The 71,083-nt window shown below is 38.8% G+C and overlaps 5 protein-coding genes across 10 annotated transcripts in view; 3 read left to right on the plus strand and 2 right to left on the minus strand.

Moving 5' to 3' along the window:
- The first annotated feature begins 19,117 nt into the window (after positions 1–19,117).
- Positions 19,118–23,145, plus strand: LOC120736361 (Fc receptor-like protein 5). Its single transcript, XM_040036406.1, has 4 exons — positions 19,118–19,148; positions 20,829–21,122; positions 21,202–21,447; positions 21,652–23,145. Exons 1-4 carry the CDS (start codon positions 19,118–19,120, stop codon positions 21,738–21,740), a joined length of 660 nt encoding a protein of 219 aa, XP_039892340.1. The 3' UTR covers positions 21,741–23,145.
- A 679-nt stretch (positions 23,146–23,824) lies between these two features.
- LOC120736320 lies at positions 23,825–30,488 on the minus strand. Of its 2 annotated transcripts, none has more exons than XM_040036352.1 (4): positions 30,241–30,488; positions 30,026–30,118; positions 25,942–26,283; positions 23,825–25,364 (listed from the first exon to the last, which is right to left on the minus strand). In XM_040036352.1, the coding sequence occupies exons 2-4, from the start codon at positions 30,099–30,101 to the stop codon at positions 25,150–25,152; spliced, it is 633 nt and encodes a 210-aa protein (XP_039892286.1). In that variant the 5' UTR covers positions 30,102–30,118; positions 30,241–30,488; the 3' UTR covers positions 23,825–25,149. The 2 variants fall into 2 exon arrangements, with proteins under 2 accessions (XP_039892286.1, XP_039892287.1); XM_040036353.1 differs by lacking the exon at positions 23,825–25,364 and adding an exon at positions 25,481–25,706 and having other exon boundaries at positions 30,241–30,484.
- Positions 30,489–34,283: 3,795 nt separating this feature from the next.
- On the minus strand, positions 34,284–44,319 carry LOC120736319 (low affinity immunoglobulin gamma Fc region receptor II-like). Of its 3 annotated transcripts, XR_005696466.1 has the most exons (8): positions 44,250–44,319; positions 43,387–43,422; positions 37,453–37,716; positions 37,128–37,373; positions 36,930–37,052; positions 36,755–36,799; positions 34,626–34,846; positions 34,341–34,370 (listed from the first exon to the last, which is right to left on the minus strand). XR_005696466.1 is itself a non-coding variant. In XM_040036351.1 (7 exons), the coding sequence occupies exons 1-6, from the start codon at positions 44,281–44,283 to the stop codon at positions 36,792–36,794; spliced, it is 711 nt and encodes a 236-aa protein (XP_039892285.1). In that variant the 5' UTR covers positions 44,284–44,319; the 3' UTR covers positions 34,284–34,846; positions 36,755–36,791. The 3 variants fall into 3 exon arrangements, 2 of the variants coding, with proteins under 2 accessions (XP_039892285.1, XP_039892284.1); XM_040036351.1 differs by having other exon boundaries at positions 34,284–34,846; XM_040036350.1 differs by lacking the exons at positions 34,341–34,370; positions 34,626–34,846 and having other exon boundaries at positions 36,255–36,799.
- Positions 44,320–49,473: 5,154 nt separating this feature from the next.
- Positions 49,474–56,785, plus strand: LOC120736315 (Fc receptor-like protein 5). Of its 2 annotated transcripts, XM_040036343.1 has the most exons (6): positions 49,474–49,558; positions 52,455–52,490; positions 55,443–55,706; positions 55,786–56,031; positions 56,107–56,283; positions 56,376–56,785. In XM_040036343.1, the coding sequence occupies exons 1-6, from the start codon at positions 49,525–49,527 to the stop codon at positions 56,474–56,476; spliced, it is 858 nt and encodes a 285-aa protein (XP_039892277.1). In that variant the 5' UTR covers positions 49,474–49,524; the 3' UTR covers positions 56,477–56,785. The 2 variants fall into 2 exon arrangements, with proteins under 2 accessions (XP_039892277.1, XP_039892276.1); XM_040036342.1 differs by lacking the exon at positions 49,474–49,558 and having other exon boundaries at positions 51,038–52,490.
- Positions 56,786–65,380: 8,595 nt separating this feature from the next.
- The window catches only part of LOC120736317 (Fc receptor-like protein 5), a 7,185-nt gene continuing 1,482 nt past the window's right edge, over positions 65,381–71,083 (plus strand). Inside the window, exons 1-6 of one of the 2 annotated variants that reach the window (XM_040036346.1) lie at positions 65,381–66,875; positions 67,443–67,478; positions 69,445–69,708; positions 69,788–70,033; positions 70,109–70,285; positions 70,378–71,083. The exon at positions 70,378–71,083 is cut by the window's right edge and continues 1,482 nt beyond it. In XM_040036346.1, coding sequence (XP_039892280.1) covers positions 66,809–66,875; positions 67,443–67,478; positions 69,445–69,708; positions 69,788–70,033; positions 70,109–70,285; positions 70,378–70,424 — 837 coding nt within the window. In that variant the 5' untranslated portion in view covers positions 65,381–66,808 and the 3' untranslated portion in view covers positions 70,425–71,083. The remainder of the gene's footprint in view (positions 66,876–67,442; positions 67,479–69,444; positions 69,709–69,787; positions 70,034–70,108; positions 70,286–70,377) is intronic. The other variant, XM_040036347.1, reaches the window with a different exon arrangement.

Below are 71,083 nucleotides of genomic sequence, written 5' to 3' on the forward strand. Positions count from 1 at the left end.
TTCATATTTATATCCTGTACATAGCTTGTACTCACTACAGCCTGTACATACTTATAGTTATAGAATATTCACAACATACCTCATACCGTGTGTATTATAACATAATAGACCCATTTCTGTAATATACTCACATATCTATATTATTGCTAATATTTATTGTAATATATCTATATCACTAAAGCACTTCTGGATGGATGCAAACTGCATTTCGTTGCCCTGTACCTGTGCATGTGCAATGACAATAAAGTTGAATTCTATTCTATTCTATAAATAATAATAATAAAGCAAAATGAATTATTAACCCGATTATAAATATTTTAAATTTAAAAAGGGATTTCCAGAAAGAAAACAAAATTAACCACTCAGTTAATTTTTTTTTTATTCACAACTGAGAAAAAAAATAGATAAAAAAAATCATGAAAATGCAAAAAATCAAATTAGGAATATAGAGTTTGCTGTTATAGTTTTTTTGTTCATTTTGTTTTGTGTTATTTTATTGTATCAGAAAGCAACAATTAATGTATTGATAGCAATTCAGTGGTTTAATCACTACTTGTCATTGCAGACAGTGAAGGTGCTGTGTAGAAACTGTGTTTTTTCTCACCGTTTTTTGCGTGTACCATGGCTATGAACAGAATTCTTTTGTATATGATTTAGTCCTTTTGTGTTTAATCATATCTATTAGATAGATATGATTTAAAACACTGTGCCACGGGACCCTTAATACCTACAGCGTGCTCTAATCACTCTAATAGAATATTATGGTCAACAGTATCGAACGCTGCACTGAGGACAAGCACAGAGATGAATCCACTGTCAGAGGCCATAAGTAGATAATTTGTAACCTTCACTAAAGCTGTTTCTGTGCTGTGATGAGCTATGAAACCTGACTGAAACTATTTATATAAACTATTCTTCTGCAAATCATGTGTCAGCTGTTTGACAACTACTCTTTCAAGGATTTTTGAGCAGTTTTGTAGGAATGGGGTCTGAAAGACACATTGACGGCTTGGAGGAAGTAATTACTCAAGTTAACTCAGAAAGATTTCCTTGTAACTAATACGGATTCTGAAGTACGATTTCACCAACTCTACAGGCATTTTGTAGAGGGTATAACAGCTGTGGCAGCTGTTTGTCTGGAAACAACTGTAATTTCCACATTTGGATTTAATTCTCAAAATAACATTAAGAGCTTTACATTAAGTAATTTTTTACTTTAAGCCTGAAATTTCGACTTTATTCTCAAAATGATCAGAAATATTTTTTAATGTGGCCCTAATACTCTTTCATACAGAGCTGTGGTTGTAAGCAGTAAAAGATAGATAGAGAGAAGTTTGCTCTTCTCAGTATATTTGTGTAAATATCAAACTACACATTTCTACACCTTCACACCCAAATTCTATTCAACAAGTTATCACATTCTGCAACATATTTATTTTTTTACCAGTTCTAACTGGGAACCTGCTGGATATTTAGAGGTAAAGCCGTTTTCTTTTAAAAAGCACCTTTGCTGGCTGTAACTCCCAGTTTTACCAGTAGATGGCAGCAGTCTTTACATATGACTCAATGGTATTTCAAGCGGTACTGATAGTTTCCCAGGCAGCAGAGCAATGAAGAAAAATATAATGGTTTCCTAAATTAAAAAAAAAAAAAAAAAAAAAAAAATCAAATTTTCCATCTGAAACCTTTGTGAAAGCTACAGAACCAGATGAGGAAACAAAGCAGTGACATTAATAAGGAACAGAAAAAACTGCAAAGTGTTTTTATTAGATTCTGTTAAGTGTATGTGGATTACTTATATTTACACAATACATATTCAAAATTTCCAATAAGAAAAGGTATAATCTGGGGGTTATATCATTGCAATTAAGAGAGAAAATACGTAGAGAAATCTTTTTTATTACGTGGATGTACTCTGCTCTGAGGTGGGAGACCAAAGGCGAGCAGGTGGACGTCAGTGGTTGTACTGGTGAACTACTTCAGTGAAGAGTAGACAACATCTGGCTCTGGTTTAAAGTCTGAACACAAACACACACAGCTCAAACAACAGGAAACATGATTACAAGCTTTGTAGTTCAATCAAGACCTCCAGTCTCCACCTCTCTGCATCACACACAGTCCCAGTTCAGACATTACTGGGAATGACCTCAGATACAGAGTGCTCCCCTTAAATGGCTGTGGTTGCATTTTATTTCATTCTGTCCAGAAAGGCTAAGAAACACACTGCCAGTGGATGATGCAGTTAAAGGGCGTGTGCCACTCAAGGCACCTGGTGGGGAAACATAGATCACCCCTGCAGAGCCTGCCAAGGCCACGGCAATCCCAATATTACTAAGGCAGACAATCCCCCACCGCCACCACCACTGAGGAGCTAGTTTAAAATTACCCCCTTATGATCAGTGATAGGTCTGAGAGAATGAGAATCATGTGAGCATTACAATCAGAGTAGCACTGACATCATAGAGACCAGTCTGCAGGTGTTTTTGACATAAATCAGAAAAATGAAACAACTCATGAATCTGTATGTGAGGATCTTTGTGAGAATGACAATATGTTTGATAAAGATTTATTGAAATTGTCCCAGAAGAAGAAGAGCTCTGAACCTGCCATACTAACACAGCAGTACTAAAACTTTAAAAGCTAAGAGAGGAAAGAAAGCAGGAGTGAGCAGTATCTGAAGGTGATTTGTCTCTGAACCAGGAACAGCAAAATCTGTACTCTGCAGCTGAAATCAGAAGGTTCTTACAGACGACAAAGGCCTCAGGCTGGTAAAAGTGGAGGACTACTTCCAGACCTGAAGGAGTTGATTGAGTCGTCTCAGGTTTTGACAAAAAAAAAAATCTGGAAATTTTGTTGATGGTGTGTTAACCCTGTTTTTTTTTTTTCTCCATCTCTCCTTGTTTATGTGTGAATTTGAAATAGGAACTTTAAATTTAAGCAATGCTATCGAAAAGAAAAGAGCTGCTTTTTTCAAGCTTGTGTATTTAAAGGAGTTGGATATAATGTCAGTTCAAGAAACAGTGAGAGTGACTGGAGGAAGGGCTGTGGGCTTGAGGTCATTTTTAGTCACAAGTGGAGCTTTAGTGGAGGGGTGGGGATCTGTAAGATATTTTTACTCTTTCATGCAAAGCATTTATTGAAAGTTAAAGCCAAATATGAAAATGTGAATTTTGTTTTTCTCGATATATATACTCCAACCAAAGGGGTGGATAGAATGTTATTTTTTATATATAAGTGTCCAATGTGACACTGTTAAGATTGTAGGGATGAGGAGTATTTGTTTTCATGTGGGGATTTTCACTTGCACTGAAAACCCATTACCCGCAGGCTCAGATAGCTGACTGCAGCTGTGGACCTGTTAGATGTCTGAAGGGGCTTCCAACAGAAATCATAGACAGCACGCTTGGAGTCAATCTAAGGACAATCATTTGTCTTTGGCAAGATTGGATCGCATATATTCATATGTGGATTTTGTTTGGGACAAGTTGCACTGGATTCCTCAAAGTGTCCTTTTTCTCTCTAGCGAGGAAGGTGGACACGGCCTGGTCCATTTAGCCAGTAGAGGTGCTGCTTTTCGTTTTCAGTTAGTCCAGAGGCTGCTTACAGGACCCTCAGATCTTGTGTTTTTTTTCCATGTGGTCTCTGCTGAGAAAGGGAAGGCAACACCAGGCTGATTCTCTGAACCGCTTGCTGGATTGTCCAAACTGGGGGAGGACTACCTAATCAGACAGCTCCACAAGTGTTTTCACTGAGTGGTGGAGCTTGGTGGACCTCAGCTAGATAATCCTGATGGATTTGCTGCTCAGCTCGGAATTAACTCTATTTGAGTTGTTGGTCAGCTTTTGAATAATTGGAAACACAAGTTAAGTGTTAAGACTAATATTATTCTCCACTCAAGAAATTGGGATACATGATGCTCTGTGTCTGCATTATAAAGGGGGGAACAGCATTGCTAATTAGCTGGCATCCATGTTAGTATGTAAAGTGCAATGTCTCCCTCTAGTGGTCATATGTAAACCATGTGTGAGGATGGTGTTAATGTAAAATGTGAATCAGAGTGTTCCAGTCAGTCATCTGTGTGTCTCTGCACAGCTGTAATTAAAATGTGTTCAGAGGGCCTCAGTGTCTGAATGGTTCCAGTTCAGCTCCATAACAGCAGCGTCCCTGGTTTGATTCCTGTGTTTCAGCTCATGTCTGCCTCTCTCACTGAGGGGGACGTCCACTACATGGACATGGATTTGTTCATCAACCAAACTACAGACAGATGTTTGTGGGCATTACAGCTTCAACTTTTTAAGACAAAAGATCTTGTAATGTTTTTCTAGTTATATTTTTAAAAAAAATAGTTTTATCATTTTACTCAAAAAAAAACCTGAGTTCCCCAATTCTACGTTTGAACCAGTAGAAAAGCTGGTGCTCAGAGGAAGAGGGCGGGCTTTACTTGGTGTCAGTGACAGAAATGAAAAAAAGCTCAAATGAGTGAGAAGGACGATGAAGGAAACATCTGTGCTGTGTCTGCTCTGTAAGTAGAATCTCTGTGTTTGTTTGAATTCTTGTACTTTGACTGTCTGCTCTCCTGATAACTGATGATGGAGGAGAAGACATGAAAAACAAATCAGGCTGAATTCAAGTTCAAAACACCACGAGGACCTACTGCAGGTCTGAACTGACTCTTTATCTTTGCTCAGGAGTCGAGGAAACACAGCAGGCAGTGAAAAGATCAAATCATTCACTCATTATATCAACACAGTGGACACATTAGTCTATTGTGTTATTTCAAAGTAGTGGATATTTTGTATTTTCTCACAGCTTTTTTATATAATCACGATATATAAACGCTGTGAGAAAATACAAAAATTTTCTCACACACACAAAAATCACGATAAGCTCTTGAAGTTATCGTTGATATATATATATATATATATATATATCAACGATAACGACAGCGATATCTGTTTCCCAGATAAAAACTGAGACAGAGGGGATTGAATAATCCAAATTGTCTGGATAGTTGTATATTTGTTAGTATGATTACTGATTACTGTGTTTGTTGCCCAAATGTTATTGAAAGGTGTTGCTGACATCAGATTGAATAAAAGCAAAGAAACAGATTTGTCAGCTGTTTGTATGGAGTTGTTCTTCATGTTCAGCTCAAACCAACCTGAGTTTAATTTCTCTTTAGTTCTGATCTCACTGCTGAGCTGCACAACAAACCAAGGTCAGTAACCTTCTTCTGTCACAGTTTAAACCTGATAAATGCTCAGTGATATGACCTGTTTGGGTTCATGTTTCAGAGTGTAAATTAAACAGATCATCAGTTTTTCATTGTAACCCTCACAGCTCGTCTGACTGTGAGTCCCAGCAGCTCTCAGTTCTTTGAAGGAGACTTTGTGTCTCTGAGCTGTGAGGAGGACGACAGCTCTGCTGGATGGACTCTGAGGAGAAACACGACAACAGACACCAGAGCAAAGTGTGGAGCTGGGTTTGGAAAACCAGCTGGTTCTTCCTGTAACATCAGCTACATTGACACATTGGAAAGTGGAGTTTACTGGTGTGAGTCCAGAGAGGGTCCCATCAGTAACATGGTTAACCTGACAGTCACTGGTAAGCTGAGTGTGTGGAGTTAGTGTTGATGAAGCTGTGTGTAAATGGATGAAATGCTGTAGTTTGTCTCTGTGTTGAGGTGGATCAGTGATCCTGCAGAGTCCTGTCCTCCCTGTGATGGAGGGAGATGACGTCACTCTGCTCTGTAAAACAAAGACCACTCCCTCCAACCTCACAGCTGCTTTCTATAAAGATGGTGTCTTCATTGGGAATGAGACTACAGGTCACATGACCATCCAGCATGTTTCCAGGTCTGATGAAGGCCTCTACAAGTGTGACATCAGCGGTCATGGAGAGTCTAATTCCAGCTGGATCACTGTCACAGGTGACACACTCACCTGTCTGTGTTTCTGCAGGTTTCAACATTCACAATGTGACGACAACTTAATGACTGTGTTTGCTTTATTTTAGACAAACACACCACCACACCTCCACCTCTTAATAAACATGCGTCACATGTCCATATCATCCTCCCTGTGTTGATTGCTGCATCAGTCTGTGTTGTGGTTCTGCTGATTAGACGACTTGTTCACAGGAAACCTGAAGGTGAGACTCAGACTTGTAGACTATACGTGTCCAGGTTTGTTTTGTAGAACAAAGTAAAGTATACACTCATTATGATTACATTAGCATTAGTGTTAGTATTTATTCTCTATGGCAGAGGGAAACAACTTTCTTAAACATAATTGGTTCATTTCAGCAGATCAAAAAGAAAATGGAGAAGACATCACAGATGACATCATGTACAGTGACATCAAAATATCAACTCACCAACTACAGTCAGCCAGACAAAGAGGTAATATTGTCTTTTGCTGGGTTGGGGGGGTTGCATGATTGTGGTATTTATAAAGTGTTGAGAACACTGGGCATTTTTATGTTTCAGGGTTTGTAGAGAGTTAGGACCAAAGATTATGGGATGCAAGCATATTGTCTTTATTTATTTATTTTTTAGCTAGAAGTATATTTGGATGAGACAATAGTGTACTGAATTGTTTACAAGCTACATCCATTGCACTAATGCATCACACAGACACCTGTTAATTAGCACTAAAACATTTAAATAGTACTATTACCTGCACAGTCAGCCATAGTATTTTTCAGACACATACATTTAAAAAGGCACCAACTCTGTCCTCTGCATGTGTTTTATATTGTGCAGAGAGTGATCCAGCTGCACTCTGTTCAGCAGGGAGAACACTACTATTCACTAATAAAGAAAAGATAAAATAAAATAAAAACAGAAAATAAAATGCAACAATTTAAAAGGATGTCACTTATTTTTTAGTTTTTTTTTCAAGATTACATTTAAACTTAAAATAGTAAAAATGTCCACATGTGCATTATGATCATAGTTTTATCCAGGAGGACTTTTTCTCTGATCTTCAAATTCATAAATAATTAAGATCTGGTTTTATTATAGAGTAAAGAAGAATAAAAATTAGGAAAACAAACTACAAAAAGAACCTTTTCTATGTTGAGATTATTAGAATTGTGAAAATAAGTGTTGCTTTTAAATAAAAATATGTATTTTATTGATTTCATGCTTGACTTATAACCTTACATTACAGTCCATATTTTTACACTTTAAACCAATATTGGTACAAAGTTTTCATTTTCCCATTGTTTGTATTGAAGCTTTTTTCAAATGTACTCATCTTTAAAATCTCACTGCTGAGTGTTGTTTGCGCACTGGATTTACTCTTTGTGGTTAACAAAAAATAAAAAAAGAGCTCCACTGTCGTCCACTTTCCTGTTTATCATTAGCGAAAAAAAAGTTTGTAGGCTTCTTCTTTTTGTTTTTATTTTGTATTTGTTTTTTTCTATAAAGGAATATCTATAACTTATTGATAAACTGTGCACACTGTCATGAATTCAAAATTGTTAATAAAAGTTAGCAAATATTCAGATTATTTTTTTAAATTACGATTTGAAATAAGAACTTCCAGTGCCGTTTTTCCTTCACTTTCATATTTTTTAACACCAACATTTGGATTATCAGTGTCTTCACTGTTCACAAATTCTAAGTAACCTATATAAAGATATTTAGATATTTAGTAGTTTATTAGAATCTGAAATGTTTCTGCTGGTTTGGCCCATTGCTCTTCTTTCTCGGAGCCAAAGTCACATCAGCAGGGCTTCAGAACTGGAGCTTTCACATGATACATGGAGACTACAAATATATCTTGCAGTGCTTCAATGCAAATTTAAATTAAGTGACAGACTTTCAATTTTGAAAATTATTAAGGTATAAATGGATCTGTCTGAACAGTTATTGTTACCCAGAGTTGTTAAATGGGATGTCCTGCGAGCGTATGTTGCTAACATCTGGAACTATTGAGAGGTTCCATAATCTGCCACTGCTCTTAACAAAAAGGTCCATAGAAATGAAGACATGATGTGAATTTCATTCAACAGCCCTGGTCTTTCTTAGACAGGTAGAATTAAGGCACCAGTATACACTTAGCACTGATTGCGTCGCACACCACTGCAATTTCATGGCGTGGAAAGTTTCTGCAATATTTATTTGAATGATACTGTTACTACTCATAAACTACCATCACATAAACGCTGATATAGGATGAGAAAAAAAATCAAAACTGGAGCTTGCCAAGTGTTATGACCCCTGTGGCAAAAGTGGTGCAACATAACAGGGCAACAACTCAAGTTATACATAAGCCGAGTCTCCAAACAAAAACTGTGTGCATGAAATAAATTTTACAATCTTACAAACTAATTATAATTACCTCACACCATTAAGTAGTAGCTTCTACACTGCCAAAACAACCAGCAGAAAAGGAAACAGTGGACAATAAAGTGAAACCAAAAAAGTAAAACGCTTATGCTCCCTGGCTGGCCACAAAACAGGAGACAAGGTCTTGATGCATGCTCATTCATCCAGGTAAAGAAATCCCCAAAAGTTGATTCTGTTCATCTGGACGTAGCTTTTCTCCCACTAATCACCAGATGAACAGAATCAACTTTTTGGAACAGAAGAAAAGGTTTGAGTAGGAAAAAAAATGGTTGAGAGTCCCTGCCAAGCTTTTGCAAGCTTTTGCTTGGAAAGAGGCCCGACCGAGCCACGGGCACCAGGCCCCGCCAAGCAGCAACCGGGAGTGAGCCGGTACATACCTGAGCTCCCAGCCCCAGACACCGAGAACCACCAATGCACCGATGGCTGAGGGCATCAGCCACCGGCAGGGAGTGTGGTGGGGGGAGATAGGCCTCCATACTTTGGATACATACTTTGGCCTGAGATGTTCCCAGAGAGGTGGCGTCTGATACTCGACCTGACATATAGACACAGACATACAGGCACACACAGACACAAATGTGAATTCCGACCATGGACCATGGAACGTTTTGCATTTTTTGTTTTTTTCTCCAACGTGTTGTATTTTCAAACTGTTCAACATCTCCCTCCATATATCTGTATATCTCTGAGCTTCTATCTGCCAGAGGGTGTGAGATCAAACTTGGTGAAGCATGTGACAGGAACACTGTTAAGCATCAGTCTGTGATTATAGAGGGCAGCACGAGGCCACAAGGAATTGAAAAGGCTAAGCTCAAAAAAAGAAAGACGTTGGAGGAAGATACTGAAAAATATGCTGTGTTAACTAACCTGTTTACGAGAAGACAGATCCCAGGTGCAGTTGATAAAGAGATTATACAGATCAAATTCTGTATTTTCAGCATGGCCAATAAGGTCAGCACAACCTTTGCTATAAAACAAAAACAGTAAATGGTAAATGGCCTGTATTTATATAGCGCTTTACATATCCAGTCATCCACACATTCACACACACATTCACACACTGGTGTTAATATGACCACGGTCATTAGCTTATTAGAACCCAATAAGTGGAGGATAATTCACGCCAATCCTTAGTTTTAAGATGAAAATAAACACAATTTATAGGTTCCAGGATGATCTGTGTAATATTAAATAATTCTTAAATGGAATGTTTTTGTAGCATTGAAGCAGCAGATAAGCCCATCTGATGCTGCTGACGCCTATAACCATGAAGCGGCCATGACTGAGGGGAATAGTTTTAACAGAGTTAAGTTTATAAAAATATGTACAGTATGTGTAAATATAAATATAACAATAAAATAACATGCAGAGAATAGATGTGAAAATGTTTAAATTGTATCAGGGCAGTGTCTGCATGATGGTAGGTAGAATAATTTATTTTAGTCTATCAAGACAGATAGCCTATATTGTGCATCACAAAAAAAGGCCATGAACCTGAAAAACGGGCCTCATCCTGATCCTGGATTTATCTGTAAAGGAGCGTTTATGTTAATTTATTTTAGACCGATATAACAATATGAATAGTAAATGAAAAGATTCAAAAATCTTTCTGCAGGAGCAGTATCAATATCAATATCAATATCAATATCAGCAACTCTGCATGATCTGCAGTAATGTCCTCTGTGTGTGTATTATTGTGTGTTTATTGTGCAGAGAGTGATCCAGCCACAGTCTACTCAGCAGTCACTTACGGAAAAGTCATCATAAGAAACAAGAAAAATAAATCAAAGATGAGAGGTACATCTGTTCTTCTTTGTCTCCTGGTTCACTTCTACACTCAAGAACTGATGCTTTGTTTTAATCTAAATGTTAACATTAAAATCCTAACAATACATTAAAATGTTTAATTTTTATAATGATCTCCATCTTAGTAACTAGTGACATCTGGTAAGTAACACCAGGCTACCAGGCGTATTCTGAGTTTCGCAGGTTTGGTTACCTTAAGTCGCTCACCAGAATCCTGGACATTATGAAAAAGCTAATTATCTTGTTTTGAGGTATTCTGTTATTATTTTAGGTCAGTCATGAGCCTAATGGGACTGATTGCAGTTAATCTAGACTGTTGATCTGTTATTGGTAATAATTAATATACAGTATAATGCCGTTGTGACTTTCTATCAACTTTTGGGCAACAGATCATTCAGCAGTTTTGCAATTGAGCAACAATTGCCCAAAGCAGCTCAGAAGAGGTGTCCATGTCTCTGCTATTCGGGTTTTGTTCACACACAAGCTGTTAGCAGGATGTATAAAGAGACAGATTAAACAGAACAAAGATGACTAACTGCATGCTTTCAGGTACAGCCAACGTTCGGTTTATAACCACAGCCGCAGCATCCTGTTTTTGTGTTCTGAAGCTAATGAGAATTCTCACTCCAGTCTATTTTGATTTGGTTAATAATAGCATCCATGTTGCAAAGCAACAGTTTGCTTTGTGCTCTGTGGTGAAGTGTGTCAGTCTATATTAATAGCTTCTGGCAGCTTTGTGGTTTTCTACCTTCATTTTGCACACAAACAGTTCCATATGGTCAGTCTTTTCATAGCAAAGAGATGATGAGAAAAGGATAAGAAAAAAAGTGTGAAAAGCTGCTGTGGTTTATAAACATTATTCCTTATGACTTGCTCTTCTCTTACTTCTCTTACTCTTCTCATGATGCAACATTACAAATAATAAAATATTTGTCACAGCTGTAGTGCATTAACTACATTACTGGTTATAGCAACACTGGGAATAAATGGACTATTATGATCAAACATGGCATAAAACATCCAAGAGAACTGTACCAGCAGTGCTCGTGTATTTCCTTTTTAAATATAACAGTACTGTAATGTTTGTTATATCTGCAGTAATTTGAATTCATTTTATTGTGTAGAGAGTGATCCAGCTGCAGTCTACTCAGCAGTGAGAACAGAAGACATCATCAGATAACCATCAGAGCAAAGAGGACCAGAGGTACAGCTGCTCTTTAGTTATAACTTTGGATAGAATCTAGCTAGCTGCTCACCATGCAGTATTTACTTTTTCTCCCACTCTTTATGCTAAGACATTTCACATCTCATGCCCCACCAAGCTGTTGTTCAAACCTTCTGTTGGCCATTGGAAACCAATTAGAAGAAGGTTGTTTGAATTAAGGGTCACCACCAAGGCCCAGGGTAAAATAAAGAAGGATTATTTTGAAATGCAAAAAGCGGATTTTAAAGCTAAAGATATTGAGCCTGGAATAAACAGATTAGGGGTACTTTTTGAGGAGTTACCACAGGTATCTTCTCTTGAGATTTAGTATAAATATTCTGCTCAGGAAACATACATTATTTTAACAGTTACTAAATGCCATTCATCTAACTTTGGATGGAGCAGCCCTCATTTCTAGAAATCTGGCCAAATTTGTTAAACCCCCCAAAATATGACAATCCAGAGTTGGGACCAGGAAGCAGAGTTGCAGTCTTACACGCCTCTCTGCAGCTTCTCTCCTCCTGTCATCCCCCTGATATTTAAATTTTTTACTCCATACATGTTCACCTGTCCACCTCTCTCTCATATTCACATGTATTCTGTCTTGCTTCTGACTTTTTTCCTCTTTTCTCCAGAGCACTGGTTATTCAATTTAGTCTCCATCACAGCTGTCATAGAGCTAACATACCAAATAATTCAATTAGGAATCACCAATTAATCAAACATGCATATTTTTGGACTTTTGGGGGAAGCCAGAGTGCTCAGAGGAATCTCACACAAAAACACCCTATCTGGCAGAATGCTATCCAGAACCTTCTTGCAGTAAAGCAACCATGCTAACCACTGCACTCCCCCACCCCAGCCCCATATTAATTATGAGATTGTGTTTAAAACCTAAAAGTGATCATTGTTCCTCTTTTTAAGTCTGATTGCTCAGCCTGTCTGAAAAACCTTCTGTCAGGGAGGACAGAATAGAGAGAGAAGCTAGGAGCAGCAAATCCTTGACTTTTAAATGTAATTACATGAAACTGAGCTGACAATTGAAGACGAAACAGTTGAAGAACAACTTTTTTTATTAAATTATTCACTCACTCAAAAAAATATTGACAATTTTGTTCTGTCTATTTTTGACAAAAAAAAATTAAGCCCCCCCCATTTTTCAAACCCATCCGATGGTTCTCAGGGTGTATTTTTGGCTCTCCTACCATAGAGTGTAGCCTAACCTATCTAACACGTGTGTGTGTGTGTGTGTGTGTGTGTGTGTGTGTGTGTGTGTGTGTGTGTGTGTGTGTGTGTGTGTGTGTGTGTGTAATAAGAGAACATAAAATTCACACCAGTACAGTAGCTGAGTTATACATGTTTATGTGTTACAAACTTTCTTAAAAATCACTACATAATCTGTAACAATTGAAATACATTATTATTTTATTTTATTTTTTTATAAAATCTAATAAAATATTTTTATAAACAACAGATAATGATTTAAGCTGACAATTATTGTTAAAATTAGGCAATTTGTTGGTATGGTGAGCAGGAACATCAGAGATCAGATAATTATGCAAAACAATGCAAAGTTTCATTTTGTCTTGTTTCCTGTGTCTCTCCTCTGTCAGTCTGAATGCTGAACTTACTGATAATAACCTGGAACAGCAGCAGGACTCACAGCTCAGTTATGAACCCAACCATTTCAAATCATTGGATTATTTGGAAGAGGTCGCCCTCTACGATTTCTGTAGAACACAAAACCAGCAACAAAAACAACAAGAAGCACGGCAGAAACTGACAGACCAACTATAAGTCCACTGTTCTGACCTCCGTCATTCTTCTCATCCTCCTTCCCTCCATCCTCTGTGTGTCCTCCTGTCTGACCTGCAGGTGAGAAACAGGTGTGAGGTGTCAGCTGTCAGGTAGGTGATGAGTGAAAAACAGAACAGAATCCATTTCCTCTTCAAACTGCTGTCAGACATTATCTACTGCACTCTGATCACATCACTCAGACCAGCTGCTTTCTACAAAGTCTCATCAACAACATCTTTAGAAACAAACATCAACAACCAGGAAGCAGCTCAACTTCACACTCACCTTCTTCTTTTACCTCCAGGTTGATGCTCTTCAAAAGCTGAGGTCCCTGATCGTTGTATCCAGCATAACATTCATATTTCCCAGCGTCGTTCATGGCGACATTTTTGAGAACAGAAAAGTTTCCATTCTTTATCTCTATCTGCTCCACTTGATCTTAAAATGATTCATGCTGTTTGTCTTTGTGAATGTGTTCATCGCTGAAGTAAAACACATAATACTCTGACTGCAGGTCAGGCTTTTGCCAGCTTATCATTATGTTAGTGTCATTGTGGCCGTAACACTCCAGAGTTACATCCTTTGCTTGTTTGACTGTTAGCTCTAAAATCAGAAGAAAACAGGTCAGTCATAAAGATAATATGCATCCAATAATTCAAACACGCTTATTATTGTGCTTCAAATATCAGAAACTCAAGTTTTTATTTTTGTGTAAAGTCTGTGATTTTTAAATTGTTTATAAAGTCTATAAACGAATTAAAAAAGCTTTACTGTGATACATTCACACCCAGATAAGTTTACACATCCAGTATGTTAAAGTATGAACTTCAGTGGGTTTTGAGAGTCTAAATTCAGAGTTTCAATGGTCACTCGAGCCGGCTAGAACAGCGGACTCCCAGCTTCATCGTTTTCAGACCCCTGCGGTCTTTCGCTACTCAGGTTAAACATGATATATAAGTAACTTGGATCACTTAAAAATGCAATTGTTTGGCTTTTTTCGATGTTTCATTTGTTCCGGAGTAAATCACTTTGGCTGAGATCAAAGTTATTAGATTAGATCAGATTAAATAAAACTTAATTAATCCATCGGGTGGGCTCCTCCAGGATTTTCACACAGCTGAATAAACGTCAAACAGAAAACTGACTAAACAGAAGTGTGAGACCAGTGTCCTGTTATATTTTAGATAGCGAGGCGCAGATGGCTGAGTTTATTAAACTCCACCAAGACAGTGGTGGCGCAAATCTGAGGGCTAGACTGTCCCATTTCACAGCCTTACACTTCCGGCCTTCTCGGTCTTCGAAGGACCCGGCCGACGTAGACCGCGAAGGCCTACATTTTTGCAACAAACGTATTTATTATTTTGCAAAATCGAGCTTAACACTGCCCCTGGAGCACTTCCGTTGTGTTTTTGAGTTTGCATGTGTTTTGGAATTTGTATGTGCTTTGTCTCTAGGGGCCACCCTACTGTTGCTTCAATCATGAAACTGATCAATGATCAGCTGATCGTCTCTCTTGTTTGTTTGTTTGCTTATCGCCCACTTTGCGCCAAAAAGAAGAAACCAGCGGATGTCGCGCTAAACAACAGCAGCACGTTTAAGCTGTTGTTAGAATTTATTTAACCCTTTAAAACTGGTCGGAGTGGGCACGCTCCGTTTTGCGTAACTATTTTTAAATCCCTGTAGAACTGCAACCACGTAAGATAGCACAATCATTTTTTTTTTGCATATGAAACCAGAGGAGTTGTACGTACTTCTTATGCCATCAGCTCATCCTAGGTCACTGCTTCCTTCCGCATGTAGCTTTGCAAAAACTGCATAAAAAGCAGAAGTCTCATATAATATTTATTGGTTGTTTGTTTATTTATTAATTCATTCATTTATGTTCGTGTTGCTGTGTGTGTTTCTGTGTTGTTCACAACATTAGAGTTCAGCTTTGATTGCAAGTTGTTTGTAGGATTTTTCAATTATTTTGTGTTTCCTAACATGTTAGCATAGTTACTGTGTGCAAAGAATGAATATATATGTTGTTTCATGGTTTACTGGTGTTGAGCTTCCGCTATACCCCCTGTTTCTGGTCTATTTGTTAGTTTAGTTTAACTGGTGGTTTCTTTAATTGGATGTAATTGTTATTCTTTTTTGGTTTTCAATTAATAAGTGCTGTATTGGAATGACATTTTTATTACCGTTTGTTTTCTCTTTCCTATTACTTGGTGTTCCTAATGTGTTTAAGCAGATCTCCTCCCACCTGTTTCCATTTGACCATTATCCTTTTTTTTTTATTATTTTGGAATTACAACATTTTTGAAATTTGACCTTTTATGCACTGTCCAATAAAGGCTTGATTTAAATTTGCAGCAAAATGTGTCACATAAAACCCTTGGCAATGATGTCCATAAAATTTGAAGCAGAAATATTATTTCAGTGACAGGACATAGGCGCCAATCACTTTGTGTCAGGTTGAAAATGACAAATTATCGGTATTAATGTTGTTTTAAAAGTTATTCAGCAGTTCTAAGGGAATGTTTGGGATGTAATATGTCACATGTAACACCTCTGGATGATATCCAACAAGTCTGAAGCATAAATTGTCATGATCCTGGGTCCTTTTGACCCAGCGTTTTGTGTTTTCTCTTTGCGATTTTGGTTCTGTTCTTCCTCTGGTTAGTGTTTACTCTGTTCTGCCCGTGTGTTCCTGTATCTAGTCTGCGTTTCTTAGTTTGTGTCCTTTCATGTGTAAGTTCCTGTTTTATTGTGAAGGTCTGCGTCTTATGTGAGTGTTTTCAGTTTGCCTCCCTAGTCTCGTCATGTTAATCACTCCCAGCTGTGTTTCCCACCTGTGTGTAATCTCCCTGTGTTCTCTGAGTGTATTTAAGTTGTGTTTTCTGTCTTAGTAGTTGCTGGTTCGTCTGTGTTGTTTCCCCTCGTCTCCTCGTATGTATTTCCTCGGACCTCCCTGCATCTTCGTTTCTGGTTTGTGTTGTTAGTTTCCCCAGTTTAGGTTTCCGGTTTCATGTTCCCTCACCATTGCTGTTTGTACCCACTCCTGTAAATAAATACCTGCACTAGAGCTGCCGCCTTTTGGGTCCTTTCTACCACTCCACACGGCTTGCCCCGGCAAACCGTGACATAAATATTGTTTCAGTGACAAGTTATAGGCGGCAATCACTTTTTGGCAGCTTGAAAATGGCATATTATCAGTGTTATTGTTCTTGTACAAGTTATTCAGCAGTTCTAAGGGACTGGTTGGGATATAATGTGTCACATTTAACCCTTCTGGATGATTTCCAGCAAGTTTGAAGCAGAAATATTGTTTCAGTGATAAGTTATAGGCCACAATCACTTTTGATTGTGGCCTATAACCATGACACTTGAAGCATAGCAGCTGCTTTATAAATGGTTTAATCTCTTTAACATACTAATAACCTGGTTCTTCATAAATAATGCAAATTACTTATCCATGTTCTTCCACTTATGCAATCACAGTCACTGAGGGGCTGGAGGCTACTCCAGCGGCAGGATAAACCCTGGACAGGTCACAAAATAAATACGTATAAGGAAGTCTAGAAAAATAAATAACATTTTTAGTTATTTTACAGGCCTATTGTATACATTTTATTGCAAACCCTTTTAAAAATAAAATTGCATAAAGATTTGGTGATACTCAATTCTTGTCCTGTTTATTTTGAACTCTTTCTTAATAAAGGCAGCACGGTGGTACAGTGGTTAGCACTGTTGCCGCACAGCAAGAAGGTCCTGAGTTCAATTCCACCATCAGGCTGGGGTCTTTCTGTGTGGAGTTTGCATGTTCTCCCTGTGTTTGCGTGGGTTCTCTGGTTTCGGGTACTCTGGAGGAAGCCGGAGTACCTGGAGGGTAAATAAAATTGAATTGACTGATCAATTTTATACATCAGGTGAAAACCACATTGACAATAGCTAAACATAATACAAGAAAGCCCATCCCCCCTGCATGGTCACAATAGATGGTACTCCAACCAGGAAGGACCGGAGCAGCACTCAAGTAACTCAGGATTAAGGCTTCAGTGGCTGCTGTGTGTTTTTTAATCACTACAGAAATGAAATGCTAGAAGTTTACTCACTAAAAATGAAGCTCAGGAAGAAAATGCAAACTCCACACAGAAAGGCCAGATGGTAGATTTAAAGTCAGGGCCTTCTTCCTGTGAGTCAACAGTGTTAACCACCACTCCACTAGGCTGGCCTATGAATAGAATTGCATTCTTTATGATTATTATTATTATTATTATTATTATTATTATTATTATTATTATTATTATTATTACCTTAACCTCTGATGTACCTTAGAACCAAACAGGTTAAAAGCAGCGTCAGGCTGTAAGCAGGTGAGTCTCATGGCCAAGGCCATGAATACTTACCAGTAGTGCATTTATCGTTAGAGGTTGTTTTGAATCAGCCTAAGTGACAGAGCCCTGTTACACCTGAAACATGGGCTCTTTTTATTTAAGCCACTCACACAAACACAGCCACTAATTTCAGGACTGCTAAAGGCTGTAAGTCTTAAAATATACACTACACAGGCTGAAGTTTTCACCTCAAATATTTGGTTAAGAGTCAGATCTGTTCTCTGTTCAAACCGCATCCTAGTTCCAATGGAAACATAACGTCTCCTCGACATCTCAGTCTTTTTATATAATCAAAGACCAAGCAGCCAAGAAAATGCAGGCACAGGTGTAATCATAAAAAAATGAGTTCTATTATATACCAAAAAGCTATTTTAAGAACTAAGAGCTCAATAAAGTACTAATAAAAGAGCTCAAATAAACAGAATTCTAAAAAGAAATACTTAACAAAATATCATAACTCAAAAAAATGACCGGCCCAAATGAGAGGCAGCTCCACGTATACAGTAACTCAATCGGAGGGAGAGCCTTCAGTTTTCAGGCCCCTCTTATATGGAACCAGCTTCCGGTTTGGATTCAGGAGACATACACTATCTCTACTTTCAAGATTAGGCTTAAAACTTTCCTTTTTGCTAAAGCATATAGTTAGGGCTGGACCAGGGATTCCCATGATGCATTGAGTTATTCTTCTTCAGTCGCTATGTGTTAATAGACGTCTCTGTACTAAATCATACTTGTTATTAATTTCTGGATCTTTCCATAGTCTGTCTTTTATCCTGTCTTCCTTCTCTTACCCAGCAGATGGCCACCCCTCCCTGAGTCTTGTTCTGCTGAAGGTTTATTCCTATTAAAAGGGCTTGTTTGGTTTTTCTTTATTATTGTAAGGTCCACCTTACAATGTAAAGCGCCTTGAGGCGACTGAGGTTGTGATTTGGTGATGTATAAATAAAACTGAATTGAATTGACTGATCAATTTTATACATCGGGTGAAAACCACATTGACAATAGCTAAACATAATACAAGAAAGCCCATCCCCCCTGCATGGTCACAATAGATGGTACTCCAACCAGGAAGGACCGGAGCAGCACTCAAGTAACTCAGACAGAATAAAGTAATTATAACAGCATATACCCATAGTACCATGACAAACACTATGAACCAAATTTCATGCTATCATCTGAAATGTGGCATTCTGCTGTCAACTATAAAAACAAATTAACCAAGTTAAACCGTTGTGCTAGATCACATCAATGACAAATTAACTTAATGTAGAAGGAAGATAGAAACCAGAGTATTTGAATTGTGCGGTTGCATGTAGCCATCACACACACAAACAGGCTAAGACAGGTTTTCACTTTGCCTCAGTGACAGTGTGGAATCTGTTTATACATGCAGCGGGATCACACACACATTTATGTGGCACGCATTGGTGTTTTATTTTTTCTGCATCTGTTTCAGATCAGATTAAAGCTGCATGCTGAAAAAAAAGCTAACGTGTTGCAAAACCCCCACTGCAGCTGTTGGGACGGGTCATACAAAAAGTGAAGTGATCACAGAAAACTGTTCAGAGCAGTACAATGGATAGCACGTGTCTACTGTCGCTGATCTGTAAGTCCACACTTTGTTTTTAAGATTAGAAAATATTTGTATATATTTTATACATGCTGATATAACATATTTAGTTCTCAAATACTCCTTTTAGTGTTTGTTTCGCCAAGCTTTTGGAGCTCAAAAGGCGTGACAAGCAACAAGAGAAAATATTAAGGGTGTTTTTCACGGTTCCTACAACACTTTTATTTATTTACTTACTCAGGTTACTTAAAACTAGGAATATATAACTAAAAAAACTTGTTAAAACAGTTTTATCGGTGCCTGTTTCTTTTTGTTTTAGTTTCAGCGCAACTCAGTTGTTCATTATATGTTCATCAAAGGGTGGAAGAGCAAAATGTCAAGAGCATAAAAGATTGGAAAAAAAAAAGTTTTTGTAATTCAGATGTTTGTAAAAAGAAAACTGGTAGATGTAAAGTGTTAAGTTGTGAAAAGGAAGGTTTTCTGTCTGTTCTCTTTCCATTGCATACATCCAGTCTGCTGCTTGCTGCTTCATCTGCTCAGCCTGCTAAAAGATCATCATGATCTTTTAAACATCACTGCACATCTGGAGTCTTTTTTTTTTTTTGGTCTCAGTTGTGAAATGTCAAACTAACGCCTCTGCCTTTCTTTGTAGTTCTGATCTCACTGTTGAGCTGCACAACAAACCAAGGTCAGCAAATTTCTCGTCTTATAGTTTAAAGTATTTATTTTTATTCTTGGGCTCTACTAGAGTAACTTTGCATGAATCACAGTTCCAAACTAATCCTTCTTTATTTGCCTTGGAGCAGCCCTTTAGTTTATTCTCTCTCTGAAACAAGCTTCTTTTTTTTTTTTAGCTCCTCCCCATTTAAGCCAACTGTCACTAAATGGCTGCTCCTCACAAAAACAGAAGGTTTAAACAGCATGTTGTGGCTGTAGACCCTAGAAAAATAACTATATGTCCTACTGACGCTGTACACTGATATTGTGACTGGCATGTTCAGTTCTTTTTCAGTTCAGTTCCTGGATGGAGATTACTGAAACTAAGTGTAAGAACTTAAGGGGCAAACATGCTTGCCTCTGGAAAAAACAAATAAATAAAAAAATGACCATAACACAGAGTGAAGACCCAGGAGGGAAGAACATCCAGACTTCTGTTTGTTTCTATTGCTGACACATCCACCAATTGTTCTTTTTTTTATTTTATTTCAATAACATGTAAAGTTCAAGAATTTCTCATTCACCATTTTTTACATTAATTAATAATTGTGTTAAATTTTGGTTACAATTATTGATTGTATGATTATGATTTTTGCAATAAGTGTAAAGAAAAGTAGTCATATTTATAAAATAGGAAAATTGGAAAACATTTGAAATGAGCTACAGTGACCATTTTCTTTGAGACCACATTATGGAAAAAGAAAACTTCAAGAAGAAAGACCTATATGAGACAAACCTGCAACTGACAGCATTTACTGAATAGATAAAAGTATAATTATTGATTATGATAGAATAGACAGACAGCAAACATATGAAAACTGAGGAGCACTCAAAGCTGGTCACTGGAAACGTATGCAATATCATGTATTTTCAAAGGGAGGCCAAAATATTACAAATTATTTTAAGTGTAACCGGCAGAGTTGATGTGCTGGAATGGATGTGAGATTTTTACCCCAAAACAAGGCTGCAGAGTTCATTTTGATTTAGTTTTAGTGTAAGTTCATTCACATCATAACCTCTCCTTCACAGCTGGTCTGACTGTGAGTCCCAGCAGCTCTCAGCTGTTTAAAGATACATTTGTGTCTCTGAGCTGTGAGGAGGACGACAGCTCTGCTGGATGGACTCTGAGGAGAAACACAAGCACCGACTCCAGAGCAAAGTGTGGAGATGGATTTGGAAAACCATCTGGTTCTTCCTGTAACATCAGCTATATTGACCCACTTGAAAGTGGAGTTTACTGGTGTGAGTCCAGAGAGGGTCCCATCAGTAACATGGTTAACCTGACAGTCACTGGTAAGCTGAGTGTGTGGAGTTAGTGTTGATGAAGCTGTGTGTAAATGGATGAAATGCTGTAGTTTGTCTCTGTGTTGAGGTGGATCAGTGATCCTGCAGAGTCCTGTCCTCCCTGTGATGGAGGGAGATGACGTCACTCTGCTCTGCAAAACAAAGACCACTCCCTCCAACCTCCCAGCTGCTTTCTATAAAGATGGCTCCCTCATCAGGAAGCAGCCTACAGGTCACATGACCATCCAGCATGTTTCCAGGTCTGATGAAGGCCTCTACAAGTGTGACATCAGCGGTCATGGAGAGTCTCCATCCAGCTGGATCACTGTCACAGGTGAGGAGCTTCACTCTGATTTCAGCTCTTATTTCATCCACATATTCACCTGAACAGGAGCGATTCTCTCTGCAGGTGAAACTCCAATTATCCACTGAGCTCCGCCCCAGTATCTCTCCTGCATTTTGACTTTACAACAATGGGCTAACTGGTGTTGTTATGTCTATACTGACCTATTAATCAGTAATCAATATCTGCCTCCAGTGATAAACAGATCAACCAGTGGTGAGCAGGGATTGGACAAGGAGGTTGATGACGTCACCACAGAATCTCACAGAGCTGTTATGAACTGAATCAAACCAGCGCTGTGTGTTTATCAGCTGTTTCCACTTTGCTTTTGTTTACATGTTTTCTGAACCAGATCATAAACTTTTGACTCTACATGTATCATCTGTTGTCAGGAAGACTTTGTTATGAGCCATGACCGCGTCCCAAATTTGTTAAAATCTTTAGCTCCTTCCAGTTGTGTGTCTGGTTGTGTGTGTGCTCTTTGCTGTTTGTTCTTAGATGAAATCAATAGTTTTTGTAAATAAAACACTTAACCATTGTACATTCTGAGTGTTTTGCACAAGGTCAAGTAGGAGTCAGAAGACAGCTGTATTATTTTTTTATTTGTTTTGATTTAAAAATTGTTTCCCCTCTTTTTCATTGTTTAGGAGTAACGGTGGGCCAAGCAAGGCTGTTTATTCATCTTTAGCTTAAATCTATAGGAAAGAATATGTCAAGTCACACACATGATATTTTAGAGAGTAATATTTTGCTTATGTTATCATGTTCTGTTGGCATAGACTGCTTCTGTTTTTGCTTGGGAAATAAATTAAATTTTAAATGCCTCTAAAATGATGGGGTACTGAATTTTTTTGTTTCATTTGTTTAACTATAGTCACCTGGGACACTTTGGGCAAATATAGATGATTAAGTAAAGACTGTGACTGGATAGAAGAACATGAATGACTGACGTATTCCAACTGTGATTTTTGCCTTTTCTCAATTTGTGTGATCACATTGAAGGTCCTCACATAATTTAGCTTCCAGGTAGGAAAACAGCTCTTCTAATCAAGTTTAAACTGAATTAACAAACACACCAAGTCTGGATCTTTTTGAAAGTAAAAGTTAATAAATTATTGAATGCTTCTCATTGCTAAATTATAGGGAGGGAAACATGACTCCCTCCAACGCTATAAACTCACTGAGACATCTTTCAGGAGCAGATTCAGGAGCACACACACAAAAAACACAATGAAACATATTTTTGATCTTTGAGTTCTAAAGCCTGACTTTTACAGAGAATCACAAGGAACACTGGAGAGAAAAAAATGACGATGAACTATTCCGAGATCTCGCAAAAGGTTCATTACAAAATAAATAAGGAATAAAGATCATTGAAACAGGCCTCAAACTCCAAATTGTGCTGTACCAAACAGATTCTAAAAAACTCCACAAGATGGCACTCCAACACAAGGAATGAAATCATACCTGCTCAGGCAGGTCAGCGATCAGGTCCTCCAACTAACCTCTGTGCACCAGAAATACGGCTCCATAACTCCTCTGCTTAACAGTCACACAATTCAATGTTCCTGTTTTTGTATCCAGCTCTGAGGTCAGTTTTAACATTTTGGCAAACAGCTGTTTAATCTGTTTCACACCTACACACATAAATTCATTTGGGATTTTCATAATAAAATTATCTGTGTGTTAGCCACTGTGTTTTTATTGTACTCTTTATTAGTTTACTCTAATCTGTATTTGTGACAGAAAGGACCTGAGGCACATAACACTGCAGGCACGTGAATATTTTATGTACAGTGTGTTCACTTTTGCTTCTACAGCTTTCCAGCAGCCTCCAGTGCAGCACAGCTCAGCATCCTGCTCAAATAGGGCGGCATGATTACATGATGGAGGTCACCTGTGTGGGTCACCCTGCAGCTGAGCCACAAACCACCACAGTAAATTAACTTAACTGATAAAACATACCAAAAAAAAATCTCAAATGCTACTTTTATCAAATCATACTTCAAATTACAAATATTTGATGGCCTTTTCATTTAAGCACCTCCCACTAACACACCCACTGTTCCCAGCACTGCTGAAGCCACCAGGCTTGAAACAAAGCTCCATCACACAGGAACATAGGTTTACATGGGTTTTCTGTTATTCATGTAATAACTGTTTGTAGATGCAGAGGGTTCATTCACACATCTACTTCCTAAACATTGCCATTTTCTTTGGATTGATTCCAGATCAGACTAAAGCTGCACAGACTGATTTGAGAGGTCAGAGTTTTCTTTTCCTCTCAAGACTCATTTCACTCTGTGATCAATAAAGTTTTTCTTATTGTCTTTCTGCTAAGGACTGAAGAAGAAATACAAAACACTGATACATCTTAAAACTTTATTTATAAAAACATGTTTCTAAACAAACAAACAAAAAAAAAGTTTTTGACAGTCACCAACACTTTTGATTTGGGGCAAACAGTCACTACTTGTACTCCTTGTATGTCTCTGTCATTCACTCACATGTATTCTGTGTTGTTTATACTGACTTTCATTCGTCTTCTCACCAGTGCATAACTCCACTTGCTTCCTGCTCTCACTACAGATCACAGTGTTTGCAAAGTCATTTCACAGCATTCTTCTGAATTTACAATTAGCTTGAATTACAGAGAAATAATAAGGCAGTGCACGCTGGTAAAGACACTGACAGAATGTGTTGTTGATCCAAAAACCAACAACACCACTAACAGCAAAAACTGAAAGACCAACTATGAGTCCAACAGATCTACCTTTTAGGGTTGGGTGATTGGACGAATACATCGACTATCCCATCGTCGATAGTTTTTATAAGAGCGATTTGTTTATTTATTTGCCCATGAGTAAGTTGGCTAATAATGATGGAGCTAACAGAAGCAGTCAACAGAAAAATAAAATCAAAGCGCTGTTTTAACAGGACCCTCTTTCATCTGCAAGCAAATGCTCAGAGTGCGCCCATATGCAACGAGTCATTTACTCAATCTCATAACAGAAAGGCGGTAGCCTCAGAAAAAACCAGTTGGATGGAGGACACGTACATGCTCATGCATCCAAACTGGCTACTTTTTTTGGCAATTAGTTCGTGTTTGGACTTTTTCTGTGTTGTAAATGCTCAAATCAGACTGTGCATGATTACAGACGTGTCCAAATTAATAGGCTGGGTTTGAAAACGATGTGTCGGGAGTTTGCTGTTCTTACCAGCTCTAGTGACCCTTGAACCCCGGCGAGCTATCAGGCTGTTGAGTAACAGACATTTAATGTGTGATGTCTTGATAAACCGAGCAGATATTTACACAGCTACATTCTTGCCTGAAAATATCTTAAAAGTTTAGTTTGTGACCCAGAAAGAGTAATAAGAGTTATATTAAAACTAAGCAGCTGCCGCCATTGTAGGAAACTGGGCCGTGCTATGAATTCTGGGATATGGTGGGCCACGCCCATCAAAAAGTCTGCGCATGCGCGAATGTATCACCCACCGTTGGTTATTGGACTTACGATTGCCGGTTGGAAATTTTTTACATATCACCCAACCCTAATACTATTCTCTCCCCCATCCTCCACTTTAAACACAGTTTACTTTTGCATTGTTACCTGTCCTCAGAACATCTGTCACTCTGAGTGTTAAACGTAATGATAAAAACCTGGAACAGCAGCAGGACTCACAGGTCAGCTATTAAGACATTTCCATCTGCTGTCCTTGTTCAGAAGGAGACTGGTACTTTGAATTCCTACATTTTCTGTAGATCACAAAACCAACAACAGCAACAACAACAACAACAACAACAACAACAAGAAGCACAGCAGAAATTGACAGACCAACGATCAGTCCAACAGATCCACTCTTCTCTCCTTCATCCTCCTTCCCTCCACTTTGTCCTCTTGGTTGATCTGCTGGTGAGAAACAGGTGTGAGGTGTCTGTGAGTCCACTGTTGGACCAACATCAGTCACTCTGAATGTTGAACTGGCTATTCATGAATCTGAAACAAGCAGCAGGACTCACAGTTCAGTTTGGAAGCCACTGATGGAATTTCAAAGCCCCTGATCGTCAGGGGGCTGGTAATCTTGATTTTGTCTACGTCTACATGTTCTGTAGATAAAAACAGCACCAACACCAACAATAACAAGAAGCACAGCAGGAACTGACAGACCAACGATCAGTCCAACAGATCCACTCTTCTCTCCTTCATCCTCCTTCCCTCCATCTCCACTTTGTCCTTCAGTCTGATCTGCTGGTGAGAAACAGGTGTGAGGTGTCAGCTGTCAGGTAGGTGATGAGTGAAGAACAGAACAGAATCCATTTCCTCTTCAAACTGCTGTCAGACATTATCTACTGCACTCTGATCACATCACTCAGACCAGCTGCTTTCTACAAAGTCTCATCAACAACATCTTTAGAAACAAACATCAACAACCAGGAAGCAGCTTCACCTCTGATCACACACACACTCAACTCTACTCACTCACCTGGAGGATCAACTGTCAGGCTGGTGCTGTTCAAAATTTGAACTGGCTGATTGTTGTATGCTGCATAACATTCATATGTTCCAGAATCGTTCAAGGTGACATTCTGGAGAATCACTGAGAAGTTTCCATTCGTCATCCATTTTGAATCCTTCAGCTTCACCCGGCCTTTAAACAACTTATGCTGGAGGTCTTTCTGAAAATGACCGTCTTTTAAGTAAATGACATAATCATCTGTCTGCAGGTTAGGTTTGGTCCACCTTAACATTATTTCAGTAGCATCACTGCGGCCGTAACACTCCAGAGTGGCATTTCCTCCTTGTCTGACTTTGACCTCTTTTTGGCCCACAGAAGGAAAAGATGAGAAAAAAAGGAAGAAAAATCAGTAACACAGTTCTAACAAAATATTTAATTTCAATACAATAATTCAAGCAGTCTTCTTACTTTAAACTGAACATATCACAAAACAGATGATAAGATGATGGAAAAAGAAAAATATGTATGAGAGTTGATAAGTGAATAACGAAGCTTTACTTGCTTTACTTTACTTTTAAAGCAGTGATGATATATGTTTCTGTCTTTAGATGATGAAAAAAATGTCTAACCTTTAAAAAATAATGTTTTGCTTTAAATCTAGAGACATTTTTGAAAATTAACTTTAAACATGTTGTTGCTGATTTAAATAAATATAAAATGCATATTAAAAATGGTCTACACATAAAATGTACCTTTTAATCAGAATCAGAATACTTTATTGATCCCTGGGGGAAATTATTTTTTTGTTACAGTGCTCCATAAAGTCATAAAGTCAAAGTCACAGTCATAGTGCTTTCAGGTGTTTTCACAGATACAGGATGGAGCCATGACATCGAGTTAAAATTTGGTTTGTTGAACAGTGCTCGCCTAAACGGAACCATGTGATTTATGAACCATAATGAGATTAACATTTGTTTGAGTTAAAAAAAAAAATCAAACAAATGTTAAAAAAAAAAAAAAATTCTACATGAATAAATCATTTCATGTCTCAGAAATGAAAAACCACTATAACAGTGATTCTCAGTGTTTACAAATTTACAAAAGTTTGTGTTTTTTCCATTGTTTAAGCACTGCTTCCAGCCAAGAGTGATACCATAAATCCCCTATAGCTGCAGAAAAGGCTAACATTGTTGTCTTTTTACAAAAAAACAGCTGAACATGAGAGGTTTGTGGACCAAGTTTGTGTTCTCCATTCTTTAAGCACCTGATCGAGCACCGTTTAAGCACCGGCACCGTTTCAAAAGTACCGGTTTGGCACCGGTATCGGATAAAACCTAAACGATACCCATCCCTAGTTGAAATACTGATACCCAGTGTAAATGTTACAGTACCATCTATGAACTATTAATTGGATTGTTTCACAGATCAGTTTCATGAGACTCGCAGTTTGTAGAGAGCTTTAAGCAGAAGCTGCCCCCACGTGAAAAGTCTGTATGTTTGACTGAGTCCATGTAGTGGTCTCTTCTATTCATGGATTGTAATAAATGTAGATGTAGCCACTGTGATGCACCCTTTTGCTTTTAATGTGTTTTTTTGTTTGTTTTTTTTACTAATAATTGTATTAAAAACAAAGTTCCTCTTGCTTGAAAATCCTGGAAGGACTAATAAAATAATGTCTGCACAGATTTGAATCCCTGACAGGATGAATATCAAACAGCTCAATAATGAAAGGAAATATATGTATTTATATTCACAAGCACAAGTCACAAAGTGCTATACAACAACAAAAACACAACATCAATAGAGAATGCAGCAAATGTACTACCTATGGAAACAGAGACATCTGCAATACCATAGAACAAGCATAAGCTTTAGTTACACCTTTGTGTACAGTGGAGAGCCAACAGCCAAGTAGTCATTTCTCTTAAGGTCCCATTATATTCACTGCAGTAGACACCAGCGTGCTGAGTAAAAACAGCAATGAACATTATTGTCTGGAGTCACACCCACAATGTGACCAACATCTCAGCCCACCTACACCTACAGTCAGTTTGGATTTCTGGACTCATGTGGGTTCTCATCACCATTCTGTTTTAATTCTTCTAATTCGGGTGACACTGATGGGTGTGAGGGTGTCCGCACAGCGTAAATCACCACACTGCCTGTTATTTCTGCATGTTTCTAAATCGTTGCTTGGGGGTTTTGTTTCTAGGATTCATGGTGGTGTAGTCTTATCTCTTTGAAGAGAACCAGATAGTAGGAATACTCAGGATCGAATACTTGGAAAGACCAACTGAAAGCAGCTGCAGTAAAGGTCTGGCAGGGCATTAAAAAGGAGGAAACCCAGCATGTGGTGATGTCCATGGCTTCAAGACTTCAGGCTGTCATTACCAGCAAAGTGTTTTCAACCAAGTATTAGAAATGAACATTTTATTGACAGTTATTTAATTTGTCCAATTACCTTTGAGCCCCTGAAAAGAAAGGAACGTGTTAAAATATGCTTTAGTTCCTCACATGTTTATGCATCTCTTATGTACCTTTCTGTTTAACTACCTGAATTAAAGCTGAAAGTCTGCACTTCAACTGCGCCTGAGTCATGTCATTTAAAATTCATTCTGGTAATGTACAAAACCAAAATTAGAAACAAGTTGTCTCTGTCCACATAATCATGGATCTAACTGTATTGCAGTCAGTTTGCAACCTGCTTCAGCTACAGGACCAGAACACGTCTGTTTATTTCTCCTAACTCTTGTTCTGTAACTTTTATTTGGTTGTTTGGTTTCTTGGTTTCACTGTGGTGTACTCTCAACAACTCTTTTTGAAGAGAAATAGATGGCTTGGATATTAGAGAAAAGATATTGGGAAGTTCACATGTTCCCACTCTAATAATACAAGATAAGCGATGTCTCAATATGTAGCTGGTGGAGTGACATGCCAGTTTGCTACTTGTTTCACCTACAAGAGCAGACAGGTGTTAAGACTTTCCTGAGCCCTAAGAAAAACAGACTCTACCTGTGAATAGTGGTGTCTCAAAAAATATAGTTTTAGAAAAATTAGAGGCAAAAATCCGCAGAAATTACAACATGGGATGTGTAACATGTGTACAATAACATCAAGCAGGCCTATGAAGTGATAGCCCACCCCCACCTTGGACAAGCTGATCATCTCCATCCCTCCCTGCACCCCTCTTAGGAAACAAACCCCTCCAAGCACCCGGGTCATTAAAACAGGACTGTTTTGAACATCTTTGAACAGCCGGACCTGGAGACCTGCACTCAGTCTGTTACTTACATTTTTTTTAATTAAGATTATTTGCAGTCTGTGTTTTTAAGGCATTACTGAAAGCACTGTGAATAAAAACAGGCAGGTAGAAAATAATTAATTTGATAGATTTATAACACTATATTAATATTATTTATATTCCATCAAAACAGCAATAAATAAAACTGACTGGTGTTTAGCATGCACTCTGGTTTTTGTTTGTTTTTTAAGCATCTCCGTCTGTGGAAAATTAGCGCTGATAACACTAGTGATAATACACACTTCCTTTTTCACTTAGAAATATACACACAAAAGTATAACTACATACACTACACTAACTACATAATATATCACTGTGATATATTAAAAAAAACTATTTTGGATAAATGCATTTATTACTCTGTCTTCCTATACCCACATATTGTAACTGCCTGCTGGCCTCTTATGGCAAATGGCTGAAATGTAAATAAATCACGTGGCGATGGTGAAGAGGGGACTTTCTTCTGGGGTGGAGCATTGGTCTTTGATTTTATATCGATGGTAAATGGCCTGTATTTCTATATTTCTAGCTAAAAAGTTGCTTTGCGGTAATTGTCTTAATAATGTAGTCACTCAGCTCTAAAACAAATCTACTGTTAAGTTTAAGTTAAAATTCCACTTTTAAACTTATTTTATTCAGCAGCTGCGCCATTGGAAGTGAAAGTGAAACCACGACTTGAATTAGACTTTGACTTAGAAGTTGTGACTTTCACCATTACAGAGTTACATCGATCACGAAGTGTTACAGTAATTATATAAACCTCCAAACTCCGCACATTACAAGGATAGCAGATGGTTAAACGCTGGTTACCTTCACAGTCAAGATGTCCCAGCAGATAGAAGATAAATACTCCCGTCAGGACAGTCCATGGTCGTAACGCCGTCATTACAGTCGAAAGGGACTCTATAACAAATGTTACCGAAAGTCAACGTGTTTGTTTTGATATTTACAACTGAGCATTACCGATGCTACACATCGCTGACAAAATACGCCAGGTAACAAGTGGGCTTCACTAATGCGGTTACCTGAAAGAAAGAAGCAGAAATTTCATCGGGGCGCTGGTCATCCAGGCTCAACTTTTACGACAAACATCGGACTCAACTCAACTCTGTGCTTTCTTCTTCTTCTCACTTCTTCTTCCGAGAATGGGAAGTTTGTTTATGACGTTTTGACGGTGTGTCGAGCAGGGGCGTAGCGTGGGGGTGGCTTACTGGGCTTAAGCCCGGGTTGTTTTGTCAGAAGCCCGGGGTCTTTTGGAGTGTAATTTTTTCATAGTTAGATGCCTGGCTGACAACTGTATAAAACAAAAAGTACACACAATATTCGAAGCACATATGGCACACTGTGGGAATTTACGACTGTGCGTGAATCCCCCCCTGATATTGGTATGATCCAAGCTCAGGCACTAAGCGACTGAGCGAGGGGGCGGGGCAGCTGCTGCCCGTGAGTGCGCTGTTGGAGAGACGGAGCCAGCCATACTAAGGAGAGCTCAAGTTTGAGCACGTACCAAAGCAAACCATTCGTACCGTACAAATAATGTAAATATGACGGTGCATCACGAAAGATTGATATCAAACTGATCACTTCACCAATATTACGTTACTTGCTCTTCAAGTGAATCAACAAATGGCGAAATGAAAAGCCGAACAAATGCTATTTTTTTAGAGAGTCTTAGCTTACATGTGTTTATTTCATATTTTCAGTTCTTACCCTCCCCGACTAAATCGGTTTCAGTAATGCACTGAAATATAAGAATGGACATTAGAGGGTTCTTTCAAAGAAAAAACTCAGGTAAATGTTATTTTATATATTATGCTTTGTATGTTGTTCAGTATATTTCTATGCAAAGCAAGAGGGATTTCTACGGTGGCTGGGAAGTGCAAAGCGCAACAAATTAAAAAACGGCAACAAATTAAAAATCCACAACAAATTAAAAAACGGCAACAAATTAAAAATCTACAACAAATTAAAAAACCGCAACAAATTAAAAATCCACAACAAATTAAAAAACCGCAACAAATTAAAAATCTACAACAAATTAAAAAACCGCAACAAATTAAAAATCCACAACAAATTAAAAATCCACAACAAATTAAAAATCCACAACAAATTAAAAAACCCCAACAAATTAAAAAACTGCAACAAATTAAAAAACCGCAACAAATTAAAAATCCACAACAAATTAAAAAACCGCAACAAATTAAAAATCCTTGACGGAAAGGGATTGTCTGAAATACCGGAAGTGGAGAGTGATGTCACGAGAGGGGGCGTGGCCAGGATTTTTGGTTGAGGCGCCATGTTTCTGGGCCGAACAAAGCGCTAGCGAAAGAGGAGCGAAAGTACACGGATAACACCAGCTATGGTTCGTACTTGCTGTGCGGTCGGTTGTAAAGTTAGATCGCACGACCGGCAAGGGAATAAGGTTGAAAATGGTTTATCTTTTCATTCTTTCCCCACCTGGAAGCAACATGAGGCAGCTCATGTATCGGATGTTACCAAAAGAAGGCGTCTAGTCTGGATAGCAGCTGTGAGACCAGCTGATATCCAGTTCTCTTCCTTCTCCAAATATCTGTTGGTGTGCTCCAGACATTTTCATTCCGGTAAGCTATAGATATGTTCATATCACTCTTTATCGGTCTTTTAAGTCTGACATCACTAGCCATGTCTTGGCTCAAACTCCCAAGAGCACCTGCAGGTCCATAAATCACACGATCACTGTGGCATCACTGAGTGTTGAAAAACTATCTAAAGTCTTTCATCTGTAATAAAATGATCAGCGTTCTGCTCTACCATGTGTAACAATTGAGTTTATCATCCAGGCATCCATGAAAACGAAATTAGCAGGAAGTTAGCTCGCTAGATTCCATCTAAATACAATATAGCATGTCCTAACTGAGGGATTTTGGAAACAAAGTCAAACGTACAGCTCTGCTATCACTTCCAACATAAATGAAGACAGAAAACTAAACAGCAGTGACGTTTTTAGGGTACTGAAGTTTGGCTAGCTGGTGTAAAACGATGTGCTACGTGACCGTTAGCGACACAGCTATGTTAGCATAATATAAACACTAACTTTTTCCACTTGATAAAAGTTATCGTGAGGATTCTCGGTGGTCAGGAACAAATGTAATCGCATGGCAGGATGCTGTAAACGGACCAAACTTCAGCCAGGAGAACAACTGAGATAATCCATCCACAAGGATGAATAGGATTAGTCATTCATATACTGCTGCATGGGCTGGGATGTAGCTACATCGTAAGGTTTTAAAAACTGAGCTTTCAAATGATTAGTGGTGATAGAAGCAGTGGGAGGCCAACAGTGATCACTTACTGTTTTTAGGAGTTTTTTGAGATTAAATAGAAGACAATACAAAACATTATGCCTCATGTTGCTTCCAGGTGGGGAAAGAATGAAAAGATAAACCATTTTCAACCTTATTCCCTTGCCGGTCGTGCTATCTAACTTTACAACCGACCGCACAGCAAGTACGAACCATAGCTGGTGTTATCCGTGTACTTTCGCTCCTCTTTCGCTAGCTCTTTGTTCGGCCCAGAAACATGGCGCCTCAACCAAAAATCCTGGCCACGCCCCCTCTCGTGACATCACTCTCCACTTCCGGTATTTCAGACAATCCCTTTCCGTCAAGGATTTTTAATTTGTTGGGGTTTTTTTAATTTGTTGTGGATTTTTAATTTGTTGTGGATTTTTAATTTGTTGCCGTTTTTTAATTTGTTGCGCTTTGCACTTCCCAGCCACCGTAGATTTCAGTACACAGCAGGATATTCACATTTGTAACCAGATATTTACATACACTTTAGGGATAAAACATAAAACATTTTTACTGTACAACATCAATTTAGAGTAAACTTTTGTTTTAGATAAATATTGAAATATATTTTGAATTAGTTAAATGTCAGAATAAAGAGAGACAGAGCTTTCTGTTTTTTATCACTTTCATCAAATTTAGGAGTACATATACACTAAGTTTATTGTTAATTAATAAGAAACTCCAGACGATTCCATTCTGAGCTGAAGAAGCTTCTGATAGGTTAGTAGAGTCCATGGGAGTAAATTGGTGGCACAGCTGTGGATGCATATAAGGCAAAACACAGAGCCTGTTTCTTTGACATGGGAAAATCAAGAGATGTCAACCAAAACACCAGGAAAAGAATTGTGGAGCTCCATAAGTGTGGCTCAATTTTGAATACAATTTGGTGCCATTTGCAATTAAGAAATATAGATAGTTTCTCTCTTTACTCTTAAAGTTAACAAATATGTTTTTTATATTTATCAATCTAAAAAAATAAACATTTAGTCTGATTTGATGTTACAATTAAAAAAGTGTTTTGATCTGAAGAGTTTGTAAATATCTGGTTTCAACTGTATATTTGATGATTGTCAGCACAAAGAGAGAGAGAGAGGAACAGAGAGGGAGAGAGAGAGAGAGGAGCAGAGGGGGAGAGAGAGCTACAGAGAGGGAGATGGAGAATGAGGACAGAACAGAGATGAACAAGAGCAGGTGAGACACACATGTTAGTCAAATGGTCGTTTGCCAAAAGTATCACTGTATCATAGGTCCTCATGTATCTCGTACCTAGTGTTTCATTTTAGGTTTGTTATTTTTCAAATTCTATATTTATTAAGTTATGCAGGCTTGTTTGCACAACAAGGCTAAATAATTATATAAACTTTTCTCAATCTAAATATTGTACTTTGGTAAAATTAAAAAATAAATGTAGTGCAAGTCTATGATGATTTTTAGTGCTACTATCATCTAGTTCTGATTCTGGTTCTGTCTTGGTTAAGTCCTCTGTAGTCCTGTTTTAATTCTGGATCAGTTCTGGGTCAGGTTGAATTGGGGTTTAGTCCCTGTGTCTTGATACAGCCCCGACTTTGTTCTGCCTTGCTGCTTAATTAAAAAACTAGTTTAAGGTGTCCTGCACATGTGATATTTTTTTTCCCTATATGAAGTCATTCATTTTTGAACAAAACTCAAAACAGAGCCAATTAATCTTTCAGTCATTTCTACCCCCCCCCCCCCCCAAGGGAAAAAAAAAATCCCACATGCACACCACCCTTTTGGGCTAAGCCCCGGGTGTTTCAAATGTCTGGCTCCGCCTCTGGTGTCGAGCCTCCGAAACACTGCTCCGAAGCCTGGTTTGAAACACCCACAACTCACGTCATCACGACTAAACAGACACCCCTGGATTTATTGTGATTCATCATTGTGAGGCGGCAGGATCATTTTTTGTAATCAGTAATTACTGAATTAATCTTTTTCATGCAACTGCTTCTGTTTTTCACACAGACACACACGCGCGCGCACACACATACACACACGCACACACAATTGCACTTTACACACCACTGCCTTTGTAATGCAGATGCTGCTCTACAAACAATTCTTACTCTCGAGAATTTTCCTCACGCAGAAAGTAATCCTCAGTATCCTGCCTGAATGACTACCATCTCATCGCCCTGACATCATCATGAAGTGCTTCGAGAGACTTGTCATGGCACACGTGAAAAGCAACCTCCGCTGCTCACTGGATCCGCTGCAGTTTGCATACTGGCCAAACAGGTCGACCGAGGATGCTATTTCCACTGCACTTCACTTCTCTCTCTCCCACCTGGACAAGAAAAACAGTTATGTCAGAATGCTGTTCATAGACTTTAGCATTCAACACCATTATCCCCCAAAAACTGTTTAACAAACTCAGCAAGTTGGAACTGAGCACCTCTCTCTGCAACTGGATACTAGATTTTCTGTCAAGGTGTCCTCAGTCCATCCGAATCGGCGACAACATCTCCAGCACCATCAGGGTGAGCACAGGAGCTCCTCAGGGCTCATGTAAATCTGTAAATCTCTCCCTTCTGGTTGACCTTTTAACTTCTGGAGTTTAAATTTCAGAAGCTCTTTCACAAATTTGGCATCCATTCATTATCCGTTATCAAGAACAGCTTATGCTCCACTGCACAACAGACTCAAAAATAAAAACACAGTACTAACCATTCAGCACACCTCCATCACTCATGTCACACACACATTCAATACTCATTCACGATGTCTCTAATTGTTCTGTAATCACTGCTTGACTGCTGTCTCCTCACTAAATCCAAAATGTTTACATTACCTGAGCCAGTATGTAACTACCAATCCACTCCAAGTGTGCTGATTAATTATGTGTATTTGCCCCGAGTGTTCCTGACACACACTTTATGATTGTCTCACATGACTGAAATTACACCAATGAAATATTAAATGGCACTATTAAATCATTTCAGATGATTTTCAAATTTATTTAATAAGCAAAAACAGACATTGTGCTGAATGCCAAACATTAGTGTATAAACTTTTCATGAATACATAATTTCTTGTTATTGAATCTATTTAATTTGAAAATCATTCTGAACAAAAGTAGTGGTGATTTTTAAAATTTAATTTTCATAATTTAGTTTTAATTTTCATAATTTCATCAAGCTGAAAATAAATACACAGGGACATTTTATTTGCAAGAAGCAAGAACAGAAGAACATTATTGTGCATGACAGAAGTGTTAAAATATGATGATAGAGCCAGGTGCCGGTGTGTCACGAGTTAATCCCGTCGTAGACTGTGAAACGTTGCCACAGGTAGTACTAGTGGATTGCAACGATTGGAAGTCAAAATAAAAATAAAAAAAAGCTACTCCCACTGCTGCAAAGTATTATAATAATCTATTCGATTCCGATTCACAAGGTCCCAAATCGATTTGATCCCTGATTTGAACTCAATTTAATTCTATTTGAATCTGGGAAATTTTGCCTCAGACAGTCAAAAATATTATATTTCTGATCACCTATGAGTAAGTACATATCCATATTTTTATATCTATAAAATCAAAGCTGACACTTTATCAAAGGTGTAAGCATCACAGCAGATGTCTTTGTGTCAAAGTAACTGAGGATAAAACACAGAAAAACATGAAGGAGAAGGAAAAAAGCAGCTTTGTGTTTACGTCTTTGTGTGGAATCCATTTATCTGCTCTGATTTACTGTTTTTGCTGTTTGGTGGTTTTGGAATGACAGCTTTAACCTGAGATTCTGGCAAAATACATTTATATTTAAAAATGATTCAGGATTTTAATGAATCAATAACAAGTTATTCAAGCTAGAATCAATTTTAATTGGAAAATTGATCATTGAAACCCCACCCCATTGCAAAGAACCCAGAATTTGGTTAAACATTTACAATTCATGATTTACAAAGACTTTTTCAAAATCCTTTCACCTAACAATGAACAGCAACGATGGCTCTTCTGATTAGATTGTATATGGGTGTTAATGCACCCATATACAATCTAATCAGAAGAGCCAAACGTAAATAAATATGGAACAGAGTTGCAGTCAAAAGTTTATGAACGGGATCAGAGAACAAAAGCAAAGTGAACTGTATAAGAAAACATAAGTAAAGTGGAAACAGTTGATAAAAACACAGAAATAGATTAACACAAGCCATAAGGTGACATCATCAACCTCCTTGCCCAAATCCTGCTCACCATTGGTGGATCTGGTTATCATCTGGGGGCAGGCAGCTCAGTTACCTAAAGTTGGAATAGAAAGGATTTAACTTTATCATGGTTTCAGTTAGAGACAGCTCATAATCATCAGGTTGTTAATAACTGATTGACAGGTCTGTGTGTTGCCCATGGCTGTGTGATGTTAGAGATTCACCTTGAGGAGAGTGGAGATGTACTATGGACAGAACAACAAACACCAGGTAGCCCATCAGAGTAAACTCAAAATGGAGGAGGGATATTGCGGGGGGCGGAGCTCCAGATGTAATTTGAGGTTTTTCTGCAGAGAGAATCCCACCTGTTCAGGTTAATGTGTGGATGAAATAAGAGGTGAAATCAGAGTGAAGCTCCTCACCTGTGACAGTGATCCAGCTGGATGGAGACTCTCCATGACCGCTGATGTCACACTTGTAGAGGCCTTCATCAGACCTGGAAACATGCTGGATGGTCATGTGACCTGTAGTCTTGTTTCCAATGAAGATGCCATTTTTAAAGAAAGCAGCTGGGAGGTTGGAGGGAGTGGTCTCTGTTTTACAGAGCAGAGTGACGTCATCTCCCTCCATCACAGGGAGGACAGGACTCTGCAGGATCACTGATCCACCTCAACACAGAGACAAACTACAGCATTTCATCCATTTACACACAGCTTCATCAACACTAACTCCACACACTCAGCTTACCAGTGACTGTCAGGTTAACCATGTTACTGATGGTACCCTCTCTGGACTCACACCAGTAAACTCCACTTTCAAGTGGGTCAATGTAGCTGATGTTACAGGAAGAACCAGATGGCTTCCCCCACCCATCTCCACACTGCGTGTTCTGCTGTCTGCTTGTGTTTCTCCTCAGAGTCCATCCAGCAGAGCTGTCGTCCTCCTCACAGCTCAGAGACACAAACTCATCTTTAAACAGCTGAGAGCTGCTGGGACTCACAGTCAGACGAGCTGTGAGGGAGAGCGGATTATGCAAATTATTAAGAAAAAAAATGGTTCACATGAAACACACTCTACAGCCACTTTTTTTAAAGTAAGCATTTCATATTTAATTCAGTCCAATACATTAACACTGGCAATTAGATTTCTGACTATCCCTAATATTCCCAAATGCATCATTTTGTGAATGTTTCAAATTACCAGTTTTGGGCTGTTCCATAGGATTACTTTTACCTATTTAGAGTACACACTGTAAGCTGTAGGACTGTGCTGGATCAATAATAATAATAATAATAATAATAATAATAATAACAACAACAAGTCTACTAGAACATGCAAATGCAGCATTATCAGTCTCTACTGTGACCATCACCGAAACCAACCAACTCATCTATACCACTGCAACAGTGATCTTTGAGATGTTTGGCTACAAGATGAACTGAGCTACAAGATGACTACAGCCTAAGGTCAAGGCAGCACGGAGGGAAGTTAGCCAACTATCAGAACTACAGAAAGCTGTGATGAAGAAAGGGGTGCCTAAGAACTAAAACAAGCTGCCAATACCATAACTGCCAAAGACTTATATCCTTGGCTAACTGCTTTTATGTTGTTCTATGCTTTTCTATTATGCTTTCATTTGTATTTCTTTTGTTTCTGTGTTTTTAATGCCATCAACCTGCGAGCATGTTTGGTACTTTGCCATGACCATCATCTGTCTCTATTACTTGGGGCAGGGATAGCTCAGTAGGTAGAGTGGTTGCCCCATGATTGCAAGGTGGGGGGTTCAAATCCACTGAACGGCTACCCTGAGGTACCCCTGAGCAAGGTACCATCCCTACACACTGCTCCCCGGGTGCCTACTTAGTGGCTGCCCACTGAGTGAATGGGTCAAATGCAGAGAAAAACAAGTAATTTGCCCATGGGGATCAATAAAGTATACATTGCTATTATTATATCTGACCCTCTCATATGTTAAGAACAGTCCCAAAGAGGCTGGAAATGAAGCAAAACTGGCCTGCTTGTAATGAAAGCAGGCAGACTTATAGATTTAAAAGAATATACATCTTTTTTATAAATAGCTTAGAGTACCAAATCATAATGTATGCCGTGAAAACGGCTGCAGTGCTGCAGATACATAAAAAGAAATAGTAAAAGAAAAATTTATTTCCACAGATCCACTATCTCCTTACATGTGTCTGTCTTCAACAGTAACTTCACAAACAAAGTTAAACTATAAATGAATTATACATTTAGTTGGAAATACAAATTTAAGCCATATATGAGTATATTCAGAGCATTGCACTGCTTAATGTCATCCAATTAATTTTTTTTTCTACAGAAACTTCACATCTGAGAAATTCAGTCCAGTGGAACTCATGCGCCTCACCTTAACTCTTAGATGCACACGTGGGGTCAAAAATGATCCCACGTGTGCATTTTCTTCAAAATCTTTAAAATGCAAAGTTGTAATATATTCATATTCCAGGTATTCCTCATAAAACATGTTTGTAACATGAGGCCATTTGCATTTTTATTTATTTTTTCATTAATTTAAAGAAAATGCTGTTTTTGTATCACTACCCCACTCTTCCACAACTGGGGTCAAAAATGACCCCAAGCAGTTCCTATTGAATCTTCTATGGAACTTTCATTCTTAGCAACTCTGACTGACCCACTTACACTTCTGATGGATCAAGAATTAATTTTTACACAGTAATGTACATGATTTATAGTCAGGGCTGCACATAAGTGTCCGCAGGTGCGCATTCGCTGTCAAAACAAAAGTATTCCCAGAAATTCAGAGAATATGCGCTTCTTTTGTGGTGGAAGAACACCAAAGTAATTGCTTACGGAGCTTGCTTCTTCAACATCTTTAAGAGTTCTGAACAAATGTCTGTCCTCCTCCAGAACATCTAATGTACCCAAACGAGCGTCCCAACTTCGTATCTGGTGTGTGTCTTTTATTTTGACAGCGAATGCGCACCTGAGGACCATTTATGTGCAGCCCTGTTTATAGTTTCCTGTGCATTTCAAACATTGTCCTTTCTGATTATTTTTTTTAATATTTAAAGTAACATGGCTGCTATGAGGCCAGCAAGGATCCTTGTGGATCTTGCCCTACAAATGATCCAGGACGAATGGGATGAAAAGCCCATCGGAGGCATTGACTCAGAATCTGACATCTCAGATATAGAGGACCCAGACTATTGCCCCCCCCCCCCCCCCACCCACTGAACAAGGCCAGTCAGATACAGAGGAGTGGGAGAACTGGGATGTACCAGTCGCGGTGTGTTTTTGGGAGTCCTCTGCATAACCCATTGTACAAGGCCACTATGTCAATTCAAAGATTTAAAGATATTCGCAGTTTCTTGCACTTTGATGACAAGAGGACCAGAGCCTACCGACTGAAAACAAACCACGTGGCAGCTTTCTGCTACATATGGGGCCTGTTTCTGGTCAACTGCAGGCAGAAATTCATCCTCAGTGATTGTGTTACAGTGGATAAACAACTTGTGCCTTTCAAAGGGAAGACCCAGCTTCTGCAGTATATGCCGAGCAAGCATACAAAAGTGATACAAGTGATACAAAAACTGCAATTTCTTAAAATTAATGAAAAAAATAAATAAAAATGCAAAGGGCCTCATGTTACAAACATGTTTTATGAGGAATACCTCAAATATGAAAATATTACAACTCTTCGTTTTAAAGATTTTGAAGAATAACAACCGAGTTTATAGCAAAATGCATTGTTTCTATTTGGGGTCATTTTTGACCCCACTCGTGGAAGAGTGTAGGTATTGGTAGGTTGTGCATCCAATGGTTAAAAGATTTAACTTCTTAAGAAGTTTGAAAATGAGCCTAAGTAGCATCAATAAAATCAAACTCTGTGCTACAGACAGTAATGAAGTTGGACTAACTCCTAGTTGTATAATGGTCAAAAAACTTGATAGTTTAAAAAAATCCCAAGGCCAAAGACAGATGACACTCTAAAGATGCTGTTGAAGAATACAACACAAACGTATGAGGGAGATCCTCTATACCAAGACATCACACTTTTAAATGTTAAGAATTAACTTAACAATTAACTTAAAAACTGTGATTTACACAAAATCCAGAGGCTGAAGAACAGAGAGGAAGGAAAAACAGAAACTAGTTAGAAAGATGAAAGGTAGAATTTTACTAATAAAGTCAAACAGGTTTAACATGCTTATATGGCGTAAATTTTACCAATGATATTATCAGTGAGAAAGACAAACTGGTGATGGCTAACCAACCGGACATAATAGTGGTGGACAAGCAGAGGAAGACACCCATAGTGTTAGACATGGTGAATGACAGCAACATGAGAAAAAAGGAACACAAGAAGCAGGAGAAATACTTGATCTCGCCCTAAGATTCGTCATCACCAGCTTTTATTAGTACCACATCCACTTCTCTTCTCAGGCAGCTGCTTGCCTACAACAGTTTAATCAAGACACTTTTTGGGGCAATCTCGATCAGGAACTCTACTGTCACATATTTGCTGCCTCTTCTTCTCTCTCCAGCACAATAGGTGGTGCTCTGTCGCATCCTGCTCCCACCTGCATCACCCCAGCCCAAAAAAAGCAGATGAGCCCTCATTCCGTTCATCCGCTTTTATCCATGTGGCCCCAGGCTCCACACCAGAGATTTCCTCACAACTCACAACATTTACTCCTGTTCCTTTTGCGGCACTGGTCATCCCACCCAGCATGCCCCCACACTGAGCTTTCAGTTTCCTGTACCTGTAAAAACCTCCAGTCAGCTCTCAAAGACCGAGAAACCATTGTCGGCATGCTCACCAAAGAAGTTAGGGAGGGTTTCATGATCGGACCCTTCCTTAAACCACCTATTCCCCTCTTTCGCATTAGCCCACTGGTCATCGCTACCATAAAATATTCAGGCAAAAAGCACATCTTAATTGATTTATCTGTGCCTCACAGCAGTCATCTTCCAAGCATAAATAGTATCACTCCCAGTGACCACTGTTCTCTCAAATACTCCACAGTGAACCATGGCATTTCTCTCATTAAAATCGCTGGAAGAGGCGCAGCATGGCCTTTAAAATCCATCACAAGTGCCTGCAAGTCCTGCAAATTCCCCCCCCCCAAATTTCTGGTGCTTGTTCGGAGTCAAGTGGAGGGATACCTATTATTTCGCAGTCAGGCTGACCGTTGGTTTCAAAAGCAGCCCCAAGTTGTTTGACTCACTCTCCAAAACTCTATGTTGGATCCTCTCCAACAACCATAAGCTGCCATTCTTAGTTCATCTTCTCGACAATTTCCTAGTCTATCCCCTCCCATGTCACCGCCAGCTCATGGGTTATCCACCTTGATGGTTAGTCTTCTCCGAACTTGGTGTTCCATTGTCAGAAGAGAAAACTGAGGGCCCTTCAACATCCTTGGCATAACTCTTGACACCAAGCGTTTCCAGGCCTCCATGCCTATTGAAAAACTCAATCACATCACTCTTTTCCTTCAAAACTTTTTCCTCGTTCCCACATGTTCCAGCTACTCTACCCTTTGAGACACTTAACCTTTGAACTATGCATAATCTCTTAAGGCCACTCATTTATCTCTCACTTGCTTTCACTTGCAGCATCTAAACCATCACTCCTTGACATAATCATGCTGTACAGCTCTTCTAAAGCCAAACTGCGACTCTTTTGACTTCTTCTCGCTAGAATGTATGTGATGTTTGGTGATACGTTTGTACCTTTATCCCAAAAAATACTGCTGAAAATGTTTTTTTTTGTTTTGTTTTTTTTTGCAAAAACAATCACCAAATTGGAAACATTGGATAATGGATGAGTTTGATAAACCTGTCTCACACAGAATGACTACCTTATCTTAACAAGTTTTTCATTAATAAACAAATTCATTTAACTAAAATGTTAAAGCTTTCTCTTTTTGCAGGTGATCAACTAACATTGTTTAATATTTCCATGTGTAATCTGATATTCTTGGAAGTTTTTCCATTGTGTCATTATTAATATTTTGCATATTTTGCAAATTTTAGACTCAGATAGAGAAGAGGGAGATAGTGAGTGTGAGGATTCCCAGGGAGGCCTGTGCCAGGTGCTTCCTGGAGCAAAGATAGTGGGAGCCATCCCTGCCCAGCAACGGTTTTAATGGTGGTAGATAAGCAGAAGAAGACGGCCGTAGTGATAGATGTAACGATCCCAAATGAGAGCAACATGAGGAAGAAGGAATGCGAGAAGCTGGAGAAGTATCAAGGCCTCAGAGAAGAGCTCAAGAAGTGAGTTTTAAATAGCCTCTCAGAACACCAGCCATGTTTTCTGCAGTTTCAGCCATCTCCTGAATCTCTATTTTGGAAACTACTGCAGCACCAAGCACACATACACACACGCACAGAGCAAACCTGCCTGGAGGCCTGTAGCTCTAACACAATGACAAATTCTGAGCTAACTTATAAAGTTGCTCACCATCATGTAACTACTTATCCTTAACATTGATTATTAGGCTAAGTAAAACCATATAAAAATATCCTGGATATGTTGAACTTTCTTTCTAGTCCTGAGCCGAGTATAAGATAAATAAGAACTATTTTGGGATATGAATTTCGTAAAGCTACTCGATTAGAGTTCAAGGATAAAAATATTTAAAGGAAAACTTGAAACTGTGATTGAAGAAGTTTATTCACCTTGCTTTGTTGAACAAGTCAGCAATGAGTTCAGAACTGCAAAGAAAGATAGAAGAAAGATAGTCAGGAGAATTTTCACAGAAAGAACGAGCAACAAACAGGTGTGAATAACATGCGTGCGTTTCGTTAGTTGAGGTTAAGGCGATTGACAAGAAAGCAGGAAACGTCCTCCGTAGAGCAGGCCGGATGTTTGCAATTACAAAAAACAAGTAGGCAGAAAGGCTTCTTCACATTTAAACAGTTTATATCAACCTGTTTTTCTTTTACTGGCCAAACTGAGAACACGAGACAGTAGACTGGATATTTTTGTTGTTCCATTTCATCTTGAAGTGTGCAATGAATTTCTGTTAGTGTTTTCCTGGCCTTGCACATAATCTAACATAAAAAACAAAACAAAACAAAACACTGTGTGGTTTTGAGCACAAATCAAAATCTCTCAATATTATATATAGTTTTTGAATAAAAGAATAATGGAAAGTGTCTTAGTAATTGTGTAAACCTCTAAGAATTCTTCTTCTTTCCACATCTTATGGCTTGCCACTCCTCAAAAAATCACCATCACCAAACATGTGTTTGAGCTGTAACTTATCAAATCAAAAGACCTATGTGAAACCTAAAGAAATTATATTACCAGCATTAAAAAATATTCTAAGAGTGTGTTATTTGCATCTTCTTTCTTATGTTTCTTATTGTCACATGACCATTTAGAGTCGTTCTGTAATCCCCTACTGAAGCACTGAATATGCCCAATAACTAACCAACTACAGCTTTATTTCCTAATGTAGTAATGTAGTTTAAATCTAGTGTAATTTAAAAGGCTTTATTCAAATCTGAGTCTGGATATAAAAATAAAGACAACTTACAGAGCAGCCACAGCAGATACGTTCCCTCTATCATGCTGATTGATGATGCTATAAGATCTTAGCTGCGTTCGCATGTGTGACAAAAAAACTTACCGTCAGGAAGAAGGACTGACTAGCTGCATTTTTTAGTGGTTTCCTCCTCAGAGAAGTTGCAAAGCTTCTCAGAAGCAAAGATGGGTAGAAGTTCACTAAAGATTCTAGTAATCTGACAAAGCTCTGTGCACAAGGGACCAAAGATCACAGTTGGAGGCTTATGATCTTTAGGCCCTCAGGCAATGCTGTATTGAAAACTGGGATGATTCTGTTAAAGAAATCACTGCATGGGCTCAGGAACACTTTCAGAAAAAACTTCCACAGATGTAGGTTAAAGCTCTCTCATACAAAGGAGAAGCCATATATACCTTTGGAGTCACAGGCTGAATATCTGAAAAAGCACCATGTCTACAGAATAGCCTGTAGACATGTAGAAAATGTCCCTTTCTGGGAAGGCCTTATATTTTTCAATTGCACGATCCTAAACCATATAATGCATCTATTACAACAGCATAGGTTAAAAGTTCAAGTGTCAAACTGACCTACCTCAAACTGACCTTTGACTTTTACCAGCCAAAAACATAATTAAATGAAAAATCGGACAAAGACATGGAGATATATTGAGAGGCTAGAATCCTCTATCAGACATGAGCTAGTTGGGTATAACAAGCTTTCCAAGTTCCAACTGGGACCACAAGAGGATGACAAACTATATAAAACAAAAGAATATTAAACACACTCAAAGTATACCAGCACACTGCCATCAGAGTGCATTTGGTATCTAACATATCTCTTTTTAGGATAGGGTAGACTATCTTCAATTAAAACTCAAATTGGATTCACTAATTTTCTTGTCTTAATTGTCTTAAAGGGTTAAACAGTATGTCTGTGAAGGTTCTCAGTCATCCAGGTCATCGTAGTCTAAGGAGCTTGGAAAGAAAAGGATTTGGACTTCTTTAAGTTGCTTGAAAACGTTTCACCTCTCATCCGAGTCCCAGATTTAAGCTCTGTGGAAGTAACCCTCCGAGAGGGACAATGGACCCCCTAATGATCCTCTACCTAATCACATGAGCTAAGGTGTGAGAATAGGTGTAGGTCACAATCAGCCAAAATTTCGGGTGAGCTCATTGTGAAGCCTAGCCCCACCAAACCAAACAGCCACTTCGTAAACGCATGGCACAACATAGAAGGGCCACCTCAATGGGACAAAACTTGGCGGTTCATCCAAATCTAAAGGACAAAGGTCACTCTTTCGAGGATGCCAATGTTCACATTTTGGACAGAGAAGATAGATGGTTTGAAAGAGGAGTGAAAGAAGCAATTATAATGTCCACTGTGAATGACAATCTTTAAAGTTGGTGGTGGTTTATGACACTAACTGTCTGCCATCTATAATCCAGTTTTCTGATCCGTTCCCAGACACCTTAACGCCCACTCACATCCTGGGTCATCTGACCTCAGGAAATCACATAATAGGGCGGGGCTAGGTTTCACAATGAGCTCATCCGAAACCTTGGCTCGGTCCGAGTGTCAGGTGAACTGAACTTCAGGTAAGAAGTTATGATCTGCAGTCTACCTGGGTCAGATATAAACCAAGTTTAGGTGGAGTTTATTTTCATTATGCTGACTTTTTCTTACTGCGTACTAGCTAGCATGATGGAGTGTCTATACAGCTGGGTGGGTGCTATGATGTTACTGATGTTGAACTTTATTTTATTCATAAGGTTAGTTATTAGAGTTGCCAAACGTCCCCTAAAAAACGGAATGGTCTCGTATTCAGAGAAAATATTACGCGTTTCGTATTGAGGTGAAAAGGAGCACAGTTTGTCCCGGACTTTAGCTACAATGAAAAAGACACAAAGCTGGAGTTATTCTGTGTCTTTGCTGCACAGCTGCCTCTTCTTCTCTCATTCTCCCCCCTCCCTCTCCTGGTTCTACTTCAATCATGAAACTGATCAATGATCAGCTGATCGGCTTTTCTCTCTTGTTTGTTTATCGCCCACTTTGCGCCAGAAAGAAGAAACCACCGGAGGTCAGTTAAACAACAGCAGCACGTTTAAGCTTGATCAGCTGTTGTTAGAATTTATTTAATATTAATTTCTAGTATCAGCTGATGTTTGCTGGAGCCACAGCTGTAAAGCTGCTGGTCATGATATCGGTTTGGTTATGTGGTGAGAGGGAAACATGAAGATGAAACCAGGAGATGTCCTTACTGAATCATCAGAGCTGAACAGGTGATGGAGAAACAGGTTTACCTTTTAGGTGACATGAATGAGTTAAAGGGAAGTTATGAACTGTTTCTGAGAGACAAATAACACCACGATCGTTTTTTTTTTTTACGTAGCTGACAGCTGGTAACTGTGCAGGGGCGGGTCTAGCAAAGTGTTGCCAGGGGGCCAGGTAGGGCATTAACAGGGAAAGGGGGGCACAAAGAAATACTTTTCTTTCTTATTCTCATTTAAAATGTCTAGCTTTAAAAAAATAATTATCTGAATCTTACAGTAAACGATTGATAGATTGATACATATATACCATCCAAACAGTGTACATCACTGTCACAACAGCATTTGTTTGCATTCAAAGGCTTAATAATTTTTCCTATAATGGTGGGCCGGTCTCTAGTCAAAATGACCGGGCGGAGTTTTTTTGTCCCAGTCCAGCCCTGTAAGCAGCTCATCTGCAGTCTGGTGTTACCTACATCTTCCTATTCAGAAGGCAGAATTTCTCAGTTCTGAGTACAATCGAAAGCACCACGACTGCAGTTTTTGTGTTGGATGTAAAAAGCGCACATGACACTGTGACATAGGTTAGAATCATGGCGGAGGTCAACGACGGTCCAGGCGTGGGATTTCTCTCGTGGAAATATGCACATTATTTTTTCCTTCCTATTGGTAGGTGGCACAGTGCACTTGTGGCAAGTAAGCAAGCTAGAAGACTGGCAATCTGGCTGGATATCCAGCTACAGAAGCAACACATTAACAAGAGAATTCTGAGTAAAACCAAAGTTACTTTCCCTAGTAACTAGTTACTTTGAAAGTAACGAGTAACTTGAAGTAACCGAGTTACTTTTAAAGTAACTAGTAATGTAACTAAGTTACTAATTTAAAGTAACTTACTGGTTATAGTTAACCCTTTAAAGCCGATCGGAGCGGGCACGCTCCATTTTGCGTAACTATTTTTAAATCCCGGTAGCACTGCAACCACGTAAGCTAGCGCAATATTTTTTTTTGCATATGAAACCAGAGGAGTTGTACTTACATCTTATGCCATCAGCTTGTCCTCGGTCACGGTTTCCTTCCACATATAGCTTTGCAAAAACTGCATAAAAAGCACTCGCAGCAACAAAAACATAATATTCCAGAAACACGCTTTGCCGATCCGATCAGCTGTTCATAACACTTCCTACATCCATCAGCGCGAACTATTGCATATCCGCCATGACCTGCCCGAAACCAGAAGTGATGCTATTTTGCGGAAATGTAGTTTTTTTTACCATCAGGGCCTTATGAGCCTATACTTGTGTTTTTAAAAGTTATGTTTGGCTTTATGACTTTCTGTGTCGTTTCCGGGATGCTTAGGACTCATATTGCACTGCTGGAAATAGTTTATTTTGATGCATATGCTGTTTTTTTTGCAAATTTGCATTATAATATTTATTTTTGTTTTTCCAGCAGTATATAAAAATTGGTGTATTTCAAAAATAAAACTATGAAGACACTTAAAATGGGCGATTGTGGCTCAAGAGTTGGCAGTTCGTCTTGAAATCGGAAGGTTGCTGGTTCGAGCCCCAACAGTCTCGGTTGTTGTATCCTTGGGCAAGGCACTTCACCCGTTGCCTACTGGTGGTGGTCAGAGGGCCCGGTGGCGCCAGTGTCCGGCAGCCTCGCCTCTGTCAGTGCGGCTCAGGGCAGCTGTGGCTACAGTGTAGCTGCCATCACCAGTGTGTGAATGTGTGTGTGAATGGGTGGATGACTGAACGTGTAAAGCGCTTTGGGGTCCTTAAGGACTAGTAGGGGGTTTAACAAATACAGGCCATTTTACCATTTTTTTACCATTTAAAATAAATTTCCTGTGGTGGGAAACTAGTTTGTGCAATTTTTTTGTATTTACAGTTTTGAGGGATAAGCCTCTTAAATTTCTCTAACTAGAAATATATCTTTAAAAAACAAAAACGATTTTTAATTTTTTTGTAGTTTATTGCATTTTTTGCAATTTATGTAATTACTATGCACTTAATGCATACATATTATTAAAATTTGGGCTATAATGGTTGTATCAACTTGAAAATGCTCCCAAAAATGGCACTACAGCATGTAAAAATATAATATAAGCTCTGGCGGACTTGGTTCTATGCTAGGTCTTAAAGGGTTAATGGCTAAACTTAATCAAACAGCATTTTAATTAACAAATCATTTTAGAAATTATACAAAAAATTACTAAAAAATGTTATGAGTCAACCTTGAGGTTCTAGCATGACAGTTTAGATGATCTGCTTCATTACAGAATATGCAGAATTTGCTTTTTAAATGTTGCAAATATTACGTTCTGGCATATATATGAAGGGCATATTAGTCCAGACTGATGAGAACTCACAAATGAAGAAAAAAAACTGTAAAACCATGTCTAGAAACACAGCCATGAGGGAAACCAGCTGGTTCTTCATGCACCATTACTTGTCTCTTGGCTGGGTTAAGAAAGCATTGATGAACCTACAGAAGTTCTGGAGAAAGTCCCCTGAATAAGCTGCAGAAAGCAGATGGGTGATAGATGGGTGGACTTTCAATAGTTAAGCATTATAGCATGTAGTTAAAAAAAAGTTTGTGGTTAAGGTAGAGCAGAGGTCTGTGTGAAATGCAGAAACAAAAGGCCTTGTGTACAGCTGAAACACTGATAGCTACCGCAAGACAAAACGTGTTTCTACCAATGTGCAACAGGAACTATCTAATCTGAATTTTAGTGCAGATATGTGTCATTTTAGCATTAAAGATAAACATATACTGGTTATACAAATATTCTCCTTTGATTTTGATTTCAACTTCTAAATATGTTCATCTCTGTGACATATTCCAGTCTCTTGTTTTAATAATATATCATCTCTATAGAAACAAACAGAAAAGAAAAAAGAAAAAAAAAAGGTGTTGAATTTTCTCTGAAAAGGAAACCACAGTGCTGACAGCGATGCTCGGTCAGGACGGAGGAGGGTTGTGTTATCTGATGTGAACTGATCAAAGACATAAACAGCATGATGAACAGAGCTTCTCTACTCCGACTGCTCTGTAAGTTCACTTTTTGATTTTATTTTTGGGTTAAGATTAGAAAATACATTTTCCGTTTATACTGGACCCAAATCCTAATAAATATGCCACTGAACCATGCTTTGATCGGATTTATGAATATATTTAGTGACTCAGCACTGGTTAACAGAAAAAATCTAACTGACCATGTTGCAGCAGTAAAAGAAATAAGATACCAAAACCAATTAAATTGTATTCATATATTGCCAAATTACAACAGTTACCTAAAAGTGCTTTATATAGCAACATAAAGACCCTCCAGAGAAAAGAGAAAACCTGAACAATCAGATAACCCCTATAACCAAGTTGACAGTGGGAAGGAAAAACTTTCTTTTAACAGAAAGAACCCTCTGGCAGAACCAGACTCGGGGAGCAGTGGCGATCTGCTGGAACCAGGCTGAGGCCAGGCAGGAATCTCTAGACTTTGATGTTAGCAGGCAACATTTTGACCTGTAGTGAGATCAGGGAGCAGTTGGAAGAGAGCCTGCAGAGGTGGCCGTATGCTCTGGAGAGAGGAGGAATGAAAGAAAGTAGATGTAGGAAAGAATACTTGTGTGGGTGAGAGGGAGGATGGTGAAAAAGTGAAGATGTAGAAGAGTTTTAATGCTTAGGGCCAACCACTCAAATCAATGGACAGTGCACAAGAGTGGTGAAAAAGAGAGTACAGGCAGAGTGGTATAGGTGGAAATGAGTATCAGGGGTGACAGAAGGATAGCAGCAAGAGTGAAAGGGAACGTTTACAAGATGATCGTGAGACCTGCTATAATGTATGGTTTGGAGATGTTGACACTGACAAAAAGAAAGGAGACTGAGCTGAAGATGATAAGGGTTTCATAGGGAATGACCGAGATGAACAAGAAAAGAAATGAATGCATCAGAGGGAACGCTTAGGTTGATCAATTTACAGACAAAGTGAAAGAGGCAAGGCTGAGATGGTCTGGTCTAGCCTTCAGATTTGCATCACCGCTGTGTCGGTGGAATTTAATAAACTCGGCCATCTGCTCCTTGCTATCTAAAATATAACAGGACACTGGCGTAAATTGTCGACCGTCTCACACTTCTGTTTAATCAGTTTTCTGTTTAACGTTTATTCAGCTGTGTGAAAACCCCGGAGGAACCCACCCGATGGATTAATAAAGTTTTTTTTAATCTAATAATCTAATAACTTTGATCTCAGCCAAACCGATTTACTCCGGAACAAAAGCGAAAGAAAGACAAGAAGAAGAAAAGAAAAAAAAAAGAAAAGAGCGAAAGACCGGGGGTCGAAACGATGAAGCCGGGAGTCCGCTGCTCTCGCCGGCTGGAGTGACCATTGAACCCCCCCCCCCCCCCCCCCAGACGTCTCCGAAAACATCGGCACACTTTTGCAAATATGCAATGTCTTGATAAACTGAGCAGATATTTGTAATTTACACAGCTACTTTCTCGCCTTAAAATATGTTAAAAGTTTATTTTGTGACCCAGAAAGATTAATAAGAGTAATTTTAAAACTTAGTAGCGGCCGCCATTGTTGGAAACCGGAGTTTGGCTGGGCCGCGCTATGAATTCTGGGATATGGTGGGCCATGAAGGACACACCTGACCCATTCTTCAAATTCGGGGAAAAGGAGGACGCATTTGTCGGCCGCATTTGAAGGATTCGACGAATTGGGACAGCCTTCGTCGCCCAGCTGTGACGTAATCGGCCTTCAAATGCGGCCTCCGGAGGATGCAGCCGACGTTTTGGGACACAGCCATAGTGTATAAAAGGCCCAAAATTCCTAGGATAATTCTGGGTTCTTATACAGGTGTGTGTAAGTTCATGTAAGTTTATATACTGTTCATTTTGCATTTAACCTTCTGTTGGTTCGAGCCAGCCCACCGTCTGGTGACGTCATCCAGTTAGTAAGGGTGGCAGTTTTAGTATTGGATGAGCGCTGTTACTCTGGTGGAGCGCACCGATTCCTGATGTGTGCCTGAATGATAAGTGAATATCAACCTGTGTTGCATTTTCCTTTGTTTGTGTTGACACTGTGATATATTTACAATTTTGGAAGTTAATGCAGTTCATAGTTTTATGGCGGAATATAATGGGGGAGCCTTTATTTTGTGCAACCACCGGAAGTAATTCCTTTGTACTGAGGGTAATTAACCTCACACAGAATGCTGTTTAGTTGCATAGTGTGAGCAGTAGAAGTGTACTACATTGGTCTGATCCTTGTATATAGTTATGTTAGCTATTTTGTATTATGCATATATCTGAGTATGTCATTTATCTCTACACTGTAATTATCATTTATTGGTATTGTGTACTTCTTTTGTAGAAAACCACACAAACACACCTGTGATTACAGCCACAGGAATTGAGCTGTGAGAGAATAAAGATCCTCAAACCAAACCTCAAGCTCCTTCTTCTGTACTCTGGGATAATTTGGCCTTAAGTGGTGTTCTGGCCGACACACCAGGGTGAATCAGTGCCAACCGTGCCTATTCCTGATATCCCCACTATACTAGGGATAGGGAGAGATTGAGGAAGCTGACCTGCTATGATGATCCCCAAAAAATGAGTAGCTCAAAGATCAAGGAGATTAACAGAGTTAATGTGTTTTTACAAAACCAGGGAACACTACTGATGATAATATATTGCACCCTTGAATCAATAAATTGAATAAATAAACTGTTCTTTTTTTGTCAAGTGGCTCTCTCAGTTTAGAAAGTCTGTGAAAGAAAACTGTGTGTACGTTTAAAAAAAAGACTTTGTCTGTACTTTTTCCATTGCATACATGCTTGCATACAATGCTTTGTACATACACGATTGCGGTTTGCATGGTTTTACTTCCTCTGAATGTTGCACACACTGCTGCAAAACCTCAAGCTAACCCAGCTGTCTTCCTTTGTAGCCGTCATCTCCCTACTGTGCTGCACAACAAAGCAAGGTCAGTAACCTTCTTCTGTCACACTCTAAAGTTTTCATTTTCATAATTCTTTATTTTATACAGGACCTTGGTCCATTCTCTAAATTCATCCTCTGTCCTAAACTAGTTGTTTTTTAGCTCCTCCCCTTTAAACCAACTCACTTTAAAATAAGCTGTCCTTATCAAACACAAGCTTGAAAGACAGGCAGGTGCTGCTTCTGTGCCTTACCTAACAAATGTGTGGGTCCACACACGCTACGCTCCTCTTCTATTCACAGGCCACACTCCTTCTGGCACTCATGCTCCTTCTCACTTCACGCCACTTAGCTAAACTCAGGAATCCAGAAAACAGGGAGGGTCCAGGGAATCTATGTATAGAGAATATCAGTTAGAAAAAACGCTAGAGAATTCACAGGAGAGTAAGACGAGGAATTTGCTGGGGTTACACAAACTCAATTTGCATAACAATTGACTCTCTGTACACACAATGCTGTTGAAAAAGAGCAGCGGGAATTATCAGGGACTCACACCATCCAGTTCACCCTCTGCTCAGACACAAAAACTGTACATACAATCTGACACACATCAGAGCCATCATCAAACACAGAACAAGGTTTTTCAACAGCTTCTTCCCCTTCACTGTCAGACTCATGGCAAAACAAAAAATATTGAACACCGAATGCATAACGGGATAAAATCACTGACTAATGTGCAATATATTCACTGAAACACACTTGTAAAAATGTGATATGTTATGTGTGCAATACTAGGAAGTGGCGGGAGCCCAATAATGAGCTCAGCCCAAGCAGTCAGGAGACAGTGGAGAGAAAGCGAGAGAGAGGAAACAACAAACATGTGGCCAAGAGTGAGCCAGCCAGAGCGACACAGAGACCATGACAGAAATGAATCACTCACTCTTTCATCAGTCATCTTTGCCAATCAACATATCCCTGAACTGCTCAAGTTTAATAATACTGAGCACACCTTGGATGATCTCTCCCTCTGTGTGGTTCACATGAAGCCACTCATCAATTTGGTTGCGTACAATAGTACATGGTAACTTATGTCATTTTTAATGTTCTCAAACTGACCCCCATGTACTTTAACCTCTCTGCTTAGCATAAATGTCTCTTAGGGAAACTGTATGATCAGGCTTACAGTGTCCCATGTCTGCTGTAAAGTTGCTAACTGGTTTCACTCCCAGCTCTAGGCTAAGGTGTCTGTGTAGTTGCAAGGGTAGTCCTCCATAGTTAGCTGTCTGCTGCTCCAACATACCTGTACAGTGATGTCTGCCTCGGGTTTGTTAAATAAAGGATCAGGATCAGCTGCCTGTGCAGCTTGCTGATCTCCAAAACTATGTTACAGGCCTTTAGCTGTGTTATACAGGAAAAGTAGGTACAGGAGACAAGAGGGGTATTCCTTTTACAGGCTCTTCCTTAGCTGTTCATTAAGCAGAATTTTAGACCAATCTTTTGTTCATTTACATGTTCCTCCATCTTTTCTCCATACGTTCTCTTGTAACACAAACCATGACATTAAATCAAGTTTACATTTTTGAGGTATAAATACACAAAATAATAAATACACCTTATCTGTATTTTTATGCACTATAACTAAATTCTGCTGTCCAGTTTCATAGCATTAACACTGTGATTAATCTACTTATTGTTATCTTAGTAAACTCTCTTTATATCCTAACATGTGCAAAAATACTTCACATCAGAAAACCATAAACAAGTCTTATTCTCCCATCTCCCCAAATCAGTATTTACTATACAGTCCATAAACATTATGGGTGAGAAATGGACCAGGGTGAAGTTATATTATCAATCATAGAACCTTGTCCAGGAGCTACATTTTTGAATAAATAATACATATACAGTGTGGCCCATCATTTTGTTAGATAATAGCAACTCTCATTTCAACCAGCAGAGGATCTGTGAAAATATACGTCTTTCAAAATTCAACTTTCATTGAACTAACATGAACAAGGTTTTATGCCTTTAAATATGCAATTTGACAACTCAGAGTACCAACAGAAAAAGTAGAGACAGGAGACATTTGTTGCCTTCAGTCTAGAGTAACTTCCTCATTAAACAGATGGGGGCCTTGGAGCAAGCTACTGCATTCAGTTGCGTCCCTTTTGTGGCAAAGCCATGCAATTACATCTGTATAACCCTAACTAAGAATCAGTGCAATAATTCAGTAAATAAGTCATTTTATAACAATAAATTCTCAAAAGAAATTACAATTGTGACCACATTTGTAGGTGTCACACTGTGAGGTGCTCATTTAGTGCAATTAGCTTCTTTAGCCAGTAGGCATTAGTCAAGTCAGGTCCTTGGGGCTGTCCAGCCTTCATGCTTTAGACTCTTTCTTCAATGTCTGCCACTGTGATGGATACTGGACCCTGTTCGGGGAGTTGCTGTGGTCTTCTCTGAGCCACCCCTTTCTTTATCACAGCTTTCTGTACTTCTGATAGTTGGCTAACTTCCCTCCATGCTGCCTTGACCTTAGGCTGTGGTCTCAATCTCTATGGAGGGTACAGCTCCTTGTGGCTGTTGTTCATCTTGTAGTCAAGCATCTCAAAGATCGCTGTTGCTGTGGTATAGATGAGTTAGTTGTTTTCATTGATGCCAAAGCCACAGTAGAAATTTATACTGCTGCATTGGTAAAAGTAAGCAGGTGTAAACTTACCAAGTAGTTACTATAGATAGATTGCAAACATGGAGTCTGTTAAACAGCACAAATTGATCTTTCAAAGCATTCACAAATTGATGCATTAAATGGGAGTGTAAAATATTAGAAATCCAATCCTTCTTATTGATTTGCATAATCCACTCTCCCTAACTGAGTTCAAAACACTCAGGTCAGCAGGAGTCACAAAGTTTCATAACTTCAGTTGATCTGAAAGGTGTCTGATTGCTGCAAAAAGGAAATAATGCACTGTATATTTCTTATTGTTCTTCTCAGCTCATCTGACTGTGAGTCCCAGCAGCTCTCAGCTGTTTAAAGACGATTTTGTGTCTCTGATCTGTGAGGAGGACGACAGCTCTGCTGGATGGACTCTGAGGAGAAACACAAGCAAACAACAGAGGACTCAGTGTGGAGATGGGTGGGGGAAACCAGCTGGTTTTTCCTGTAACATCAGCTATATTGACCCACTGGAAAGTGGAGTTTACTGGTGTGAGTCCAGAGAGGGTCCCATCAGTAACATGGTTAACCTGACAGTCACTGGTAAGCTGAGTGTGTGGAGTTAGTGTTGATGAAGCTGTGTGTAAATGGATGAAATGCTGTAGTTTGTCTCTGTGTTGAGGTGGATCAGTGATCCTGCAGAGTCCTGTCCTCCCTGTGATGGAGGGAGATGACGTCACTCTGCTCTGTGAAACAAAGACCACTCCCTCCAACCTCCCAGCTGCTTTCTATAAAGATGGCTCCCTCATCAGGAAGCAGCCTACAGGTCACATGACCATCCAGCATCTTTCCAGGTCTGATGAAGGCCTCTACAAGTGTAACATCAGCGGTCATGGAGAGTCTCCATCCAGCTGGATCACTGTCACAGGTGAGGAGCTTCACTCTGATTTCACCTCTGATTTCATCCACATATTAATCTCATCAGGTGCAATTCTCTCCACAGAAAAACCTACAACCACACCTTCACCAACCACCTCAGCTCCTCCCTCTTCCTCAGTACTGTCCCCTGACTCCTCCTCCCTCCAGTTTGTATTCCGAGTGGTCCTCCACCTGGTGGTGTTCTGTCCATACTTCATCTCTACTGTCCTCATGGTGTCTTTGTATCGATGCAGAGCCAAAGGTAACACTCTGATCGGTCAATATGCTGGTTATTGATCAGACTGATCATTTCTTCCTGTGTAAGCAGCTGATTTAACTTTCTAACATTTACAGGAAACTACATGCATGCCTCTATGGTAAAGACCCCACTCGACGAGGCTGAGCAGGGATTGAATAATGACAATGAAGATGTCACTATAGAGCATCACTTCTGAAGCAGAGCTCATGTTCAGCTTGATATTGATGAAAACGTATTCCTGCTAAGGATTTATATCATGTGCTGCCTATGTATCACTGTAGCTCTGTACAATAGGTAATGTACAAGGCAGTTAGCTTTTTTCTAAACCAAACCTGCAGATTGGAAAAGATAACAATTTGAGCAATTCTGAGCAACTATCGTACCCTTTGACTGCAGATTTATTTATTTCTCATTTTAGGAAGACATTCTTTGTTTGCTGTCTCAGTGTCTCACTCATGTCTGAATAATGAGCTTCAGATTAAAAGATTTTAAAGGGAGACTGTTAGCAGGGCCACATAAAGACTCCTTTTTTAAACTTGAATGCTGTGCCATGCACATGAAAGACAACATGTACTATATAAAACTATTTCATTTAAGAACCACTTAAAGAAAATGTTCTTTATTGGTGGTTACAGGTTGGTAGAGAGAATTTGTAGAAAAGTGTTAAAGCTACAAAGTATTGAAAGATGTAATAACACACTGTTTGACTCTAAACCTGAGGTTTAGTGATAATTGAAAACAATGTACAATGACACCAGAATTTACCATTCATTTAAATTTGAGTCTTGTTTATATTTTACTGCTACTCTTACACGTTTAAATGGATGCTGCAAATCCTGTAAAAATAATGTTGTTCCTTCATCAAAGAAGAATAACATCTGTAATCAAGACAACTGGTTTAATAATGAGAGAACTTAAGAACTTGGAAGAATTAAACATTACTTAGTGTTTATTTATTGAGATAGCGAAACTAATGTATTTGGAGATTAGATTCCAATGAGATACAGAAAGGGATCCCAGCAGTGATAGGATTTAGGTCAGGAGCCCGTGGAGTCTAGACTCTGGTGGTAGTGAAAATGAAGACTGAGGCTTGGGTGGAGCTCTGACTGAGATGTCAGTAAGGTGGAGGTGAGGAGGAGGTGGGTTGCACAAATGAGAGTCTGAAAGTGAGAATGATGGAGAGCAGAAATGTAAACTACAAAAAAGTGGAGGCTGATTGTTCCAAAGAAAGCAGGCAAGAAGGTGATTCCACAAGAGTGATGATGACTGATGGCTACCACATGGTAGTGATGTAGAAAATGGAAAAGCAACCCAAACAAACAGATAGATGAGTGATTACAGATCGTTGTTATTGAACTCATACACAAGCTTTATAACTATCACAATGAAAATGCTAAATTATAGACATCTTTACAAGATGAGCAGTTTTTTTTCCTCCTCTCAGTGTTTCCTCACATCTCACAATGCTAACGTGTCCTAATAAACTCATTAAAAATAAAACAAGCATTTTTTTTCTTTAACCAAAAAAGGAAACTCTTTACTGGTTAAATACTGCTGTCAGCATTAGCGTTAACGCTGTGTTAACGCTGACAGCACTAGTTAAAAATGTTACAACTTTAAGGAATTACATTATCTTATTTGTGCTTTAAGGGGGCAGAATATAAATTCTCAACAATTCTCATAAGCAGCACAAGATCGTGATCGAACACAAGGACTGAAATCATTCCTGCTCAGGCAGGTCAGCAATCACTACTACACATCTAATAACCTCTGCGCAGCAGAAACATGGCTTTATACAGCCACACAATATAATGTTCAAAAACACATTTGATATTTAAGGAAACAAACAAACCCCCCAAAAGATAAATAAGCTCAAATAATGAGCCAATTTTAGTGGTAATTTCTAATTTGTATTTAACTAAAGTGTCAAAATAAAGATTCACTTAGTTCACAACAGTGCTCTGCTTTGGAGTCGTACAGTCTGTTAGGATGCAATCCCATGACTGAGCAAGGGCTGCTGGGTAATGACGTCACAATAACATAATCTGGACTTTTTATGCAACAAAACTGAGCGAGACTTTTGTCTTGAACTCCAACTTTATACCAAACCAAATGTCTAGTAGAGAGAAAGTATAAACAGTGTAGTGTCAGTGTAGAGGATGGAAATCCGCCAGGATGGCTGTGAAACATCTGCTGACATCTTGTTGAATTTAATGGTGTAAATTCACAAAGAGCCACAGGTCTTGTGATCACATCATGTACATTAAAAAAAACAAATCAAAAAACAAAGAAACTAAAAAAGACCAACTACTGAAGCTCACATTAGAAATTATTATGAGTTGTGATTTTCTTTTCCCCTTTTTTAGGGTTCCCCATCTGCTGAATCCCAATTTTAACATTGACTGTTTGTAATTTTACTGTTTAGGTCTGGAGGTGAGTCACCCTCTGCCATGTAGGCAACAGTAAATTATTTTGTTACTGCATGTCTCCTACAAACTAGCCCCATTTATTTAAATTATAGTTTAAATTCTAACAATATTTGTATTCTTAAGTAGTAACATTATTATATTAGTATATTAATACTGCACAGGTTTAGTTACCTTTGTACAATATGGTTAGTAGAATCTTCCTTCAAAGAGCCCTTTTTTACTTTCTTACTTTGAGTACATTACAGAGCATGTTCTTTTCACTTTCACTCGAGTAATAAACTTACTTAGCTAAACTGATGGTTTGTAGCTTGAAACCTATTCGCTGGAACGTTGAAGACAATATAATTACACAGCAAGCAAGACACGAAGTAGGCAACGTTCTTCGTGTTACTCATGCATGAGGGAGTCCTGCCTGGAGCCAAGTGTCGTTCCACCACTTGACCTCCGTCAGACTCTCAGCCAGGTTCCCCATAGCAACTCCTTTTATTGTGGTTACATGAATATGCATAAGGTCATTAACATATGACATCTTACATAGGTGTACATGTGAACAAAGAATACTGTGTGTGTGTGTGTGTGTGTGTGTGTGTGTGTGTGTGTGTGTGTGTGTGGGGGGGGGGGGGGGGGGGGTCAGAGTGTGACCCCATAAATGACTTCCCTAAATCTGCTGGTCTGGAAGTCCAACAGTTCATCTAAACAAAAGGCACTTAGCCTAAAACAGATATAGCCACGTTTATCCTACCATAAAACAATAAAACAAGGTACGACCTCTTCCCATGCTCCCAGGATGTAGGTGTGCATTCCAGTGTGGAATACACACAAAGCCTTTGCAGCCTGCTAAAGATCACACATCCTATCACTACACAATTGATTATACACCTCTAAGCATATATGGTTAAATATTTCTAAGCATAAATGACAATCAACAATACAAAACCTAACATAAACTGAAGATCTCTTCTCAGCACAGTAGTAATACACAGTACTATTTTCTATTAATACTGCTACATTTGTATAGTGCTTCTTTGCTACACTACCTACATCCAAATATTGTACAGGTGTGTAGTTTAAGCTGCTTAAATAGCAATGCATTGTTTGTGAGACATGTATGCCACCCCAACATGATCACAGCTCCATCCTGGTCATCTTGTAAAAATTATTTTGTTTTTATTGCAGTTTAGCGTCACTTTTAGTTCAAGTTTTCTTGAGTATTCTTTCTTTGTGTATATACTGGATTCAAAAGTTCAGAAAAAAAATATTTCTTTACAACCACACACAGTTTGAGGGCAGATCCTCTCACCCGTGTTTGGTTGATAAATCTGGCCAAATTGAAACTGAAACTATTTTTATGATTTGTACGGTCAAATTATGATTTTAGTGGATTTTATTTTTATTTTCTAAAGTCTAGTGTTTGCTTTTAAAGATAAAAGAGAAGATGAGTGTACATGAAGATAATAGGCTAAATTTGTGATTGTGTGCCTCTAAAGCTCAGAGTCGACAACTAACTGTGATGAAGGGTACAAACCAAAAAAAACATTGGAAAAAAATAAAGTTAAAGATTTTTATTCATTCATTCATTTACATGTCACGTGTCCCCAAGAAGCATTTAAGACAGAAAAATAATTAACAGAACAATATCATAAATCACTCACTGATTTAAAATAAGATTAATATTAGATGACAAAACACTGAAGCCTTAGTGGATAATAATCAGAAGTTGAGTTGAGTTTTAGCCAGTTTTTAAGTGTGTATTTGCACTAAGATTGAGGTGTGGTCAGGGGTAGGCGGAAGAGACATTAAAGTGGACAGCCTGTTTACAGAAGTCACAAGTGAGCAGGTAAGGGGAAGGACAGCTAGAAGTAAGTTCGTTTTTCCACTGTCTCAGCTGTTGGTCACATCATGTTTTCTACTCTGTTTTTACAAACAAGCCAGAAATTAAACCCACTGCTGTTTTTCTCAAGGAGTCCTTTTTGAGGATAAGATTGAAATTAAGAGTCAAATTTAAAGAACAATTAGACTCAAACACATATATAGAATTATAAAATGGTTTATTTTAAACTAATTAAATCACAAATCTAGGCAGCTTCAGGTTTGTGCCTCCTGATAAAATGCTCTAATGTTTCTAGAGAAGAAAAATAAAACAGTAAATCAAACAGGAATTCAAATATTATGACACATTCTGGAAAAATCCTGTCCCACGTTATCAGCAACTTCAGTCTAGAAGAAATTACTGTTTTTAATTTTCTTTTAAAACATTCACAGAGGAGTGAACTGAAAATGTAGCTTAGTAAAGGTATATGTACTGTGGGTGTATGTCGAGGTTTTGTTGAATCAGACCTCATGTTTGAATGCAAAGACCTGTTAAACCTGCTGCCTGGGCTCTTTTCATTTAAGCACCTCCCACAAACACAGCCACTCTTCTCAGTACTGCTGAAGCTGCTGGGCCCTAAAAAAGTCCCGTCCTCTGTGTAGAAGGAAGTCATCACAACATTTGGTTATTCAGACTTTATTCTGACTGCAACAACGCTGCAGGCTTCAAACCGTCTGTTTCACAGGGACAGGCTCAGACAGTTTCACTTTCACTCAGTTACATTGTTTTTCAGGTTTCTGTGTTACACCTGTTGTTACCTGCAGTAGGTTCATTCACGTGCCCAAACATCAGTGTTTAATTTTCTTTAGACTGATTTGTTATAGGAATGTTCACAATAACCTGCAGCACTCCCTTCATGAACATCATTTGAAGTGGGTTTAATAAACACATTGCAACATGGAGAGAAACATCCCAGCCAAACACCAGGGTGATCTCTGAAATTTGGGTGGGGTTGCTCATTTTATATTGTTTTTACCAAACTCACACACAAAGAAAATTCCTCAGCATGTCACATGAGTCTATACCTTCAGCTCAAAACGTCCTTGAAACCTTCCCTGAAAAAGAGAGAATTATGACCTTGTCTTCTGCTTAGCCATGGCCTAATCATTTACATCCCTGATAAGCAGAATGCGTCTCAGTTTAATGTCTCCCATGTACTTATAATGCCCCACTATGTGTATGTGTAGGTGTGATAGAGCATAAGGCCTGTTTGTGGTGGGCATGTATACAACTGGTGACAGTGTAAATCTACAGGGTGGGCCATTTATATGGATACACCGTAGTAACACCGGAATGGTTGGTGATAATAAAGTCCTGTTTGTGGCACATTAGTATATGTGAGGGGGCAAACTCCTCAAGATGGGTGGTGACCATGGTGGCCATTTAGAAGTCGGCCATCTTGGATACAACTTTTGTTTTTTCAATAGGAAGAGGGCCATGTGACACATCAAACTTATTGGTAATGTCACAAGAAAAACAATGGTGTGCTTGGTTTCAACGCCTTTCTACTGCAACTGCTTTGTAAGTCCACTTTTTTATTTTATTTTTCGGTTAAGGTTAGAAAATATATTTTTTTTGTTTATACTGGACCCAAATCCTAATAAATACAAAATGAAATGATGCTGTAGCTGGATTTGTGGGCATATTTAGTGCCTCGGTAATGGTTCAAAGAAACAATCTACACTGTAAAAAAAAAAAATCCTAAAAAAACAGTAATATCCCGGCAGCTGGGGCGCCAAAATAATACCAGAAAATAACAGAAAATAACTTTCCCATGAAAATACGGTTATTTTCAGTAATGACAATACAGTTTGTTGCCCTAATTTTACATGGGATTTTGCCTTTTTCAAGTGCTTTTAAACATTAAATTAGGAACATTTTAATGTGATTAAACAATGAAATTACTTATAAACAAGGTCAATGAATGCGGCAATATGAATAATAATACTTAAATGTACAGAAATATACAGTTAACAGTTGGTTTAAATAATAATGGATTGCATTCATATAGCGCTTTATGAGATCCTCAAAGCGCTTTATAATTCCCCTCTGGCCATCACCAGTAGGTGGTAGGTGAAGTGTCTTGCCCAAGGACACAATGACCGAGAGTGTCCGAGCCGGGGCTCGAACCGGCAACCTTCTGATTACAAGGTGAACTGCCAACTCTTGAGCCACGAACGCCTTAAAAAACAATAATAATAATTATTATTTGATGTAAAAAAAAAGTTTATGAGAATCATTTTATATATTTTTCCATATTATTACATTTGAATTTAACAGTTCAATCTTTCAAATAACGGACAAATATTTGTGAAATTATGATACATTTGTGAATGTATTTTAACAATCTAAATATGCATATGTGCAGACAAATACATTTAAAAAAACAAGAAAATTATGTTTTACTACATTTACAGTGATTTTACGTTAATTTACATTTGAAATGTAAAATCACTGTCTATTTATGTAAATTTAATGATATTCTAGAAGAACAGTACAAAACTGTAAAATACAGAGTAAAATACTTTTATATTACATTTTTTTTTACAGTGTGGATAACTTTTGTATCCCCACTAACTACTGTCTCCTCTGTTCACAGTTTGCCACTTTAGGTCACCACACGACGAATGTTGTGTTTAATCCTTTGTTTATGTTTACAAATAAACCTTGTATGAAATTAACTCAGTCATCTCCATATCTGGTTCTGCACTTGAGTCCACAGTCACGTAAAGGTCTTTGTGCCCCCTTTGACAGGGTGGCCATCTGCAGCAACCGGTTGGGGTGAGAGAATCAAGATAGGATAAAAGATATGCTGGGGGAGAGAGCCAGAGATTAATAACAAATATAGAAGAACATCATTTAGCCTGGAGAAATAGTTTGCTGCTTTATAAGAAAGTCCCACGTAAAGTTAGAACATCTTACTATTTATCACTGATTGAAGAAATGAGAACCATAAGAACAACCCTTGATTTCAGTCCAACATTGTTTTGACAAAGTTACACACCGATTCAATATTGATTTTAGTGACCTTCCAATGATCTAACCAGGTGTCATTACCTACATTTAGTAAAAGTGCCATTACTGCACACTTTAAGAGCAAAAATAATATCATATAGCAAAAATTCAGCAGGCCCACTAGTTCAGAAACTCATCACTCATGAAGGAAGCAAGACAACGGCGAAAATGGTTTTTTACTTGCTAGCAAGGGAAGGCTGGTTGGACCCAGGCTCTTGGAGCTGAACGCTCCTCACCTATCTCCTAGCCAACTTCAAAGAAACACTTGCAGCGTTTTATTCGGTGAATACAAGCACCACCCATTGTAACACCCACAAAAGGTCACAAAAGGTTAAAACACTGTGTGTGTGTGTTTGTGTGTGTGTGTGTGTGTATGTGTGTGTGTGTGTGTGCATCTGTGTGTGTCTGCACTCACACAACTTCATGCTGACAAAGGGTCATCTCCCCTCACCCTGTACAGTGCTTACCTTCCCTTAACAGTTGACCATATACAAACACAGGTGAGGACATAAAGGGAAGGAAGTAAAACATCCTCACCAAATAAGGACACACAGAATCTTACTTGCAACGTCTGGAGTTAAAACTACAGCTAATAGAGATTGACAGACCACGTGACTTTCGCGCATTGCATGCCGTGAACTCGTGGCAAAACAATCCAATTACCTGCATCAAATGCAAGCATTTGCAGCACCGCAAAACGTCCATTCTTAGGTTCCAATAAATTCTTGCTTTTTCTTTGCCCCCCAAAAAGGTTCTGTACAAAACGAAGGAGAACAATGCCGGTCCGTACAAAGACAGACTTGATGAAAAGTCAAAGAAAAGATACGAGGAAAAAAATCAAACCAGTGAAAGGGTCAGACCCTTACGAGCACACAGAGGGACAAAATACGTTAGCGTGCTGCCCAACTTTCACCACGCTCAGATTTATAATTATACGGTTCTTGGAGTGAGTGCATACACTCGTGAAGTTTAGTAACTTCAGGTCACTGCAACAAGCCCAGGTACAGTTTACCGACGGATGGGTGCAGGACCTTGAAATGCACGTGTAGAACGAAAGACCATCGTACGAACAAAGGTAAGTTTACCAGTCTCACAAATCGTCGTCATAAATACACATTCGTTAACCGTTTATTAATATAACCTTTGAGCTCAACGGTAATTAATTAGTAGTGGAAATAATTTCTGGTAGCATTACAGAAATGTAGCAGTGACAATAATACTGTATGCTGTAATCGTACTGGGCAATTAGTGATACAAAACAACTGTTTTATCCTGTGAATAAAAGTATATGTTTTTGTCAATGTACCATAATAACAGAAGTGAAACGCAATATTGTGTCAGGACAATTCACTATTTATACACAATAAACAAAGGAGCATAGCGCGACAATTTCTGTTCAGCGCCAGACTTGCTTGTAACCTATATCACCAATTATGTTATGAAAATGACGCATTAACTACAACAGCAGACTGACCTGTGTGTAAATGCTTGGAGCAGGCTAACCTGTGAGCTGGAGGGTTCTGGGACGTTATATTTGGTCTTTGAATGGCTGCAATCCAGGCCACCCGTTGCCTCTTTGTTACTTCGGAAACATGGCTCGAGCAATTTCTCTTCAACGACGTAATCCGATAACAACCGATCTCTTTACCCGTCGGCTTCCCGTGGCTGTCATGCGACCGGCTATTGCAGTTAATAATACAACAGCTTCTTGCCATTTTTTGTGTTTCTTTTTATCGCTGTATAACTGATTTCAATTGAAAGCCTGCGTGCGCTAGTACCGCTTGCCACGAGTTCCACGAGTCACATTTTCAATCTCTATTGCCTCCCACACCATTCAACAGGATGGGGAGGGGAATTGAAATAGAAGAATGTCTTTGATCTTTGATAAAATGGTTTGGGCATCTGATTGGGATATCTCCTGAGCAAGGTGTTCTGAGCCTGTCATAGAGTAAGGAGACACTGAGGTGGACTCAGGACACGCCTAAGAGATTATGTGTCTTGGATGGCCTGGGAAATCGCTGATGTTCCCCCAGATGAGCAGGAGGATGAGCACCTTTATCTTAAATCATTTTTACTTCTATGTGATGTTCTTAATCGGTGGCTTACACTGCTACCTAACATGTTCAACCTATTCCTGCATGGATTTATGGCAGGTACTTCAGCTTCCCCCAGCAGGCTGACAATATGCAAGTTAAGTTAAATGGTGATTCTAAGCTGTGTTAGCTCTGGTCAGTGCTATTTCAGGCTTTATTGTGTAATACCCTGAAGTAGGCTGGGAGAACCACCACTGCCCAAGAACTTTGGATAGTGTGACAACCCACTCCATGTTGCCCTTCTGTCGGCCTGTTTGTTTTTCTGTTTTGTGCCTCGTTTGCAGGCATTAGAGAAGTAGAGTAGTTCATTTCCAATTAATGACAATGGCAAGAACTGGGCCTAGCATGCCAGTGCTCTATAAAGGCCATCTGAGCTCAGTCACTAACATGTTCTAATCCCAAAACTTAACATACAGACGCCATGTGACAAATCATTGGTATGTTATGCATTGGGAGTGAAAAGGGACTCCAGTCACTATGTGGTGCTCTCCTCTGAGATACCCTGTGGTTTTTTGTTCTGTTTCGTTTGGGTTAGCACTAAACAATGTTGTGTATGCCATTATTCCACCGATGAACTTATCGACACCACTGTTTGTACTGACCACAAAATCCATGGTTTGTGTAAGGCTTCTGTTTTATTTCTTCATTTAAAATAAATAGCTTTTTGAATGATACCATGCGGCCTGGTTTGCGACAATAGACGGAAAAAGGATGCTTAATGTGGGTCAGCTGAGCAAAAAGGTTGAAACCAGTTTGAACCAGACAAGCTGTACCCTTTTTTTTCACCACATTTTAGTGGTTAAAGCAGAGAGAGGCTCTCTGATTCAGGTTAAAAAAACACCTCAATCTCATTTCCTCTTAACTGAACTGACGTCACAAACAGTGGAAAGAAACAAGCAGTTTAAATTTTAGGATAAATATTAAAACAAAGACTATCATGACAAGAGTAGTTTGGGTCTTTCTGGTTCGTAAAACAAAGAAGCATTTCTCATTTCCTCACTTTATAGAATCATGAAAAGGAACATTTCTCATAAAGCTATAGGGGGGAAAAGCCAAACCACAGTGTCTCACAGAATCAGGAAGGAGGAGTGTCCAACGAGATGTGACTATGATGTTTGACTATGATCAAAATGTCAATAATACCATTAAGAGAAAGAATGGAAGAAATATCACTGCTGTGGCTGCTCTGTAAGTACAACATAATGAATTATTACTACACTAGCTGACATCTGCACTGCAGTTCTGTTGAGTTTGATTCCAATAACATTTAATTTCATTTAAGTTGTTCTGGTACTCCTATAGCATTTTTCAGCTCCCATGATATTCTTTAACAAAGTCTAAAAAGATTAAGAAAAAGAATTTAAGAAACAACAGTCTTAAATATTATTAAGGTCCCCACAAACTCTAGACAAGCTACATTTTAGCTTAATTTTGTGATTTTAATGTAAAATTTATTTTTTAAGTTGATATTTTTAAAAAGGATGTTATTAAAACACTTCTGTCAGCTTAGATTGCTTCTAAACTACTGTTTTTCCAGTTTTGAGAGATGACTTTTAAAGCATGTTTGCTGTGAAATAGAAATAGGTTCATGGTGAGATGCCAAAGACCAAACTCTCCACTGCATTTGATCTGCGATACTGTGGAGTTAAAAGCTTTAAAAGTGGAGTTTAGTGACTTTAAAAATTCTTTTTATGCTTTGTGCATGCCTTTGTGAGTATAAAACCTGAAACTAACCTGAGTATCATTTTTCTTTAGTTGTGACCTTATTACTGATCTGCACAACAAACCAAGGTCAGTAAACCAGTTGGAAACTCAGCAGCTCTAATAAAAGAAAAGTCTGTAAAGTGCTTTAGAAGAGCTCATAGAGGCTTTTCATTGGTGGGATAGATCAGATTTTATCTTGCCTGCAGTTATCTCCATATGAAAATGCATTACTTTTTGGATCTTTGTCACATTTTTAATTTTTCAAAGTAATGGGATCCAGAAAAGAGAAGTAGTTACACATTACTGTTGTGCATGTTGTGGTGAAACTCAGAGACATCACATCCTGTCCCACTTTCATGTCATACTGAGACACTACAACTTTAACTGCTTAACATCCAGAGCCTTTTTTTTTTTTTCAAAAAACACAACAAAACAAACAAAGATGATATTCTTGGAAGCATTGTGTTTGTTTTGATGCACCCAGATTTGGATATTACAGTTTTTCTCAGTCACATCACTATTAACATTTGCACAGCAGTGGAACCAACTGTTTCTCAAAACATTTGGTGCAAACTGCAAATCCTAGTGGATAACCTGCAAAAGCAGTTCACTTGCTCAAAATCGATAATCCATTCCTCAAAAGCAAGTATTCATGTCAATGAAACTGCCAGTGTCATCAAAATGAGAAGTGTTGACACCATCTTGATGAACAAGATAGTCAAGTGGCTTTGTCACGTTTCCATTATGACAGTGTACAGTATTCTTTCAGTGTTTTCCAATGCAAAAAAAGGTCAGAACTCGGTGACACTACCTGAAAATGCTCAAGACAGCACTATACACTTTTTGTACAGCCGTGTACAGTAAAATTACAGTAATGTACACTAAACATGAGATATTATGAGATGTTGGCTTACTGTCCAACACTATACATACCTGTTCTCCCTACAAAATTTTTGACTGATTAAATTCACAGTGTTCTTCCAACATTTGGTTGGATCCTCCGACCAGCCTCATCCATTTTGAGACAGTGATTGACAACATGGTCCACAAATTTGCCCTGATTTCATTAGGGATCTGCCTATGTATTTGGCGTCTTCTCCCTCTTTTTTTGTGTGTGTGAAAAAGGCAACCGCTGTTGTGTTTTGAAGATATATAAATAAAACTTAATTAAGTTAAGCCAGCCAGTGGATATAGAGCTCCAATGCTCTCCCATTCAATCAAATGAGTGGGAATGTCAGATGTTCCAAAAAGCAGCAAACCAATCTGGAAAACCATAAACGAAATGTCAATCCAAATCAATAATTGACAATTTAGGAATGGTGCTACCTGCACACTGCACACACGCAAGCTGTCATACAGAGAAGCAGCTAATCACAGTGGTTAGTGGTTTTAAAAGGTTTGCAATTGTTAAGAAATATGGAGGATGTATTCTCCTCTCCCTCACAGCTCATCTGACTGTGAGCCCCAACCGATCTCAGTTCTTCGAAGGTGACTTTGTGTCTCTGAGCTGTGAGGAGGACGACAGCTCTACGAGATGGAATCTGACAAGAAACACAAGAAAACAACAGAGGACTCAGTGTGGAGTTCGGTGGGGAATATCAGCTCGTTCCTCCTGTAACATCAGTTATGTCTTTCCACTGGACAGTGGAGTTTACTGGTGTGAGTCCAGAGAGGGTCCCATCAGTTTCTGTCCAGCCCCCCGACGTTTTCATTGATGCCACAGCCACAATAGAAATTTATACTGCTGCATTGGTAAAAGTAAGCAGGCGTAAACTTACCAAGTAGTTACTCTAGATAGATTGCAAACATGAAGTCTGTTAAACAGCACAAATTGATCTTTCAAAACATTCACAAATTGATGCATTAAATGGGAGTGTAAAATATTAGAAATCCAATCCTTCTTATTGATTTGCATAATCCACTCTCCCTAACTGAGTTCAAAACACTCAAGTCAGCAGGGTCACAAAGTTTCATAACTTCAGTTGATCTGAAAGGTGTCTGATTGCTGCAAAAAGGAAATAATGCACTGTATATTTCTTATTGTTCTTCTCAGCTCATCTGACTGTGAGTCCCAGCAGCTCTCAGCTGTTTAAAGATGAGTTTGTGTCTCTGATCTGTGAGGAGGACGACAGCTCTGCTGGATGGACTCTGAGGAGAAACACAAGCAAACAACAGAGGACTCAGTGTGGAGATGGGTGGGGGAAACCAGCTGGTTCTTCCTGTAACATCAGCTATATTGACCCACTGGAAAGTGGAGTTTACTGGTGTGAGTCCGGAGAGGGTCCCATCAGTAACATGGTTAACCTGACAGTCACTGGTAAGCTGAGTGTGTGGAGTTAGTGTTGATGAAGCTGTGTGTAAATGGATGAAATGCTGTAGTTTGTCTCTGTGTTGAGGTGGATCAGTGATCCTGCAGAGTCCTGTCCTCCCTGTGATGGAGGGAGATGACGTCACTCTGCTCTGTAAAACAAAGACCACTCCCTCCAACCTCCCAGCTGCTTTCTATAAAGATGGCTCCCTCATCAGGAAGCAGCCTACAGGTCACATGACCATCCAGCATCTTTCCAGGTCTGATGAAGGCCTCTACAAGTGTGACATCAGCGGTCATGGAGAGTCTCCATCCAGCTGGATCACTGTCACAGGTGAGCAGCTTCACTCTGATTTCACCTCTGATTTCATCCACATATTAATCTCATCAGGTGCAATTCTCTCCACAGAAAAACCTACAACCACACCTTCACCAACCACCTCAGCTCCTCCCTCTTCCTCAGTACTGTCCCCTGACTCCTCCTCCCTCCAGTTGGTATTCCGAGTGGTCCTCCACCTTGTGGTGTTCTGTCCATACTTCATCTCCACTGTCATCATGGTGTCTTTGTATCGATGCAGAGCCAAAGGTAACACTCTGATCGGTCAATATGCTGGTCATTGATCAGACTGATCATTTCTTCCTGTGTAAGCAGCTGATTTAACTTTCTAACATTTACAGGAAACTACATTCATGTCTGTTGTAAAGACCCCACTCGACGAGGCTGAGCAGGGATTGAATAATGACAATGAAGATGTCACTATAGAGCATCACTTCTGAAGCAGAGCTCATGTTCAGCTTGATATTGATGAAAACGTATTCCTGCTAAGGATTTATATCATGTGCTGCCTATGTATCACTGTAGCTCTGTACAATAGGTAATGTACAAGGCAGTTAGCTTTTTTCTAAACCAAACCTGCAGATTGGAAAAGATAACAATTTGAGCAATTCTGAGCAACTATCGTACCCTTTGACTGCAGATTTATTTATTTCTCATTTTAGGAAGACATTCTTTGTTTGCTGTCTCAGTGTCTCACTCATGTCTGAATAATGAGCTTCAGATTAAAAGATTTTAAAGGGAGACTGTTAGCAGGGCCACATAAAGACTCCTTTTTTAAACTTGAATGCTGTGCCATGCACATGAAAGACAACATGTACTATATAAAACTATTTCATTTAAGAACCACTTAAAGAAAATGTTCTTTATTGGTGGTTACAGGTTGGTAGAGAGAATTTGTAGAAAAGTGTTAAAGCTACAAAGTATTGAAAGATGTAATAACACACTGTTTGACTCTAAACCTGAGGTTTAGTGATAATTGAAAACAATGTACAATGACACCAGAATTTACCATTCATTTAAATTTGAGTCTTGTTTATATTTTACTGC

Source organism: Simochromis diagramma, unplaced genomic scaffold (genome assembly GCF_900408965.1).
Source record: "Simochromis diagramma unplaced genomic scaffold, fSimDia1.1 OVJJ01000703.1, whole genome shotgun sequence".
NCBI lineage: Eukaryota > Metazoa > Chordata > Actinopteri > Cichliformes > Cichlidae > Simochromis > Simochromis diagramma.

Excerpts from the sequence above, each read along its gene's own strand:
- LOC120736319 (XM_040036351.1), bottom strand. The coding sequence starts at position 44,283 with ATGATAGAGGGAACGTATCTGCTGTGGCTGCTCT. Across the intron at positions 43,423-44,249 it reads GTATCTGCTGTGGCTGCTCT|TTCTGAACTCATTGCTGACT; the intron begins GTAAGTTGTCTT and ends CTTTCTTTGCAG. Across the intron at positions 37,374-37,452 it reads GGTTAACCTGACAGTCACTG|GTGGATCAGTGATCCTGCAG; the intron begins GTAAGCTGAGTG and ends CTCTGTGTTGAG.
- LOC120736320 (XM_040036352.1), bottom strand. The coding sequence starts at position 30,101 with ATGACGGCGTTACGACCATGGACTGTCCTGACGGGAGTATTTATCTTC. Across the intron at positions 26,284-30,025 it reads GGGACATCTTGACTGTGAAG|GCCAAAAAGAGGTCAAAGTC; the intron begins GTAACCAGCGTT and ends TTCCTTCTGTGG. Across the intron at positions 25,365-25,941 it reads CCTGACAGTTGATCCTCCAG|ATCAACCAAGAGGACAAAGT; the intron begins GTGAGTGAGTAG and ends TCTCACCAGCAG.
- LOC120736361 (XM_040036406.1), top strand. The coding sequence starts at position 19,118 with ATGGATAGCACGTGTCTACTGTCGCTGATCT. Across the intron at positions 19,149-20,828 it reads GTGTCTACTGTCGCTGATCT|TTCATTCACATCATAACCTC; the intron begins GTAAGTCCACAC and ends TTTTAGTGTAAG. Across the intron at positions 21,448-21,651 it reads CAGCTGGATCACTGTCACAG|TGATAAACAGATCAACCAGT; the intron begins GTGAGGAGCTTC and ends ATCTGCCTCCAG.
- LOC120736315 (XM_040036342.1), top strand. The coding sequence starts at position 52,400 with ATGTTGCACACACTGCTGCAAAACCTCAAGCTAACCCAGCTGTCTTCC. Across the intron at positions 56,032-56,106 it reads CAGCTGGATCACTGTCACAG|AAAAACCTACAACCACACCT; the intron begins GTGAGGAGCTTC and ends TTCTCTCCACAG. Across the intron at positions 56,284-56,375 it reads GTATCGATGCAGAGCCAAAG|GAAACTACATGCATGCCTCT; the intron begins GTAACACTCTGA and ends TAACATTTACAG.